At 37.1% G+C, this 72,089-nt stretch overlaps 2 protein-coding genes across 3 annotated transcripts in view; both read right to left on the bottom strand.

The window, feature by feature from the left end:
- Positions 1-16,690: 16,690 nt before the first annotated feature.
- AQR (aquarius intron-binding spliceosomal factor) lies at positions 16,691-61,765 on the bottom strand. Its single transcript, XM_050975197.1, has 35 exons — positions 61,603-61,765; positions 60,600-60,656; positions 60,259-60,299; positions 59,203-59,238; positions 58,040-58,160; positions 56,589-56,729; positions 54,936-55,004; positions 54,358-54,458; positions 53,637-53,713; positions 52,366-52,430; positions 50,392-50,508; positions 48,816-48,929; positions 48,018-48,121; positions 47,406-47,508; positions 46,251-46,371; positions 44,571-44,712; positions 43,649-43,827; positions 41,681-41,848; positions 41,107-41,276; positions 38,014-38,255; positions 36,382-36,525; positions 35,819-35,888; positions 34,817-34,927; positions 33,643-33,752; positions 32,201-32,336; positions 30,343-30,552; positions 29,399-29,536; positions 28,475-28,546; positions 26,872-27,059; positions 25,098-25,269; positions 22,667-22,837; positions 21,860-21,945; positions 21,346-21,520; positions 20,249-20,362; positions 16,691-17,213 (listed from the first exon to the last, which is right to left on the bottom strand). Exons 1-35 carry the CDS (start codon positions 61,696-61,698, stop codon positions 16,968-16,970), a joined length of 4,407 nt encoding a protein of 1,468 aa, XP_050831154.1. The 5' UTR covers positions 61,699-61,765; the 3' UTR covers positions 16,691-16,967.
- A 9,129-nt stretch (positions 61,766-70,894) lies between these two features.
- ZNF770 (zinc finger protein 770) overlaps positions 70,895-72,089 on the bottom strand; it is an 8,710-nt gene continuing 7,515 nt past the window's right edge. For both annotated transcript variants that reach the window (XM_030240668.2, XM_030240669.2), the window contains exon 2: positions 70,895-72,089. This exon is cut by the window's right edge and continues 2,771 nt beyond it. The gene's annotated coding sequence lies outside the window, so the exon portion shown is untranslated.

Raw genomic sequence — 72,089 nt, 5'->3', positions numbered from 1 at the left:
CAACCATTGCACTCAGAATGCAGGTTCTAAGTACTCCAGTCCAAGAAAAATGGGAATTAACTCCAGGAAATTCAGAAACATGATATGTTTGAGAGAAAATCTTTAGAAGAAAGCTTAAGGACTTCATAAAAACTGCACCAAAATTATTAATAACCTTTCACTGAATTTACTGGCTTTGGAATAAGCCCAAGAAGAATTGCCTAAGGTATATTGCTTTCCTGTCAATTTAAGAAGGACACAACAACTGTTTATAGTTAAACAGAAGGCATAAATGCCCAAGGATAAAGAAATATTTGTTTTGTCGAGATATAACTAGCATATTTACTCTGGCCATTAATTATGAATCATTCTGTACCCTACAAAACTGTTAATTTAGGTTGTCACCTTGAAAGGATGCTGGAAGAGTTCAAACCACAGCTGAAACTGGACTATTCCTGTTGAACGAAGCAGCTGACATATTATTTTGCTGAGTCAGTTTCCATAACACCAGGAAGAAGATGCATTTCCATACAAGCATAAAATAAATCCAAGATTAAATAAATAATAGGATGAATATTGAAAATGTCATGTCTAAATATACTCTGAAAATTCCAGTTGGAATGCTTCCTGGGAGCATATACACTAAGAAGTTTACATATAAACTAAATGAGTTCTCAAAGCCTGAACATTTAGAAAAAAAGATAGAACATGCACTGTGATTTCAGTCTTGGGCAAGCTAACAGCCTGCCTGTGTCCTAAAGTCAATAGTTTTCTGGGTCTTCAGATATATGACTCTGATGTTCATGCTTCGTAGTGAATTTTACATTCCCAAAATTCCTGTGTGGCTTCTATGCATAAAGCAATGAGGTACAGGTTAAATGATTTGTTGATAAACAAATTGTTTATCAATTGTTGACCAATGAAAAAAAGAAAAAAAATCTTCTTTGAAGTACCATTCCAGTGTTTTAAGCATCAGTCCTACAGTCCTCAGATTTTCTAATTATCCCCCATTCCTTCGAGTGTTTTGGGGCATGCAGTTTTACAGATGACTTTAACAAGATGACACAGTTGTCAGCATGAAGAATCTCCTCTGCTCAGCCATATTTTCCAAGCTGATCTTCTTGAAAGCCCTGGAAAGTACTGCTGGTTTCAGCAGTTATACCCACCTGAAGCCAAAGAGCAGTAAGATTCTGCATTCAATTTTTAATAAAAAGGAAACTAATACTGGAGGCCTTACCTTTAGGAAAATTATCTCTGCATTATTCAAATGAAAAAAAAATCTTGAGCACAGAAAAAAAAGGGGTTTGAAAATAGCAGCTTACCATATATTCTTGGATTACCTCCTGGTTTTGGAACTGTTGGGAGAATGTAGTTGGATATTAAAATGTCACTGCCAGCAAAACAACCTGTGTGAGATCATGAGAGATTAATTACTTAGGATGGAAAAAAACATGTGAGATAGGTGAACTCTTAAAGCTGAAGAAATTATCCTAGAAATTTGAGTTAGGGAAAAGAATGCTACAAAAGGTGAATGCTGTGGGGTCCAATTGGGATGCAAGGACCGAAGGGCGTGCACAAGAAAATCCACTGGGGTGCAGGAAGAACATATTCATTGTACCATTCATAGATAAGATAAAAAATATTTTTAAAATTGTGTTTGTTTCATCTTTATCTCATTTACTCTCTAAGACTGTTTTTTTAATAAGTTTTATACTGTACAGAATGTTATTACAGCACTCATACATGTTATACATTAATAAATATACATAGATTGGGTGTGCTCACTTAAATTTTTTTACTGACAGAGGCATGCAATCAAAAAAGTTTGGAGACCACCAGCCTAGAACACTTAATGCTGGAGGACCATTCCAACTAGGAAACAATAAACAATAGGATGTAGTCCAAAATCTGATCAAGGATGGCTGAACAAGAAAACTTAATAACATAAGGTTTAACAGACTGTGATCCAAAAAACACAACAAAAAACCAAAACACCACAGCCCAAAATAAAATGCAACAACCCCTTAAGACATACTCAGCACAAGGAATTCTACAGTTGCTATGTCAGGCATAGAAGCAGCTTTTAAAATATAAAAGGGACTTTAACAAAGTAAAGTGTGTAATGGAGAAGGTAGAAAATATAATGAAGGAAAATAAAATCTATTAAAAAATCTCAAATTAAAAAAAATTAGAAATCTTGCAAGAAAAAGAAAGGAGGATGCAAATTACAATGAACTAAACAAAAACTCAGCAAAAATAGGAAAAATAGAGGAAAGACTTAAAGAGACTAAAGATGGATAGCACATTAAGAGTGAAAGGGAAGGGAAAAGATTGAAGGCTATTCTAACCAACATTCACATCTGTCTTGATTGGTGGGTTCCAAAACATTGCAATCCAGAAGTTTTTGAGCAATCACCTACTAATTTTTAATTTGAGGGAGATGGGGAGGGAAGAGCAAATTAAAGAGGTGCTCAAAGAGATCACTCAACATTCTGATTCCCAGTGTACATCTCACAGATCCTCCTGGGACTCTGGGCCACAGACACAGCCTGGACATGTTTGTACCCTGTGGGTGTGTGACTGGCTATGTGACAAAAGTGACACAAAGTGCCAACCAGCTACTGCTTCCCAAGAAGCACCTGCTAGGCTTGAGTAGCTTAAAGACGTTTGCACATTGGAGGTTCCATTTTACCAGCCAGTGAAATCACTGTTGGAAGTCACACAGCAACATTTATGATTGAGAAGGAAATCTAATTACAGGATTGATTTTTAAAAAGTGGACTTCTATGCAGAACAAAAATGCAGATATTTCAAAATCAGCTTTCAATAAAAAATCTGATTATTGAGAAGTTTTTCTCAATTCTTTCAATTATTATGGAGCTATAAAAGAGTGAGAAAAGAAAAAATGTCTGAGTCATTCTGCCTGTGCTAAATTAGTCAAACAAAAAATATGCTTTCATTCCAGCACTTAAAAACCAACCTATAGGGAGTTCCTCACATGAACTACATACTAAGTTTAGGGTTTGAGTTTGGGTATGGGTGTATTTATTTCTCTTATTTTTAATATCAAAAAAAATTACTAAATCTAAATCTAAATCTCATATTTCCACCTGATGTATTAACATGAATGTTGGATGAATGTTTAATGCCTAAGTTTTGTCTGTCTGCTCTGCCCTAGCAGAATTCGCAGCTCCCATGTTAATACACAGGGGAAGTTAAATGTTTCAGAGAACAGAATCAGCAAAAAAAAAAAAACAAAAAAAACCCAGTGAATCATCTCAGGCAGCATTGTGTATTCTCTGATCCTATCCTCTAAAATATTAAATTTCTCCTTTGTATCATCACCCAATTCAGCATAAGATGATGCTTGAAGGTTGAGGCTAAGTGAGGACAAGGGTATTTCTGAAATACCATTCATCTTCAAAGCTTAGATGCTCTTTTCTGCCAGTTTGGACTCACAGCCTGAAACCACTTTCTAAAGGCTAAAAAATACATCAGTTATGGCCAACTTTATTTTCCAAAGGCTTTTTAATTGCAGTAGCTTATTCATTAAAGCTTATTCTCAAATAGTGTATGGAATCCTTTTGTGTTCCTACTGAGGTAGAAATACATGCAATACACTGCCTCTCAGGGCCAAGTTCAAGGTAGTTCTAGACAGAAGCTATTACCAGAGTAATTATGGATAGCTGTACCCACTATACCCTGATGATTAGGTGTATCATCAAAAAGGGTCATATTTGAGATATTAAGAGAGATATCTGGGGGTTGTTTCTCTATCTATTCTTCCCTTGCAGTAGCTCAAAAGTAACTGCATTACATAAGTACTGTAAACAGCCTTGGAGATGGTTCTCTGAGCTGTAGGCTGGAGAAGATGCACTCTGGTTTCCTCAGGCATTTTCCTGTACCCTTCTTCTCCACAGAGTTTTCTGAGGGTCCTGCAGAACAAGAGGGTACATTAATCTCCACATATGGAAAGCTCTGGAATCAGTTTGAATGAAATTAAAGTCTGAAGCATCACATCCAGAGCACATCCCTGTAGTATCCAGAGTGATACCAGAACTCCTGCTGAAGAAAATATATGCAGTCATTTAACTTCTACTTAATCAGTAAGAGAAACTTTCCTGATTCCTTTAGATTCTTGGCTTTGCAGGCATGGTATACTTTCACTGAATTGTCTTTGCACAGAGTCTTCAGGGAGATTTAAAAAAGGAAGCTGAAATTCAGAAGTGGCATCATATAACAAGCACCATAATGCTTTTACCCCACTGAGGTTTGTGTCTATACTTTCACCAATATTACTGTCACAAAAATATGTGTGTTTTGAAGAAAAGGATCATTCCTGACTGCATTGTTTTCCTCTAAGTCTTTCAACAACATCTCATCAGCCCCATAACCTCATTCTTTCTTAGTTACATTTAAGTCTATCTCCACAGTACAACCTTGGCTGCCCTATCCTCCTGTTTTTAGTCTTTTCTAATTAATTAGGTTTTGACACTGAGTTCAAAACCTGACAAATGCATATATATATATCTACCTTTCCCAAGTAAGCTACCTTCTAAAAGTACAAGGTATCATTACTCATTTGCACTTCAACAGCTTCCATTGTATGTTTTAGGAGACAAACCTCTGGATTGTTAAGGTTTCTATAACATGCTCAAGAGAAAGGTTGTTCAGACCTGAGAAACAAGGATTAACAGAGTAAACTATGAAATCCAGCAGCCTACAGCTGAGAGCTGGTCTGATGCAGAGCTGTCTCCACTGCCTGGCACAGGAGCTGCCCATTGCATGCATTGTGAGCATGCTGCCTCCCCAGACACAGCCCTTCAGCAGCGCCTCGCTTCATTCATCAGCTCCTGTTGAAGCCAAGGGAGGGTAAGGGAATCCAGGGAGGGCACACAAGGATACACCTGTGGGCCAGCCAAGAAACACCAGCAGAATAAGGCATGAGGCAAAATAATCTCCATGATATGCAGATGGCAGTGGTTTCTGCCATCTGAAACCACTGAGATGGAAAAGAAGGGTTGGTTTTGTCTGCAAGGGCATATAGAGATATATAGATAGATCTCTTTTGTTTGAATTTTGTTTTTTTTTTGAGGGAGGGAGTGAAAGATATTTTCAGCCAAGAAAGAACTGTTTCCTCTATTTAACAAAAGTCTAATTTTAAAAATACCAAGTCACACATGCCTTTTGGGGTTTCTTCCTGAGGAAGAAAGGAAAACAGCAGATTCACTTTAATGAGTAGCATTCTAGAGCAGAATGACTTAGATGCAAACTTTTAACACAGCTCTACAGAGATAAGTTTCAATGTCCCTTCAACGCATGATAAAATATGGCTATAGATGAAGAATAAAATTAATGTATGGAAGACAGTACATTTGGAATATAATGCATTATTAAAATCCCAAGAATTAACCTATGGCTAGTCCATAAAGCTGCAGAACATTGCAGGCTGACAGCATTGCTTATTTTCTGGCTTAACAAGGAATAGGTTGCACATAACCAGTAGCAGGTTAATTAAGTTTGCATATCTGCTGGTTCTTTTCATTATCACCTACTCCCTGTGATGAGCTTTGAGACTATGTGCTTTATTTAACAGATCCATCAAGCCTATTATCCACTAAGAATATTAACAGCTATCTCCCCAATGACTGAGATGCCTTGTGAGCTGTCAGAGTATTTTATTTCTGCCTTGCTCATTCTTTCAGCAGACTGGAAAATTGCAGATATTTTTATGATAACACCACACAATTGAAAACAAAACCTGCCATTTTTTGATGGTCTTGTGAGAGGTCCAACAACTAAATAAACCTAGAAAAAGGATGCAATGAAAAAATAAATCATCATATCTAAAATACTGAGACATTTCTCAATGTTTCACTTTTAATAATTCATGATTGTGATTTCATGGTAAAAATACAAGCTGCTCAGGAAATTCTTTTAAAATTAGTACACTCTGTACACTGTACACTCTTGCTTATTAGATGACTGCTGTTAACTAGTTATATATACACAAGGTGATAAAGTGGTTAAGGAGAGAAAAAGAGAAGCAAAAGTTGGGGTAGTAAAAAGCAGGATTACTCAGCCTGTGAGAGATAACTGGATATGGTACAGTATTATTGAGTTAAACAGATTGCTCTAATTCAGATGTTAATGAAATACATGAACAACACACAGGAGGCACCTCTTTAAATTATGACATGAAAAATAAGAGTATCTCTAGGTGTATAGGCAACATACACAGCTCCATTTCTTCAGACAAGTTCTGCTTACAAAGCATTTGAAGTATGATCAGAAAGAATGCTTTCTTGAACAGTACAGCTTTACCTAGAGAGTGTTGCTCATGGACTAATCTCATAGCAATCACACTAATCATACTAATACAATCACACAATCTAACATACTAATCTAACATACCAATGCAGTTTTCATCATTCCTGTTAATGAAAATGGACCAAAGAAGGGCTCCAAGATCAGAAGGTGTGGATTAACCAGCTGAATTTTTACTGCCTTATGATATCATACTGTAAAGTACACAAATTTATCAATGATGAGTAAAACCAAAAAAATATATGGGAAACAGCCTTCCTTACCTTGACAGCACAGGTTAATGGCTTTCTAAATGATCACATTTTCTCCAGTGGGCATTCACCATAGTAGGAAACCAGTGTGAATGCAATGTTCAACACACGCCTGCCTCCTCCTGTGTCACCTGAAAGCCACCAACCCCACTACAGCCAAAACACGGCCGTGCCACAGCCACAGGTGTGGTCTCAGCAAGTGGCTCATGCCTCAGGAGGGCTGCAGGGGATGGAGGGGCTGCTGTAGGCAGCAAATGTCTCTCAGGAACTGAGGTGCTCCTGAGCCTGACATTCCCCAACACTCACACCTGTAAACCGGCAGCCGTGGCAGGAATATCTTTGTGCTGGCTCATGGAATCCCAGCTGGTGGCTGGGCTGTCTGGAGCTGCTGGGCAAGGACAGAGGCGTGCAGAAGTCACCAGCATCAGCCAGAGACTGCACATCCCAAGAGGCATTGATGGCTGCCCTGGTAAGACCCTTGTGTGTCACTTATTCTGAAGAGCTGAAGATGCATCTTCCAGCCTCAGCCGTGCTTTGGCAGATCCATTTCAGTGAATACAGCAAGTTTCTCCTGATCTCAGCTACAAAAACAGGAGGCAGGGAAACTAAAGATAGACACTAGTGCATGTGCATGCTGTGTTTTGATTAGTGAAAACTTCTGTAGGAGACAAATTGCACACCTGAAGATATGAAAAATTAGTCCCTCCATTCCCTCCATGACAAGAATAGAAAAATAAGGAGGGCTAGAAAATTTTGCAATGATCTTACAGAAAACTTCACTGTGTTCACTCTGAAACAGCATATTCTTCATGTCATTCACATGGCATGAAGCTGAATCAGGTGAGGTTTAGGTAGGACGTCAGAAAAGTGTTCTTCCCCCAGAGGATGGTTGGGCACTGGAACAGGCTCCCCAGGGAAGGGGTCACAGCACCAAGCCTGACAGAGCTCAAAAAGTTTGGACAATTCTCTCAGGCACAGGGTGTGACCTTGGGGATGGTGCTGTGCAGGGCCAGGAGCTGGACTCGGGGATCCTTGTGGGACCCTTTCAACACAAATGTTCTGCAATTCTGTGATTTTGGTACAGGTATACCAAAGAAACAGGAAACAACCAGACAGGGAAGAAAACATGTCCCAAAAGCCCTATGCAAAAATTTCTGCTTTTGTTCATTATACAAGCACTTCCTCAAATCCTCCAATTTACTTGTCTTTGCCATCATTTTGCTAGATGACAAGAACATTCTGTGGCTTCCAGGGAATGTTCAGTCTGTATTTCTCTTAGCACATTTGGTAAGTTTTTAAAAGACATTTAATAAATGCTTTTGTATAGACAGCTTTTTTATAATTCAACAATGTTTATGCTTCAGAAAATTCTGTTAAAATCCTTTGACTATATTAAATCACATCAGAGTGAAATGCTGTAAGATATTCTAAGTAATTTTCTTCTTGTGGAGATATCTCAAAGAAAGTCTCTGCCACAAAATGAGTTGAGCATTTCATTTAACAAAACATCTTATAGTCAATGTAAATATATGTTGATTTGAACTCCATCAACTTTTTTTTTTTTTTCACAGTGTATATGAAAAAGTCAGGGTATTTTCATGAATTTATTCCATCACTGAAGTAGAAAAACAAATATTTTGGTTGAAAATTTAAGTACATGGATGTCATGATATTCACTGTTGTAATGCTGCTGGCAAGCCTGACAGTTTGTCAGCTGAAATTGTGTACCCATAGTCAATTTAAGCAAAAGAACAAATTAAAATAAAGAAAATGCACTGGATACAGGAAAATAATAGCACTGGATCTTCAGTCTCATATTTGCTGAACAGGCCCTTAACAATAATCTGGAGATGGTCTGAATTTTTTCTTCCAATCGAAAATGAACAAAACCTTCACTCTGAACATCTACCCACAGAAAAAATATTGCAAATTGGTGCTTCATTTCTGATTGCCTTTCCTAAACAATTAAATAGCTAATTAAATCTGTCTTCAAAGTTCTCAGTAAGGAATATATTTACAATGTCCTAAGCCTGGCTTCAAGCTAGAACAAGAGAAGAGTACAGTCTTTCTTGTTCTATTGGGTGAGGGGGTTCCCTATTTTAAACAGATTTTACAAGGAAAACCCCTATCCAAACCAAAACTTTTGTGAATACAACAGCATGTAAACATCAAAATCAAAAACCATAACCTGAAAATCTGCACATATCTCCTACCTAATGCCACAGGATTGTGTGGCTTAGGAGAGACTTTGATGTACATGGCTGACATTGAGTCAGGGAGTGGCAGTTTCACACTTTAGTGTTGCAGTTGCCCTTACAAACCTTATATGGATTTCTGCTTATGAGCAAATTCATTCTTTTTGACATTAATTTCTCAGAGGCTCACCTTGCAAGGTGAAGATTGTGTCTTTCCCTTCAACTGCATGTTGAACAGGGCCATATCTAGAGTGCAAAAAGCTGCAAAACTCCTTCAGCAAAGTTTCCCAGCTGAGAAGTTCCTATCAACAGCAGAGGGTAGGGGAAGATTCCCCTGAGGCTTTTCTGGTTGACTTGAGGAAGAGAGCTTGGCTCTGCAGGCATCAGTGTGAGAACAGTAACAAACACAGCTGCCTCTTGCTTCTCAAAGGAGAAAAGGAAGCCTAAGGTGCAGTCAGGTGCCAACTGGGAAAATATTTTATCAAAGCAGATGTATTTATAGCTTATTTACAAGATGTTGCCAGAAGAAACACGGAGCTGTTGTTACATTCATAAATTAAAGCTAAACCATTGAGGTACGCATTTAGCTCACTGCTCCACATTACTGGGCATCTCCTCACACTGTGCTCATGGCATATTATGCACCTCTGATCTAATGGTCTCACCAGCTTGTACCTATTGCCTTCCAGATCCCAAAAAAACGTTTGGGTAGCAATTGTTAGGTCAAATTTATATGTGGGTAAATTTATCATCTTTTTCTAAGGTCTAGGAGAATCAAGATAAATAGTTTTGATCCAAAGCCTCATCAGCTTGGGTGAAACATGCTTTCCTCTAGTATTCTCCTTTGCTGGCAGAATTCAGAAATGTAAGAGAGGGATTGCCTTCTTCACACCTTCTCCTTGGCAGAGAAGCATTAGCAATAACAATAACTCGCATTGGCCTTTTATTCCACTGCATTCATTTTAGAACACTGTAAGGCATAATTTCTAAATGTAATAAAATAAATACAAATAGAATAACTTTAAATTTGTTCCTTAAAATGAAATAGTATCCAAAAGCTGGTTTAAACTAATAATTTACAAAATAGGCTTTACCTTATATTTATATAAAATCTCAGGCTTCATACTGACAAAACTGAACACATTTGTGACAATAGTAAGAAATTCTCTTTAGAATCAGCTTGATATGAATTTACCACTACACAAGGTCTGCATGTGTACTTCCACTGATATTAGTGTTTTCAAAAGATAAAAATTTAAGGTATTATACCTGCTGTGTTTGCTCACAATGTGCAGTGATTGTTTCAGCTCAGAGTTACAGGAAGGCACTGAGCACCGAGGTGAGTCAGGAGCAGCAGCTGTCCTCAGTGCCTGCTGTCATTACACAGCTCAGACTGACAGAATGCCAGTGGGGGAGCACTGCAGGAGCAGGGAGCAACCCAGGACAACTGTCCCATCACTGAAGTATCTGTGTATGCAGGAACAAGATTAGTTCATAGTACATTAGAGATCAAATGAGATAAAGAACTGAGCCTGTGAAAATTTCTTAGCGTTTCTTAGCTCTGAGTAAAACTAGCAGGTGCCTCAAACATGGTCAGAGGGGAGAAGGAAAGAAACAGTGTGATACTGCATCTTTTACCAGGACAGGAAGGCAGGGCATTTAGGACAATTCCAATAACTTGAACTTTATGGAGATTATAGTGAATCACCCACTTCTGCACAGAGGTTTGCCATTTTTCAAAACTGGGGCCCAAGTGGTAGTGCAGGAATGGTTCAACAGCCAAACATATCTGACCAGAGCTGGTCACAATTTGACATTTTCATTTTGTGTGAAACTCCGAATTTTAAATTCCTTTCAGTGCTAATTGGATCAACAAACAAAATAAACCCACAAAAATTTTAAACAATCAAACATGTTGGGGTGGGGGTTTATTGTGTGGGTGGATTTTTTTGTTTGATTGGTTGATTTTTTTGGTTTGCTTTTGGTGTTTTTCAATATGGCACCTTTTACTTTCTATTTCATCCCTTGACTTCCTAAAAATGTATAATTCATGGAAGGGAAAAGTACATTACTAAAGGCAAGTGCTTGAACAGTTTCTATTTGTTGTTTGTTTTTAAATAAGTGCCCAACAAATTGCAACATTAATGCAACATTTTGGGAAAAGCATTGCTTTGGGAAAATTGTCATTATGTCTAGAAGCTCATTATTTTCAAATACAATATCCCACAGGATATTCCAAATAATGTAATTTATTTTCTCTTTGAAAATCCATAGCTCATCTCTTAAAGTTTATATAAAACACATGTGTTGCAATAGTTCAGATACAAAGTTATAATACAGAACTGAACAGGAAGCCATGGGATCTGGCCTTGCTCTCCATGAGATTTCTCACTACTACACACCAACACACCAAGATAAGAGACTCCAGATCAATACACAGTAGGCTATCAGTAAAAAAACAGTCTGCCAAATAAGAACTCAAAATTTTCTTGAAGGTGAATATGTAGCATTCTCCTCTAGAATCTAGAGGAGAATACTACATATAGAAATTTTCATAGAAAATTTCATTTTCTATCACACCACAGAACTCCTAATAGAGGCTTAGTAAATATTTTATTCAAAGAATAGTAATTTTCAGTATATCTTTCTCATATGCAAACCCATTATCTCTTCTTATCTTAAATTTAGTGATTATTAGGTTTAATTCAGAGCCATACAGATGCAATATTTGGATTTGCATGAGTTCTCTTCAGATTTAGACCATACATTACATTGCATAATTACAACACAGCAGTTTTTTTATTTAACCCTGATCACCTTTCCAGGGGTTGTCAGTGACAGACAGCAAGAAAACCTTTCCACAGCTGGACTTTTTTTCCCAGTTAGTCCTGTTCCAGTGCTCTTGAAGGTGCCCTCAGCAGAGGAAGATTATCGGTGAGTCGATTTCTCCCCTCTCTGACTCAGCTTGCAAAACATGGTCTCATTTTAGAAAACAGGTATTGCCCAATAGGACGTGACTGCTGCTGCCAAAATTCACTCTCAAAAAATAGGGCAAGCCTAAACTGCTGTGGCTTGTGGTCAGAAACAGAATCTTTGTGCCTCTGTACTGAGCTTCTCCCCACCCACTTCTGCTGCCCCTGAACTATTTCCTTTCTTCCTTTACAGCAGTTAAGACACATTCTGTCCCTAAGGACTGTCCCATCTAAAAATAAGTGCTCTTGACACACAAGAGATGTCAGACTAGCACAGCAGGATGCTGAAGCGTCTCTGGATGCGTAGCAGGGCTTCTCTTACAGTGGGGTGCAGCAATTTAGGAATTCACACTTGATAAATGCAATACTGGCGGCTTCTTTTTATCTCTTGCAAATGGTGCCAGGACTGATGTATTCCTGATCCTTATTTGGCAAACCAGTTGGCTTCTCTTATGCTGTTCCTTGGGATCACAAAATTCTAATGTTTGATTAAGCAAACATGCAATGTGATTGTATATAGCTTTTTCACTGACATCTATAGGTGAACTAAGTCATTGTCAGCTGCTGGCTCAACCTTTGGTTTGGGTCTACATTTTCTTAGAACATGTACAGAAACATACTCTGCTCTGACAGTGTTTCTAAAGTAGAAAGAAACACTGGGAAGTTTCTTACCTATAGCTGAAACAACTCTTCAGCTTCTTTTTGAATCTCATTTTCCAGATATGGAAATACAGCAGCAGACTCCTCTATATTACACATAATTAATGCTATCACTTGATTCAATTATCCTTTCCCTTGCTCCTTTTTCAAGGTGAGTGAAAATCATAATGGCAGCTAAATAAAACATACTATCTTTCTTAATAGCAAGATATTACAATATCCCTTATATTGTTTAGATTAAGCTAAAGCCCTGCCAGAGCAAAGCTTGGAGAGATGATCTGTCCTTGTTAGCTACCCTAAGTGTGGGGAAAAAAATCACTTTCTCATTAGTGTAGTAGTGTTTAGTCAGAAATACTATTTAGAAACTGAGAGGGAGTAACCACAATTATTGTTTCTCTCTCTTCTTTTCTCTTCAATGTAGGCATTTTGTAGATGCTCATGTTTGCAAGGTTTGGAAGTTTGTGTACTGCAATTATTCAGATACCTTCCAAAAACTTTAGAAAATACATTATTTACAGAGGATACTTAGCTGAAAGTCTTTTGAGAACATTCTTCTGCAATTTGCAATGGAAACAGCATTCTTTGAAAACATTATAGCACATGAATATTACACTGCTATTGGGCTTTTCCAACAGGTACCTTTGGAACCAATACTTTGAGAAAAAGGATTGCAAAAGAACTACACTTGAGAAACTGCATAGCAAAGGAAACACTTAGGGCCATAAAAACACCTTCCAAAACTCCCACAAAAACATTCATTTTCAATTGATTTTCTCTCCTGAGAGCATTACCATACTTGGCAAAGGAAACTATGTTGTCATATATTTTAACAGCACTCACAGCTTCTTGACTGCTGTGGGTTGTGATTCATTTGTTGACCAGGACATTCACTTTTGTCTGCTTGCTACAAGATTTCAAGTGTTACCTACTTCTTCTTTCAATAGAATTGTTTGTCACATGTTTATCCAGCATGTGATCATCACCACCTCTAAGCTTTCTTTTAAAATAATTCAGTGATTTCAGAAAGCTGGTCTCCCTTGTCCTGTCAGCAAAGCCATTCTGTTAAAAAAACCAAAACCTTAATTTCTACTCCTTGTGAGAATACTTTTCTTCAGGATTCATAGCCTTTTACATGCCAGGAAATGGCAAGATCCTTTCCAAGAGGGAAGGGAAACTGCTAGTGCTTGCTTCCCCTCCAAAGGAAGTTAGGTTCTGCCTTACTGAACACAGAGAGCAGTACTTGGTTTTTACTAATAAAGCAAATACAATGTAGGGCAGCAAAAAGTAAAGGCCCTCTCTTTAGAAGTTTATCATATATAATTATATTTAATATTACAGATTGTATCTATTGGATGTCTTACATTAACTTGTGCCTTCTTTTCCCCCTTAGCAAAACTGCTCCTGAAAGTTCCAGTCCTGACTTACCCACCACCTTTGCCAAAGCCTTTCAAAGTTCATCCTAAAGACTAAAGCAAAAGTCTGAGAGTTACCAAGTCATTTTCCTTGATAATACCAAAACCTGCACTTACTGCATTAGCTCACAGACAGAAACCAGCCTGTATTTGTATAGCATTAGTTCACCTATGTATGGATGACAGAGCCCAGAGTAAATTGCTCTTTGAACAGGACATTGCCTTACAGTATCATTTTTGCATTAGCACTACACTCAGCTGTTTCCAAACCAGCCTCTAAGCAAGTCTGGAAAGTAGTAACTAGGCTGTCTTACAGGTTCAGGTAAGAGGAAAATGAGGCAATTCATGTAAGGGTTGGCTAAATAAATATGAAGAAAAGCCACTAACAGCTTTTTAGGTTCACTCAAATGGACTTAATGGATTTCTTACTCTTTAGCTTTGGAACAATAACATAAAGCAATTTCATTTATTTTCCTCCAGTCCATACCCTTAGGGGATCTTGCCCTGAGAAAGATTTTAATTTTGTTCACTAGATTTTCATGCACTGCCATAATAATCTTTGCAATAATGCTTTAAAAGAATTTTTAAAAGCTATTTTAACAATTATTTTGTTCATGTAAAAATTCTATTTTTTTAAACTAATTAAATTTGTGTGCATTTTTTTTTTAAATTTCAATACATTTAGTTTAACAACTGGGTATTGTTCACTTGAATAGAGATCTTAAATCCTAAGCAAATATTGCCATTGGGAAACAAACCACATAGATCAAAATTACAGTTTTAGACTCCTTCACCACCTAATCTTTCTTGAAAGAAAAGGTGCATCAATCATAAAAGATTATTTTGGTGGGATAGACAGAGTTCATCCTTTACCAAAATTAAAAACAGAACTAAAAAGCTTTGGAAGTAAAAGGCCCCAAATCCAATCTCACACTCCCCAAAGCAAAGCCTCAAGAACTTTCCAACCACTGCTAGAACAACAACACGATTTTCCCAAACTCCTGAGGATGTATTCTCCTAATGCACCCATATCTCTGGAAAAAGTAAATTTTTACATGTGGAAGATGGCATTAAGGATAATGAAGGACTTGCTCTGCTCAAGTTACCTCAACAAAAACTTCACTTTTTTTACAGGTGCCTCAGAAAGCTGCACAGTAAAGCTGTTCAAGCTTTTACAATTGTTTGCACTTCCACTGCCTCTTCCTGCACTTTGGCCAGAGAGAGCCTCCACTGCCACTCCTCTCAGGCCTTCAGGGCACCACTGAGGTCTCTCTAGGACAGCTCCATCCTTGGCTGCTGCTCTACAAGAACTGAGCCAAAGTGACCAGAGCACAGTGTGGCACAGCCAGGTGTGGACACTGCCCACTGCAAAGTGCACAACTCAGAAAGGTCTTTGCAGCCCCCTTCAGCTTCGGGTTTTCATCAAGAGTCATTCTGACCTAATTTTTTATAGAACCTCTGTCAGTTAAATTATTCATTTTAGAACAAAACCTCAAACAACCAGAGAATCCTTTTCAAATTCCTAAAATACTAAAGCAAGTAAATCATTGTCAAACTCAGTCTTTATAGAAAATTAGCTGGAAAACAAAGATGAAAACCCTCTCAGAGCTAGTTGTTTGTGGTCTGAAGGCTGAATATTATTCAATTCTGCATGAACATGATTGTTACTGCATGAAACTTAATACCCATATGTTCAACACAATTCATTCTTCCAAGGCAGGCAATTAAGTAATAAACAGTACACTCCCTTAAATCAAAACACACAAGGATGGAACACGAATTCTGCATTATTATTAGCTTCTCGTTTGAGAAAACTTCATTTCAGCAAAGGAAGAACATTAAAGAACACCATGTACTGTAGGTAAGTACTTTGATTTGCTACTCCTGAGCTTTCCTCTGAGAGAAGGGAGAGAATGTTTTCAGGATTCTCAGATGAGATCCCAGCATACACAGACTGGTATGCAATAGATGAATTTCATGGAGCTTGACATGCATTTAACTTGATAGTGTTTTTTCCTGTACTATACTTTAAAAATATTAAGGAAAAAAAAAAAAACAGCTTCAATGCTGTTAAAAAAGCTTGGAAGTTAATTATTTTCTAATCATTCTAGCAAGTCCATCTGGCAGCTTCACAACACTTGAAATCCAAGAGTTTTCCCTTTGCCAGCAAAAGGTGCTCTTATGGCTATTGCTGTGTTTGAAAACCTACTTGGAAATTCCTGTCTCATTAAATCACTGACTAATTTGACATGATGGCAAGTATTTGTAATGAATCAGAGACAAATCATTTCTCTGATTGCTTTATGAAATGTGAACACTCAGAAGTTACCATTAAAAAAACCCCACTCAACTGTTATGTCATTAATATAGATATTTTATGTTTTATGTATCCTGCATCCAGGGAATTACTTTCTCTTTTCTTCCTCATGTGGTTTTAGCCTGGGCAATTACTGTGTCTTCTTCAAGCAAGGGAAATTTATTTCAGAACACTAATTTAGAAGCCAGTGCTGTTGAAAATCTGCAGCCTTCCTTCTTCTGTAAAGAATAAGAACAACATCAGAAGAATGATAAGAAATTGCTACACGTATGTGGATCCTGAGAATCCAATAAGGTCAAAATCAGTAAAGCTTTTGATCACTTTCAAGTCCCATGACAATTCACATTTCCCAGACATACAATCAGATATCTTAATGAACTTGAGCCTATGCCTAAAATATCATCTCAGTGTATACAAGCTGTATGAACTTGAGCCTATGCCTAAAATACCATCTCAGTGTATACAAGGAATTCTCAATGGAAAAATACTAAGGAAACCACAAAGCATGTCTGACCAATACTGAATACACTTAGTGAGGTTTACTGGGTGATTGAATAAGGAGTCAAATATTCAAAACTGGTATAAAAAGCATCTTTACTGAACAACTTATAAAAAGGAAAATGCATGTAATTTGAAGCCATTAAACAAATTACATTACCAATAGTGACAAGAAATCAGTAGAATGTTTGCCAAATATCTTGCTTGTCCACAAAGTATTCAGTGAAAAATATACCAATCAGGTATTACAGAGGCAAGCATTTAATGAAAATCAAGATAAAAATAGCAATTATCTTTCCAACTGCTCTTTTCCCTGCCAATTCCCCAAAATGCATTAAGGACAAGGATTCCATCAATCACTTTTCAGTCTCATTCTCAGGTTCACTGTCTCCACTATCACTGTCTCTTCCAGGGTGCTCTGGCATTTTTCGATGTTCATCCATTTCATCCACATTCAATTCTCCTTCCTTCATCATTTCTTCCACTACTTCACTTTCTTCTGCTGCATCTTCCTGCATGCCCTGAACTTCACCTTCTACTTCAGTCTCTCCAGTTTGTGTCGGTTCTGGTTCTTCAATCATGGCAGGTGGGGGCAGTAAATGCTGGATGATTGAAAAAGGAAGGATTTTAAGTTTTTACACTTTAGCTTGAACTGTTCATCTTATATTTAGAATTTTGCATTAGATAACAAGTTAACAACACTTAAAATTTAGAAGCCGTCATGATTTGTGAGCACTTCATGTCTATATATTAAAAAAAATAGAATGATGACCACAATATAGTCATCTTAGATACATTTTTTTTCGGGAAAAGAGGGTGCTAAAAATCTCAGGACTTCCAATTTAAGGACAGAAAACACATTTCATTACCTCAAACACTCAGACAAGCAATAGGGTTATGGTAAATCCCTACCTGGAGCAATACGCGTATTTCTACCCAAATCTCATCTGTTACCATTTCAAACTCCAAGATATGTTTAACTTGGTTTTTGGTGCCTTCAACAGGCCTGTCTTTAAGAACTCATACCCATAATTTCTCCTGCAGCATCTTATAAAATACTATGGGAATGTTATCTGTACTTACACAATTCAAGTTTCACTAACAGTTAAACAGTGCGTAAATATTTTCACACAATACTTCTGAAAAAGTAATTTCATGTATTCATAGTGTTCTGCTTACCAAAGAAATAGTTTGTAAAACATTACAGGCTGGAATGGTAGCCAAGTAACACAACTGGACAAAAAATACCAGGAATACATTGAGCTGATGAGTATGGATGGATGCTATTCGACTGGAGGCTGAACAGAAACATTCATACTTCTTGCAGCCTGACATTATTCCATGACATGATGGATATCTCTTTAGAGTACTTTGGATCATTTTAATGAAATACAATCTTGAAAAACTTGACCATTTGTTTTGCTCTAAAGGCAACTTTGTATCACATGACAAATGAGGTGTTTAATTACAGTGAAGTTTTACCTTCAATTAGATGACACTAATATTACAAATTTACATAGGCAAATCTACAAATCAATTATGATTACCAGCATAGATATAAAAAGCATTTTCTATAAACCTTGAAGTTATCAGACTCTATATAGTTATCTCCATATCCATCTGTGCACAGGAAAGTGTAGTTCCAAACCAAAGGTCTTACAAAAATACATTCTTGATGTATGAGACAAACTCAGACTTCTGTGACTTACTTAGATGCACGTTGTGCTTTGTGATGACTACTCTAAGGACTAGTGTAAAAGAAAAAGAAAATAATAATGCTGTACTGAATAGAATAAAAGAAATTTACTGCCAGCTTTGCTTTTTTCAGTTGTTCACTTCTCAGCTTCTCCTGCAAGGAGGATGTGATTCATGGTCACAGTAGGAAAACAGCAGTTTTGTAACTAATTTTAGCTAGCAATAGACAAGATTAGGATACCAAAAAAAGTAACAGGTATTAGCAGGAGAACTGTGTCCACGTTTGATTAAGGTGACAAGCAAATGCTTTTTGGTAAAATTTAGGTGCCAGCATCTGCTTTTCAGGACCTGTATACACTTCCCTGTTTTGACAGGGCTATTCATTTACTCCTGAATGTGGCCAATCTACTGCACAATCTAGTAAGCCTTCATCACATAACATTTTGCATGGTTGAAAGATCATTGACTATATTAGACAAACAGTCTTCAAAGCAAGTCTTGTCAGGTGCTTATAGGACTGGGTTTCTAAAAAAAACAGTGTGAGCTTACCTCACTACTACTACTAAAAAAATTACAGTAAGAAGAAATTCTATTAGTGTCCTCTAGCACACAGGTAATTACAGCATTTCTTCAAAACAGTGAGAAAGTACCCTTTCTCTGTTCAGACAGTCTGGAAAAGGATTTTTCTGGGTAACAAAACATTTCAAATTTGGCTGAAGCTTTCTCTTGGAAATAGAAGTAAAATCCAGAAGTCACTGGGTAAGAACTTCAGAGAAAAATAAATTTTCAGAAAGTCTGACATTCGGTTGAAGTTTTGGGTTCTGATCTCTACTGATTACACTGTTCCATATTAGATGAAACATGGAAGTGAAAGGAAAAAAGGAAGAGGATGTGACAGAGACATCCCTGCATTAAAGAACAGGACCTAGATCTCTTGGACTATCTGTTCAAGGACAGTCATGTTCATGTTTTCTTCCCACAGTCAGCTAATACAGAGTAAGCAATGTCCTTTTACATCACTTCTGTCCCCTTTTGAAAATCTTTCAGGAGAGCAAAAACCAATGAGGGAACTTGAGAGTACCATGAGAGAATAAATTATAGGTAACACAATCTATAATATATGAAGAATAACATATAGGTAATATAAAGATGACAGACCCTGGGCACTGTGTGAAAGCTGATGCAGGTAAAGGGTAGCTTTTAAGACCATTCCCTTTTGGTTTAACTACCTCTAGGCTTTACAGCTCCAAGCATGATGAGCAAAGGCAGCTCTCTGCCCAGCACACTATCTAAGCTACCTTAATGCTCCACTCACATATATCAGAGTACAAAGACGTTCTGATGGGTTCTGCATTCTGCTTCAGGGATTAAACAGGGACAATATTAGGTACAGAAGTGTCTACAACTGCTTCCAACCCCATGCAATTTTACTTCATGCTGAAGTAGGGCTGAAAGAAATTGCTCCAAAACAAAAAACACCACAGCTGCAAACCAACCTGGATAATAGGGAGATTCAACAGGGTCAATATGGTTTCAAGACATGATCTGGTCTTTCCCTTACAAAACATTATAACATCATGCAGTGGTGTTATAATCCAACTAACTGAAATCCCACACTTACCTGAAATGTAACACACAAGTTTCCTTCAAATTAGTACTGGACAAGCTAGTTCTTTAGCATTAATGAATAGTATTTTTGGCCCAGACAGAGCATCAATGTACTTGTCATCAATTACTGATAGGTTTGGGGCCTTAAACTGGGGCTTAAACCACTAGAAGATACAGCTTTTGCTACCAAAACATTTTACAAGACCTCAATACTTTCCCTTTCAGTCACAAACACTTCTTAAATTTTAAACATAACAGAAATGGACTCAAATCTCAACAGAAACAAAAGAATTATTTTATTTTAAAAGCATTCCAAAACTTTGAAGTTCCTTACCTGTTGATGGTGGCGTGTACTCTGTATCATGTGCATATACATATTGTACACAAAGTTAGCCATTTGAGGCATGTTCTTAATAACATGTATTTGGTGAGCTGGTCGTTCTCCATTCTAAGGAAGGGGAAAAAAGTTGACATTCAGCAAACAAAGCAAAACAACCACCATTCAAAGGTTATTTAACTATATTAGAAGTCAAAAGCCCTGAGTAACTAAATAATGCATTTCAAAAAAAAGACCAGGGAAAGAGTTGTAACTGGGTTTTGGGTGCATGCAGGCATCCCTTCTCAAAGCTTCAGAAAGCAGAGCAGATATGCTGCTTTGTTTCTTCATTTAGCATCCTGCTGTGTGCCCTGTGCTTAGATCCTCAATACAAACCTTTTCCTGAAGATCTAGTGCACTATTACAAATCAGGTTTTTGTACTTATGAACCTAGCTCAGCAGCAAAACTCTCATGATATTGAAACCAATTTTAAAAGAAAAAAAATTAACTTGTAATCCTGAATTACTTGGTTCCATGTAATTTTACCTCTTTAACTGAGAAATGAGTAGCTTTATGTAGCTTTGCTTGAAAAATAACATAATTTTGTTTCATAGCAAGACAAAAAACATGTAAGAACTAAAAAACTATTTTGATCACAAAAAGAAGAATACTGAATCATTCACACAGGCAGAACTTGGGAAAAAGCAGGCACAACAGCTACTGATACTTAAGTTATACTGATAACTGATTTTTGTGGAAACATCAAAACACCAGCTGGTGTATATAATGACAAAAGAGAACTCTAAGGAGTTATTCATGGATCATAGAATCAGTAAGGTTGGAAAATACCTCTAGTATGAAAAAATTCAATCATCAAGTGGCACTGTTGAGTTCACCACTAAACCATACCTTCAAGTGACACATCCACACCTTTTTTAAAACACTTCCAGGGATAGTGAGTCCATCATTTCCCTGGGCAGCCTGGTCCAATGCCAAGAAACAGATGCACCAGTCTAGCAGAGAAAACAGTTTCTCCTCTTACAGCACACTCAAAAAAAGTGAGCAATCATGAACACCCATTACAGATACCAAAATCCAGTGCAGCTGTTCCTACCTGTCTTGCTGTTGGAAAACATTCTGTGGGAACAATATGGAGGTGAAGTGGTCGAGCTGTGAGTTGGCTGAAAGCTGGAGTTAGCTCAAAACAGTTCTGAAACAGTGATACCCTTGCAAAGATATAAAGTCCAAGTCTGGCTCTTGACATGGCAACGACTAATCGTCGGACATCCCTTCAGAAAATAAAATCAAATGTTATTTTTCAGTGATGACACACCTGCAATAAAAATAACTAGAGGTACACAGGAGTCTTCATTAAAAGAAATAAAATCACCTGCCCAAATACTATCTTGTCTTTAGTTTTTTTCCCCACACATTGTTTCAATAACTAGCAAATCCTAGTACCATTATATAGAAACATAACTATACTGGTTCACTGAACCAATACCACTATGAGAAACCACCCTCTACTATTTTCCTACCTCTCAGAAGTAAAATTGAGAGTAAACATTGAGAAAAAAATCCCAATAGCATTTCTGTATCTGGCACTAAAAGAAGATGCTCTTACATACCTAAGGTGGCCTACAGCTTTGGTACGCACTAGGGAAAGCAGGATATAATCATTCTGTTGGCCTTGAAACCTGTCCACAGTTGTTACCTAGACAAATAAAAAATAAGAAAAAACTCTATAGGTTAATCTCTGCCATTTCAGTTAAAACATGACACCAAATTTTTAACATTGACTTTGGACTGAGATTGCAGTAAACAAGAAGAGAAAATTCTTTAAATGATTTAGTTGGCATCTAACAAAAAGCCTGTTTTTATTCTGGAATATGTTGAGAGGAGCTTTTGTCTGACTGCATATTGTTTCCTTTACTTCTTTTTGTTTAAATTCGGACAGAGAAGCAAGGTGCTAATACCAAAAGATTATGGAAAGCCATCAGCTTTGCAATACAGTTTTAACCTGCAGAATTAGCACCAGACATTTATGACTATATTCTTCATTTGTTTCTTCATATTTGTGATCATAAATTCTATCAATAATTTCCACTCTGGATGGGTCTTTCTAATGATGTGATTTTGGGAAATGATGTTATTATTGAAGAAATACAAATGATAAAAAAAGAGTGTTCTGTCCACATAGCCTGTAGTCTTTCCACCTTCACAGATTTCACTCTGTCAAATTATCAACAGGCAAAAACAAGGGCACTAAACTATGAAATTCCACAGAATGTAGGTTCATAAATATGTGGTTAAACAGGAAATATTTCCACAGATACCTGTATAAGTATAGCTCAAATTAGTCTTATTTGCAATATGACAATTTAAAAACATAAAACCCAGAACTACTGCAATGACTGATATACTTTCAAAGTCACCTTGTTTGGCCTTCCAATCAGAGGATTGTTTCCACATCGCTGATTAATGACATCACGGATCAGGTGTTTCTGTCCATTATATGTTGTCAGGATACTTATCCTGTCTGCAGGATAACCAAGCAGGCACATATACATGAAAACTGCCACAACATACTCTGCCTCACCGAGATTCTAAAGATTAAAGTAAGAGGAAAAAAATGAAGACAATAAAAAGGGTTACTCATCTTGTAAGGTTACAAAGAATAACACCTGTGACATTGTCACGTATTTAGACATATTCTAGTGCTGAGAGAAATGTCCCTAGATCTGATGATTCTTTGCTCACTTCACACAAGCCACTTTGAAAGAATGAAAGAACCCCAAGTAGGTTTAATACCTTCATTCTCATTCTTTTTCAGACAAGTGTTAAAAATATCTCCATCAGTATTATTGTTAGGCACTCACTGAAACTTTACAATATTTACTCAAAAGTTCCAGTCAGCCAAAAAAGCTGCAATGACTCACTCCCCAGTAAACTGAAATTAAGAACAAGTTTCACTAGTATAAATACAGTCATTCCAAGTATTAATTAGGAGACAGACATCTGGATTATGAAATCCAGTTATTTCCACTGCAGGCCATCCTATTCAATTACAAATTACCAGCTGTTATTTTGTATATTGTAACTTTCTCTCTCTGTCATTGCTTTATGAGTCTGTCCCAAGTACCGCTCTTGTGGCTATGGGAAGCTTTGTTCTATTTCCAGACTGAAGTTATTCATAGCCTATTTAAATCCATTTTCTGTCAACAAAAATTATCTTTCAGGTTAAAAAGTTGTTCACAGATGCTGACATTTACTCCTGCTCTATTTATACAAGGAATTTTATCCCCACTTGGCGTATGCTTGAATAGGCTGGACATAGCAGCCTCATTTATTTTTTCTTACTAAGTGGGCTCTGCATTACTTGGAAAATGCAGTTGCCAGGCATATCAAACACCTGTGGGTGTAAAGCTATTTGACAAATTTTAATCCCCTTTAACTCTGGAAAGAAAAGCCCAAAATCACAAAGACAATGATACATGACAACGATTTGTTATCTCATAAAAAACCTTGAATTCCACCAACATACTCTGCTAAATATCATTCAATTATCAGGATCATAAAAAAAAAAAGTAATGGTAGGAAGTATTAGAAGAGTGTACATATCAGAGTACTAATATAATGAGAAGTGTGTTCTGTGTCCTCATGTCAGTGCTCTTAATCTTCTTTAGCCAAAGAGTGGTCTAAAGCAGTGCTCACACTCTCAATTATGAGGCACTCCTTTCAGCTGTTTGTGTTCCACTGGACAACTTTTTACTACTTTCACGTTAGAGTTTCAAAAATAAAATCAAAATGATCTCTCCAAACAATTTTGTCCTCAATCTAGCAATGGGATAAAGTGGATTACGATTAACCACTGCTTTCTTCTCTAGCAGTACACTAATTTGTAGTGAAAAAGTATTGAGAAGAACCCAGGCAAAACCTACAAATATATTTCATACCTTTTTAAAAACATAGATTCACATAAGTCTCAGTAATCTTCAGAGGGAAAAATGAACAGGAATATTATAATCATTAAGTATATTGCTTGCTTTCCATAACATTAAACAAAATATAAGGTGTTAACTCCATGTTTGAATTAAACTCCTTAACTTGCATATCACTCCAGCTCTGATTTTTCCAAAGCCCAGGTTTGCTATTTTAGGCACCAGTTTCTTTCACCAGATTTTAAAACAAGAAAAATAAAAGGACTGAAAATATAAGAATCTCACTACAAGTGCAAAATGTTTTCCTAATTTAAGTGAAATTATGATAGAGACTGTTGATGATGGCTTAATTTCAAAATTTAGTTGAGAGGTTGAAAACTTAGTTGAGAAATTCCAAGATTAAGGCTTTTTGGCAATTTACTTCTTCCTCGATGTCTCTATGCCTCTTATGTATATTACTAGCATTACTGTTTTATTCTTTAATGAAGGGGCATTTTAGCATTCCTATCTATAGAACAAATAACACATTGTGACTCTTCAAACTCAGGTACGAGCAACCAAGCAAAGTTCAATTCATTGTGTTCAGGGGAAGTGCTACTGTTTTTCCACTATCATGTTACAGGTGAATTACAATGGACTTTAATTTGCCTTAGGTTAAAATTACATTTTGTAATGAATTACACGAAGTCTAATCCCTCCCATAACAATGAGAAATCAAAGTAATTCACTGAGCAAAAGCCCCAACACAATGTTTTCATTTTCAACATTCAAAGCTCATTAAAAGGAGGAAAAAATCCTACACATGACTCAATTATCTGAGGACACGAACTGAACATCAGTTTACTGTTTTTGATAGTCTGCCTTCATTGCAGATCTAACAAGCCCTATTGAGGTTAACAAATAACACAAGCAGTACTTCCCTTACCTGATAGAAATAAGGATTGGGTTCAGACTCTCCTACACCGTTGAAGTCTTCTACATTTATAAGCTGGAAGTCATACAGAAAGCCAGCATTGGCTGTTCTGAACTCCGGCAGAAGCTGCACGTGAGGCAGGTTCCCCAGGTTCTTGTAGCGCCAGTTGTAGAGGTTACACAAGCTGTTCAAAACCACACAGGCACAAAGCACAGAGTGAGCTACAGCAGGCTATTCAACTCATCCAAGAGAGTTCACATGCATATGAGATCAGGCCTTCTGTAGGTTTTCAGTGAAAAGAATAATTTTGCTAAGCAGCCTGTATTCATCTATAAACGAACACACTTGAACAATCTATCCAGCAATATTATTTTTAGGTCGTGATTCTGTTTTGTCTCTCTCACTGAAAACTTCAGAGGCCATGTCAATGTGGCACACTCGGGTTTAAGTTTGGTCCTCACAATCAAGCTACATATTTTGTGAAAATTCTAGTAAAAACTTTCATGGGTAACAAAACTCAAGGAATATTAATCCTTCTTTACAAAACAGAAGGAATAAGGAAAAATTATTTTCTGCATTAACCGTGGTAAAGCCTCTTACAGTAAAAAGAAATTGATTTCCTTATTTATTTTGTGTATTTCCTAGTATTAACACAATACATTAATGGAACAAACAAAATCTACCTAATTCTGAATGATTCCTGATATTTCTAGCGACAGTAATACTGACAAAATGCCTCATTCACAAATGCCCAACAATATCCAGACCAGATCAAGAAGCAGATAGCTCATGGGGAAGCTACCTGTGATCACAAGAGGCAAAGCACAGGAAGTAATGTCTTGATCAAGAAATTACTTGCAAAGCTAAGGACTCTTGCTCTCTTATGACTAAGAAACTCACTAATATTTTGTAAAATAGACTTTATTCACCAGCACATTCAGATAAAATCTTCATTTTAAAAATCACATTGAACTGTCATTCATAAGACTAGAAAGTAATATTCTAGATTCCAAACATTTTCTACATGAAAAACTTGAAGTTATCCTTTATATCGTTGACTACACTTTATGCGTAAAATAAAGATTTAGAACTAAACCTAGAGTAGCAAGATTTAATATGGAGTAATTTTCTCTTATTTGGTGTTATTTTTTCTTCTTAACATGACACAAATATGCAATGTACTCAATCAATAAATCTGGTATTTAAATTACCAGAGAGAAATGACAAATACATAGATAAAAAAGAAAAGCTATTACACTACAGAGTCACAGCATCTTTTTTATTATAAAAAAGGCTTTTTGTTCTTATGAGGACATCCTGAATGTGTCCAATCTCTGTATGCATCTCTCCAGAAATATTACAGAAAAACAGCCTTTTACAGTCTTTAAGGGAATTGTCATATATTCAATGTTAAATAAATCAAGATTTTTATTTAACTTTGAATATACTAAACATTAGTTTAGAAAAAAAAATTTCTGCAAAGTTTCAATTGTAAAAAACCCTGAACACTTAAGATGATTAAGTACCTTTAAATATAATTTTCTTTAAAGTATTCATGCAACAGCAGAGTACTACTACATAAAAATAACAATGAAGAAATTAATCTGACTGCATTTCAGAGAAGTAAAATCTGCCTTCCTAGTCTAAGCTGAAATTAAAGGAACTAATTTCCAGTTTTGCAAAATACTGTCCTAACAATAAAAACCAGTTTCCTTAGCTGCGTGTGCTCTTCTCATTTTTAAATTGTTACTTTCTTACAAGCTAGACAAAGGATTTCCTGTCTTACCTTGCTCTAGCTCTTCCTTGTGCATCCAAGTCAACAGTTGGCACTCCAACACGAACAAACCGTGTAAAAAGAGACTGCTCCATGTTGGAGTACTTTTGAAAAGCCATGTTCTTAATGACTGGGGGCAACTGATGGTGGTCACCAATCATAATCCACCGCTTCAAACGACTGAATCCATCCTGGGGGTTCTAGAATCGAACAGTTACTCTATTGCAACTATTGCAATATAATCAAGGCACTCAAAACACATTAAAATGAGTCACATTGTCTGCCTCTAAGCCCTTCAACATTTGTTTTTAAGCTACATTGAAGTTCAGTCTTTTTAAAGACTACTAGCTTCCATCCAATCAGAGAGTAGAATTGAAATAAAGTCTCTTTTCTTATAAAACAAGTACCTTTATCTGCTAAAATTAGTAGAGAAATAGCAGAATAAAGATCATATACTGCTTTAAAGGCCAACCCCCCTGATTACTACACAGTAATAGCAGTTAACCCAGAACTGTCCTCTGAACTTTATTTTTGGATTCTGAGGTAGTGAATATGAAGCATCTGAAAGAGTTTTTAGTGTTCAGATGTCTGAGGCAACACTGAACCTGCCTTTCAAGTGTCTCTGTAGTTCATGTTTACTTCTGTAATTCTCAAATAGCCTCTTCCATGACCAGAATGTGCCCCAAACTAATTCCCATCTTGGCTCTTGGACTGAATGCTCTTCACAATTAGCATCCTGGAGACTTCCAGCTGTCAGATCCTCATTACACACTCCTGTGATAATTCCCTTTCCCCATGGGAACACTATTTGAGACAGAGCATAAAGTTCCTTTTCCTGCCACTTGAAGTGGAAGAGCTCTGAAGCTGTTTCTGATCAGATAGCAAGGAAAGAAAACTGAACTCTGGACTGTCCAATTCCTCAAGCCTGAAAACGCCTTAGAAAGAAAGTAAGAGGATGGAAATAATTTTTATTGGCAAGAATAAAAAAAAACCACAAAACCCCAAAACTTACTGTCTCTTTTTTTACCCACTCCCAGAAGTTTCTGCTTTGGAGATGGCAAAGTATTCTATGTAGTTGTTCTCTACATATCAGCCATTTTTATCTTGGACAAAGAGGCCCCCCAGAATTCTGTTTTTAAAAATTTCTCACTGAACTGCAAGTAAAGAAATCAAGTACTGCTACTCTGGAAGGATAGATCCTTAGGTTTTGTTAAAATTAAAACCCACTCAATTTTCAAGGACTATCTGCATGCCTCACATAAATAAACTCATGGTATATCCCCCAGAATATGCCTCTACGGTGAAATGGTCGAGTCTAATTACACAAACTCTTCAGTTTCTGCATTTTTCACATTTTCCCTCACCTGCCAGATGCAGCTGGTTATTCAACACTCATTTAAATATTTGAAAAAAAATGTAAGATGCTCACTTCATTGCATAAAATAATTTCATAATTAAAAATCAAATCAGTCAAATCAATGTGAAAGGTCTTACTAGCAAATATCAGTACTGGATTACTTTCTGCACATGATAGTTTTCATTTCAATATTCAATAGTGTTCAAGAGCACAGAGCCTTATTTATCTTTTTAAGATCTTTCATGTTTCAAGTCTAACCTGCAACAGGAGAGGTATAAAGGTTTCTATCTCCAGAATCTGAGCAGACTCTTCCATTAAGATGTTGTCATACTGAGAAAAAAAAAAAAAAAGCAAAGAGATGTCCATAAACACAGTAACACAAATAAATGTATTTATTGAGCCTACCAAAAGAAAGCATCTATTACTCCTTCAGATTTTGCCAGGTAGGACAGTTGCAGCAAGATTTCACCTTATAGGCAAAATATCAGTATTAGCAAATAGGTGAAGTCCCACTACACCAATGGCAGATCTCTCTGTACCTAGAAGGAACCCATGACTGAATCACATTACATGCTTCCTATATGCCATAACCCCAAGGGAAAAGCTTTCTGCAGTGGAGCAAACCCATTTGGTATCTCTGCAGTGAAGCTGAAGAGGAGCCATTTTGTGATCCAGTACAGCACATGATCAGTGAAAAATAATACTGAAAGAATTACTGGTGGCTGGCTTTTGTCAGAAAAAAAGACTGCACTAAATTAATAGTTATAGTTACCACTGAAGAATGAAAACAGCATTACATCATAGTTCTTTTCCCTCAAATTGTTAATTTTTTAGGCAAACAAAGCTGTAACAGCCATGTTTTTCTACCCAGTTCTGCCTCTATTTCATTAATCCTATCACTTCTGTTTATGATGAAATATGGCAAAACTGACTTTTTAAAAAAAGTAGTATTTACCGGTTTTTGTATATACAGTAACTTAAAAGTGATTTCATCTTTTACTTACAGAAGTTGTATTTTTCTTCAGTAAAACTAAAAAATTGGAACATACAGGTAAAAAAATGCAACTCTAAATAATCTAACTGCCTAGATTTGGGGCAGATAAAAAGACTTGTATGGGGTGGGGAATAGGGGAGAACCAACACCAAAATCAAGTAGTACAGTAACACTAATATAAGCATTACTTTGAAACCTAATTCAACCAGGTCACGTCGTTTCAGAGCAGCATGAGTACAAGTCATGGCAATGATTTTTGCTTCTTTCACCAACAGGTATTTGGATCTATCCAGGCCACTGCGGAGAAGCTCAAATGCTCTGAATTCCTATGGAGGACAAAAGAAAAGTCCTGAAAGTCAGAATATGAAAAAAAATCATTTATAAAATGAATCCACTCAAACTCTGCAGCCACCTTCTTGATATAATTAAACATGAACGTTCTGAGGGAATGTACTATTAACAATCCCATCTGGATAATTAGTTGTGGTTTCCAGGTTTAGTGTATTTTGAAAAACAATCTTGTAAAAACCTATGAAGGAATTCTTCCAAACTGTATGTACATAAAAATTTACAGATAAATATTCAAATAATTCTGAGGAACCCTCTCAAATCCCCCCAAATTTTCTTGTACTATATCTTCTTGTTTCCTACTTTACTGCATTGTAACATGACATCAAATTCAGCAGCAGAAAGACCATTACAGTTAATATAATCAAATGATACATAAATCACCTTTACCCTAACTTTTAATAGCCTCTTAAGCAATTCTGGCAAAACTAGAAGATAATCTGTTACTTTTAGGTTTTCTGATGAAAGGCAATTCACTGTAATACAAAGACCCTGTGAGGATCAGAGGAGCAGTGACAGGTGTACCAATCCTTATAACCTCACCAGTGAAAACAGATGCAGAAGGCTGCTTCCCATGACCCAACTAAAAGAGACCAGACCCTTGCCCCTAGTGTGTAACACACCTATATTACTCAAAGGTGGAAATTCTCACCTTGCAAGGTAATGAAGCTGCCTAGACATGTATATTTCTTCTGGGATGTAGGGAAAATGAGAACTTGGGAATAGTGTAGTTTTTCTACAGGATTAGCCAGATTCACTTGCCTTTAACAGTTACATGTCTTACCTCAAGCTGAGTGAATATTTTCTTAATATGTCTGAAACACCCTTCAGCAATTTCCATATCTTCTTCGTATGATTTCCCTTTGAAAACTGGTTGAGGAGCATTTGCAAAATACTGGTGAAAAGGAAAGCAACTGGAGACATCTGCAACATCTGGCGATTTTCCACCTTTAACTTTCACTTTGCTGATATACTCCTCCCAACGAGACATCACCTAGGACAAAGCAAGGTGGGTTTGTATCATAAGGTTTTTGGCAATATACAGGCTTGCAGCATAGCATTAAAAAAATTATCACAGAAGTAAGGTATGTCTTAGGTAGTATTTGACCTTGTGTCAGAATGACATTTTTGAAGTTGTGGTGGGTTGAGCTTGGCTGGTGGCCAGACTCCCACCCAGTTTCTGTCACTACCCCTCTTAAACAGGGCAGTGGGAGAAATTAGGATAGAAAAGCTTACGGGTTGAGATAAAGGCAGGGAGATTGTTTAGCAAGTAGCATCACAGACAAAACAGGAAAAATTAATTTCATTTATTGCAAATTAAAAACAGATTGAGATGGTGAGCAACAAATACAAAACCATCTTTCTTCTCCACTCCCTCTTTGTTCCCAGGCCTAATTTCTTTGTCAATTTTTTTACCTCCTCCCTACCCTGAGCAGTACAGAAATAATGGCACTGCCATTCAAGTTCACAGCACTACATCTCTGCCACCCCTTCTTACCCACACTTCTTCCCTGCTCCAGCATGGGATTTCCACAGGCTGCCTCTTCCTCCCTGCTCAACACAGGGAACTCCATGGGCTGCAGTGTCGGTATCTGTCTGCCACAGCCCCTCCACTGGCTGCAGGTGGAAAACCTGCTTTGCCATGGCTGTCTCCACAAGCTATGGGGAACCTATGCTCTGATGCCTGGAGCACCTCCTGCCCCCTCATTTCCTTCTGTCCTGGGTGTATGGGGTTGTTTCTCACACGCCCCTCTCTGCCCTCAGCTGCTGCTGGTTTTTAACCTCTTCTCAAAGAGGTTTTCACAGTGGCACCACCAGTTTCACTGTGATTCAGCTTAGGTCAGCAGTGGGTCTGCTGGAGCTGGCTGGGTCCTGCACAGGGCAGCCTCTGGCCTCTCCTCAGAGGTCATTCCTACAGCCACCCGCTACCAAAACCTTGCCACATAAACCCAATACAGAAGTAAACTTCTTTATTATCTCCACTTACACTACTTTGATTTAAATACCAAGTGGGATTCATTTAGGAAGACACTGAACCAGAAGATGACCTCTAGCAGTGTTCCTTGCACTCTTCAATATCCAATGTCCATTTAATGTTAAGGTCCACACTAAAGCTAGCCCAGAGTAACTTCTGTAAAACCATACACAAGTAAGTGCATTCAGCCCTAAGTACCACCCTGTAAACTCCTTATGCAACATTAATTGCAAATGTAGACCACATGGAGGAGAAATGAGGGACATGCAACATACCATTCTGTACACTGTACATTTGATTTCACATTGGCATTTAATGCCATAAAAGCCTCCTATCAGGACCATCAAGTAGCTGCTCTAATGCTTGTCCAAAATATAAAGCAGCCCACAGATTTTCCTATCTGAAGGAGAAGCTTCAGGTTAGAATCTTTGCCAGCATTCATGAAGGGCAGCAATGACTTGGTGAGTCAGCAGGCAGGATTTAAAACAATAACAACACAAGCAAGTCATGCTGCAATTTTAACTTTAGCTGTTACTGTATTGTGAATCACCAAGGAAAATGCTTTTTGCTTTTGCTCTCAACTCTGAAAAATTCATTGCAAGTTTTACAAAGTGTTTTGTAACATATTTAGGTCATACAGTCTCTGCAAAAGTATTTCAGTCCTTACTTGGTATAAGAAAAAGTGGCCAGCTGTTTCACAAGTGTAAGATACATCTCCTGGGACTCCAAGACTCTCTTGTAATCGCCCAACTTCTCGCAGAAGTTCAAGTCTTCGAGCCAGCACATAATTGACTCTTCCATACCTACAAAACAGATTACATACAATTTTTAATAAACTCAAAATAATATCTAAGTATCACAATGAGAGATCACAAAAAACCCCAGCACCCTGCCAAAACACCGTCACAACTATAACCCTGTTCCAAAACCTAAAAATTTGTGACATGCTGACTATTTTTATCAGTTGAGCCCTAACAATTCACAAGGCCAAGCTAATGAGAAATAAAGTTCTCACAGTACTGCAGCCCACCTTCAAATATATTTCTCATCCTTTACCCCTCTCTCTTGAACTGCCAGAACGCATAGTGCTTGCACAAATATCCCACAGGTCTGGAGTTATCTTGAGGAAGTGTGAAAATAGACAACGTAGTGTCGTAAAGAAAATTCTTTTTAATGATGAATGCTACAGTTCAAGGAACATACTAAACTATGCATAGTACTAAATAAGTATTTGCTATGGCATCATTTCAGTAAGTTTTTGGCTATCAAATTTCTGGAATAATTTGACTACGTCAAAGCATTCAATTAAAAAGAAAAAAAAAATCGCAAGGCATTTATTTTGCTAAATACTGAACTATGTATATGTGGGTAGCTTCTAGTGACTATATATAATTTTTACTACAGCTTTTGAAGTCAAAGTATTGCTATGATAATCCAGTACTGGACAGTTCAGATATTTCCAGTGCACAACCATTATACCCCGCTTACATTCATGAATGTGTGTAATCCTACTGACGTCAATTGGACTAACGCATGACAAACACACAAATATTTAGCAGAACAGGTTCTTAAGTCTTGGTACTGACAGAGTTGACAGCTTTCCTTCCATATGTATATTTCAAAATGTGTTCTCAATGAAATAAGCAACTTTGACATTAAGCAGTTCAAGAAGAATTCAAAACAGGAACTCTAATTTCATGTTTATTAATGAAAAAATCACCATGATAGTAGAATGATATCATATTTCAACAAAAAAACTGTAGCTCTAAGAATCCACCTTATTATTCTAATTTCTCTCACAGATTAATTGTAGGAAAGGTATAAGGGTAAAAAAAAAATTATCTATTTTTCAAGCAGCTGATTTTGTGAACAAGCAACTGACTGCCTTTAGATGCTCAAGGGAGCACAGCTCTACAGAATAAGAACCAAATTTACTAAACCTAGTACTGAAAAATAGTGCAATCTGTGTTACTGGGATTGAATATATGAGAAGCCCACCACCAGTTGTCCACCATGGCTCCTTCACATGGGAGGCAGAGTGGATTCAAGAGAGACATCTTGCTGCCATGTTTATACAAGTGAGTTTATCATTAGCATCTCCTTCCTCACCTGCTGAAATCTTTTTCTGTCTCTAATTCCTCTTCTCCATGACCCAGACGCAGAAGGTGACGCTCATCAATGTCTAAAGCCATGATTTTTTCGAACAGCTGGTTCAAAGCCTAAAGATTGACAAGAACAGGAGAAAAGGTAGTTTTTAGAAGTTCAGAGGCTCTTGCAGGGGAAAACTGAGGAATTACTTATGAGTAAAACAGGAGATTATGCCTATTTTATTGTGAATGGAAGACAAAACAAACAAAAGGTAATTTTGTTTTAACAAAGTTAATACTGAAACTCAATCTTGAAACAGGGAAATTAGCCTATCCTCTTATTTGCATACTTTATATAACAATTACATTTGGTTTTACAATTGTAAAATTTTATTCTATCACATACTTAACTTAGTTGATAAAGCTATTAATTTACAAAACTGTCTCACAAATACCAATTTTTGTATGATGACATTAAACAATTTAACTTCTACTGTACATGAGAGAAGTATGATCTGGTACTGGCTGTCAGGTACTGTAACTCTATCCCATTTTGGGTAACTAAACTTCTAGGTGTGCTACATCTTCCACCTTAAACTCTTCATTCTTTAGTGGCTTACTATCAACTAACTGGATTATTTCAAAGGAGCAAGCTTGTAAGCACTGGATCATCAAGTTTTGAAAGTAAGAATAAACACAAACAAGCTCCACTTGCAGCTGCAAATGATGTAAACCTCTTAGACTGCAGCATCAAAGCATGGGTAATGTACCCTGCTGAGATACAGTTGATTTCCCAGGGTACAATTTCAAATTAATGTCTTCATTAAAGTCTTTTCTGGTAAGAACAGTCTTCTATCTGCCTCAAAGTATTTCCTTCTTTTTCTCCTCAATGGACATGTTCTCAACCCTTGCAATGCATGTGCAACTATAAGAACCAGAGACTTTTTCTAAATACTTTCTTATTTTTGACCTCCAACCAATTAACCACATTGAAAACTTCAGATAAATAGTATAGAACTATCCACCTGAAATTCAAAAATTTAATTTCTCATTATCAAACTGGCAAAACTGCACATAAGTCCACTCAAGTTTCCATTGTTAGGAGACAAATGCAACTCCCAAACTACTGAACTCAATACCTACTGCTCTTCTGTATTGCAATTACAGGAAAATTCCACATATGATTGACACTTTACCTGATTAGAGTGGGTAACTATTAGAGTTCGTTGCTCTGGGAAATTATGATAAAGATTGGATATTATCTGGACTGCTACATCAGTTTTTCCAGTACCAGGTGGACCCACTACCTAAAATCAAACACACACACACAAAATAAAACAAAAAAAAAATCAATATACAATTTATCAGAATGTTTCACAATACAAAAAAACAGAGTTGGCTGGGGAAGAAAAAGCCCAGAACAATCTCACAAACAATGTGACATTACACATTGCTTCCTGGCTATGGTGAACTTTCAGACAAAACACAACATATTATAGGAGAGTCCTTTAGACTATTTTGGCAGATTCCTGACTAAAAGGAATATGGTAATCCAGCAGAGGAAGTACTAATATGAAAACAGATATCCTCAGAGAAAAAGGCAGTTTAGCCTCAGAACAGGCTAAAAAGGGGGGATAGTGAAGAGAGAATCAAGATACATATTTGAAAAAAAATAAGGTGAAAGAGATAAAAAAACAGGAAACATTTAAAAAAAAAGAGAGTTCATTCTTTCTATTTACTCAGAAATCTACAACTGATGATATAGACATATAATAACAGGTAATGTTTTCATAGGCTCAGTTCCACAAACACTCCAAAACTGACACCCCAGACATTTTAAAGGTATCCAAGTATTATAAAGAAAGATCTCAAAATAAATTTTTCATGATTAAGAAGCACCGAATAGCAGTTTTCATAAGAATCTACACATAAAATTACAAACTGTTATGAAATCATTCCTGCTTTATTTCAACACTCTCCAAAAGATACAGAGATGTGTTGTCATATGATTGTGTGAGGACTGGAGCATGTTGAGCCTCTGAATGTTCATTTTTCATATCCTTAAACTATAATAAAACTTACCTCAGCAAACCTACAGAAAGCAGCCTTACCTTACTAGCAGTACTAATATTTCAATGAATGTACCTAAGGCCAGAATTAAATAAATACATGTATAGAATCCTTAAAAGCATTCTTACCATAGTTAGTCCAGGCTGCATTCCTGCACGGATGGCTTCAATCTGAGTATGGGTAAATTGAATAGTATTGCTGCAACAAAGCAAAATGAGATCAGATAATTGCAGATTTTGCCAACAATTTTGATAAAAGCAATTGATTTAACAAGTTTTATTTCAATTACCTGTTTATAGGTTTCCTGAACTATGCATTTGCAAACTTTTGCACAAATTAAATCAGCATTACAACTATCTGTTTATAGATACAAGTCTCACAATTTCTGAGCAAGACAATAAACCATGTTGTCCACGTGACAACAAACTCTATCTAAAAGCCAGTTTGTCTTTAGTCATTATTTGCAGAGAATGTTGTAAAATTATTTAGGTATTACTTTCCTAATATTCAAATTCCTGAGACAAAAATCACTAGAAGACAGTATTTCTCACTGTTCTTCAAGGGATTTTTTTCACAGATGGAGGACAATAGAATATTTTGATTCAAATATAAAAAAAAACAGTCTCATTTCTGAAAATGAACTGCCATGAATGTGTTATCATTTGAAAATAAGTTCCCATCCATTTTTTACCGTTTGGGTTGATTATATGGATATGGTCCCCTGTTTGGGATAACATGAGGCTCTACAATCAGTGTTTTAGCTTCTTCAGGGTTTTCTTCACTTCCATCCTCTTTTCTTTTCGTTCCTTTACCTTCCTTCATTGGGAAAGTTATCCTGCAATACATAATTTAAGGTTACAGTTCAACATGTTCACTGTGACATGGACTGTCTCAGAAGATGATAAAGATTTTTTTCTCACCATTAAGACAAACTTTCATGCAACAGGGAAACAAGGGCTGCAAATGACAAAGTTTGAAGGAGAATAAAGAAAAGAAATGACAAATGAACTGATGAAGCTGATTAAACAAAAAGTGTGTCAAAAGCACTCTTCTCATAACTGGAAAAACCAGGAGCAGTGCTGAGGGCCAGCTGGAAGAACACTGAAGACAAGAAGTTCATAAGTGAAAATGGAAGGGACAGGAGAAAAGTTATCATAGAACATAAGCTGCATCAGTGCTCCAAACTATTCCAACAGATGACGGTTTTTATCCTCCAATTTCATTTTTTATAGCCTTCTATATATATTAGCAAGCTTCTCTAATACAGAAACAAATCACAGGTGAAGAAATCCCAATGCCCATCCAAAATGCAGATACCAATAACAGTAATAATCTCTTACAGGACAAATGTAGCAGTAGGAAGAGCAACAGCTCTTCATAAAGAGTAGTATCTCTCTTAGTAAAGGAACAGAAACTGAACAACAGGTCATTGAGGAAAACTGTGTGTGAGATCTTTTCCTGACACCTTCAGACTATTTTTATATCATTATATAGTGTTAGGGCCTTCTCCACACAAATTTCCATGCAGTGTTTCCAAAAAAAGCTTGGGAGATTACCTCCCTATTTTTCAAGATTCAATTTAGCCATGATAAAGGCTGACTGGTGCAGGGGGAAGGCATCTTTTCCCTCCACAGATTCATTCCTTCATAAGGAAAAGATGTAGTTTCTTTAGCTGAAGGAACTGTTCTCCAATACTATGCACTGTGAAACTCAGTTTTCAAAATTCAAGGAAGTACACCAGGAGGGACAGAACTCTCAAGTCTAAAAATGCTGGACAACAGCACCACTGAAACAAGATGAGTAAATCTCATTTAGCTGCCAATGGCATCCTACTTCAGAAATCATTTCTAAAAATAAGCATTATGGGATTTCAGACTTTATGTTGATTGAACAGTGTTTCCAAAAGCTCAAATTTTAACTGGTGTTGAAATTGCTGTTCTTAGCCTGTTGTAATGAGACATGTAAGGAAACTATGTAATTCAAATTCTCTAGCCTGATCTTGAGGAGGCTAGATACCGTAATACAGAAGAGAGTACTGTGTGTCTTGATTCTATCTCATACTTTTGGTTTCTGCCTATATTCCATAGGCTGACCTACAAGCAATGCTCTGATGCAGTTTTGTACAGAACAGAACAGAAGCTGGTCCTGGATCTTGCTGTCATACAGTTAACTCTATCATGTAACTATCTAACTCTTACTTATCTAAACATATCTCCATCTTTTTTTAAAAGAAAGAGCATCTCCTTTCAACCCCTGAACCTAACTCCACCTGAAAACACATTTCAGCAAGAATATCAAGAAGTACTTGAAATATTGAGATCACCTGAAGGGGGGTACATGCAGATCTGGATTGTCAACAGTGACTTTAACATTGTACCCAGGAAAGCTAGCTTTTAAATGATCAATGGACAGGAAAGTGTCATTAAAATCCAGAGTTGCAATCTGATTGGGCATTTTTGAATAGTGTGCACTACTTGGGTCTCCATATCCAAGAATGATGTCATGCAGCCAGTCAGGAACCACACAATCTGTGTTCATCAGGTTCCTAATAGTCTCCAGAAGAGCCTGTAAATAAGAAAAGCCAGAAAAAAATAGGATTGAAGAGACTGACTTTTTACCAAGTAAAAATCATACTGAAGATCAATCAAATCTGTTTTAAGATTATAGAATAGAACTCTTTAATTGACAATGTTTGGTTAGATTGAGTCAATATATGGACAGTGCACATATGCAACAAAACACTAGTATCAAAGCATGGAATTCTTAAACTAAGAGCTAGTAAAGATGACCATAATCATCAGTAAAATTTTCATCCCAAAACACTCACAGCAAGGGAAAAATGCATAGAAGAGCCTCAGAAGTTTAAGGTTTCCTCTTACATGCCTATAAATTTCACCCTTGCAGTCAGCTTAAGCCTCCCTTCAAGCATTTCCTCTTCACCCACAAATTAATTTATCTAATCATCTGTGGTTATGTAAGTTTTCTGTCCTTTCCTCTCTTGTAAAAATGCTCCAGACCAATGCTCCAGACCCTAGACTTGCACAGAAGGTGTGCTTTTTAACTAAGAGGTAGCTGAATTTTAGCCTTCCTGTTAAAGGTCTACTTTAGTAGCAAGTCTTGAAGAACCATCTCACTTGAAACTTGACATTTGTTCACCATGTATCTGCACTGATTTCCAGATCCTGTGACTTCCTATGCCACCAAACATGGACACAAATGAATGGCAAACACAGTGCATCAGCTCGACAGCAGAATGTAATACAGAACACCTCTAAATGCCAATCTTGTAAAAGAACAGTCAGTCAAATCAAAGTACAGAATTTTATTCAGAAAGTCTACATTTATATATCCATCTCCAAAGGGCAGGATTTTCTTTTCCTGCTTGTGTTATAACATTCAAAGAGTCAAATAATGTGATCACCATCCCTGCTTAGTCAACCTCTTTTAAAGTCCTGATTCTTCCCCACCACTCAGATGTGGGGTGAGACCACATCTGGAGGGCTGTATCCAGTGCTGAGCTTCTCAGGACAAGAGACACAGACATACTGGAATGGGTCTAGCAAACAGCCACTAAGAAGAATAAGAAATTATTAGAGAATCTGTTCTATGAAAAGCTGAGAGATCTGGGATTGTTCAGCCTCATGAATACAAAACTCAAGGTGCACTGGAGAATTTGAGTGATTTTTATTAAAAAAAATGCAATGAGAGGAAGTACAGTCAAAAGAATGAGAGTCCACTCAGTAGTGCCCTGTGAAAGGACAAGGGGCAATGGTCTGGCTATGTAGTTTCCATCACTGGACATATCCAATTCCAACTACATAGTGACAAGATCTTGAGCAAATTGCTCTAGCTGACTCTACTTTAAACAGGTCTTGGACTAAATAATCTCCAAAGGTCTCTCTAACCTTAACCATACCCTGAATATGTTTCTTCCAGTCACAATCATACTGTGGATTCTGTGACAGACCTGTAAAGCTACAAAGTTGAAGGTATCTTAGCACTTCTGAAGCCTGAATTACTTCAAAGATATGGATGGACAAGTCCACATTAAGTAAAAATTTATATATTTTTGTTGCAAATATAGAACAAGTACTTCAAACATACATTGGGCACAGCATAATATGTCTGTGCTAAGAAAAGAACAAAGAAACCAAACAATGTCACATTTTCAGGTAGTATTTCTAAACCCAGTGATCAGTTTCTAAGAGGAAGCAAGAAATATGTTCGTAACAGCAAATGTGGTGCTTCTACATCACAGAAACTTTGCTTCAGCTTTTCAAAAAGTAATTTCTATGCATGTAAAAATAGTAACATTCATTCTTGTAAGAACTAACACTGCTGACCAATTGTTGTGACACAGTGGTGTCACCTCCAGCAAACACACTGTATTTGCACTTTCTCTGCTGTCTCATCTGCTTAATTTACAAGGACTGAACAAGAGTTCTCTTGTCTTCTCTCCTACAAGATCAACTTTGAACTTCAAGCTGCCTTCCATCTGCTGCATACACTGTCTACACTAATCACAGCATCATCTTGTTTTCTTTTCTCCAGCTGAAGATAGAAAGGTTTGCAAATGACATGGAATTCATGCACAAATAATGGCACCACAATGGTCTATGCAGGCTGCAAGCCACTGCTTTACACCAGAGCTATCTTTCTAGATACAGAAAGAAAACAAGTCCAAGACTTCCTGCCTACCTGTTAATCCATTTACACAGAACTTGCTACAGAATCCCTCAAAGTGAAAACCACTTCAATTATGCAGTGCATGATTTTAAGGCACCAAAAGAAATGTAGTTTTTCATTCATGCTGCACACTTTAAAAATGGAAAATTCAAGGAACATTGATAATTCAGAGCTCTAAAAAGAAAAGAAACTGAGTAAGAAGTAATTTTAGGGGTATAAAATTATACACCATCACAGTGAAGGTGGCCTACAGCACCTTGTGCTACAGTATCTGCTTAGCACTGTTGAGGCTGAATCATATAGTAGTTTTAGCTGAAAGGAACCTTTAAAGCTCATCTAGTCCACCTCCCTGTAATGAGCAGGGCCATCTTCAAGCAGACCAGGTTTCTCAGAGCCCTGTCCAACCAGCCCTTGAAAATTTCCAGGGATGGGGCATCCACCACCTTTCTGGGCAGCCTGTTCCATCATTTCACCACCCTTATAATGAAATATTTTTCTTATATCTGGTCTGCATCTACCATCTTTTAGTTTATAAACAATCCCCCTTGTTCTACCACTATGAGAAAGTTTGTCCTCATCTTTCTTAGAAGCCCCCTTACTGAAAGGGTGAAGTCAGATGTCCCAGAAACCCTCTCTTCTCCAGACTAAACAACTCCATCTCTCTCAGGCTTTCCCTGCAGGAGAGGTGCTCCATCCCTCTGACCTTAGAGCTAAGAAGCAAGTATCTTACCTTGAAGTTGTTTTCTTTTGGTTTTCTTCTCATTATTATATTAAAGGTCTCATAGACATCTTCTGCTCCATTTTGGATTGTATTGGTCATGTCCTGCTGATACTGGTTTGGGTCCAGAAATACTCTGTATGTTCTGCAATCACCTTTCAGTCTTGGTTTCGGTTCAGGCCCTGCTCATAATGAAACAGCAAGATTAGAATTTGACTCAGTGCTAAAAGCAAATTATCATTCAAGTAAGATATCCATAATTGCTCCTCAAATGAAATTCAGACAAATTCATATGATGAAACTAATTTCTGCATAGCAATGGACACATTTTCACTGCATTATTCAAATAGTTCTTGAACCTAATCTCTTTTACTCCTTAACTCAATACTGGATTTATTTAATTAACGTAGCTACATCAGATTTTACCAGAGGAAACTAGTTAACCTTTCACTGTCTGGAACTGGTTTGTTTTTTAACATGTATGTAATTACTTCAAGAGAAAAAATATCAATCAGACTGTTAAAAGTAAAAAAACAGAGACAGACAAAAAAGATAAATCTCTTGAACAAGTTTTGGTGTATCATACCTTCTTCAATAACACGCCCCTTCTCGTCCAACATGCCCTGAATTTCACAGCCTCTGACATACACCAGGCCAGTCTGCTCCACGAAGGGCTGTCTCCTGTCAAACTTGGTGCCGTAAGGCTGCATGGGACGCACTGTGATCAGGAAGCAGACGTCGTGCTTGCGCAGCCCTGAGCCACAAAAGGAACAGGATCTGACTGAATGGCACTGTCCTCATCAACTCCTTCACAAGTATATAAAAGAACGCACTCAAACTTCTTTTAGATAAAATCCCACCTGAATGTATTTTGTTTTGCTTCAAAATATGCCTTGAACTTAGAGAATACAAAACCACAGGCCACTGTGATATATAAAAAGAAGCAGCTGAATGCTTTTATCATAAGAACAAACATTATTTCAAGATTATTCTTCTCCCAATAATCTTACTCTTACAGTTATTTTTACCTAGTTATTTTCAATCATCCCCAAAGAAATCTCTTATTCTCATTGCTTCCCTCTGGACAAACCTCCAATTCCTTTTTTTTTTTTTTTTTTTTGTTTTTTTTTTATAGCAAGTTAAGTTTACTGCCTAGAACTGGGCACAAAACCCTTCGCCAAGTTACTTTAGTTATCTATTGAATAAAGTAAAAGGTCACTTAACCAAATTACTTATTTACTGTTACATTCCAGTTGATAAATTCCAGTATAATTAGAGATTTTTTCTTTTTTCCTCAGTACTAACACAATGTTGGGGAATCACATCCACTTGTGAGCAATGATGACCTCTGATCTTTTCATTTTGCATTCCCCAACATGTATTTGTACAGTGACTTGTTCTTGCTTAATAATCACCCCTGCTGAATTACATTCTACTTGTAAAATGCTGCTTCTCCAATTCATTAACATAATTCTGAACACTAAACTTTCCCTCCAGTACACCTCCAGAGTCTCAGAGATCTAAGATACCTTCAAAGTTCAAAAAACATGCTGTATTTTTCATGAGACAAATAATTCCTCATTAAGCACCAGATACTGTTCAACAGAAGGCAGTTTCATAAGAACCTGTTAAGTCAGGCAATGATTTATGAATTCTTCATCTCAGTTTTGATTTAGTTAAAATATGATTTTTTACAAATCATAGAGGCTGTTTTAGTATTTAAAAAGCCAGGTGCATCACTATATAGATACCTTCAGTACAGTGAATTCTCTGCCATCCTCCTAGATTTTCTACTTTAAGAGAAATCTACAGCCCCAAACTGGCATCTGCTCATTTATCACACAGTCCAGCTTTAGCACTTGTGCTACGTGACCTGTAATCACACTAGGCAGCACCAGCACATTTATCAGGTTTCTCTAACAAAAGAGAAAGGAGTGACATTTACTGATAATACAAGTACAACTGCATGCTTCTATGTCACTTGCCAACACAGTCAACTAAAGTTCAAATCCCCAAGCAAAGGAAGTGTCGCCTGTGGATACTTGCAAGAAAGAGTACTCGGTACAGTCAGCACTTCCTAATATTCAAACATACTGTAAACTGCTGAAATGCACTGGCTTGAAATAAATAAAAATCTGTCCTCTCCACTTGTGTATGAGACAGATATCACCTTCCCCATACTTTTCAATATGACATTTTTAGCATACACATCATTTAAAATGCTAAGCTAACTTTCCACAGTCCTGTTAAGGACAGCATTTTACAGTTGGTCACTGACTGACATCAGTCTGAAGTAATAAACATTCTATTCCTAATGAATGTCTAAGTAATTTTTTCAAACTTCACTTTATGAAAATATAAACTCAAATATGAAAATATAAATTCATACTGCCTTTAAACTTAGAATTTGGGTAAATGTCTTCTAAACAGTGTATTAGGATTGAGAAATCTGTATCATGGATTAAAACCTCCTTTTCTCACAAAAAAGACTACATCAAAATGTATTTTGATAAGCACCTATTTTGAGCACTTTATTTCAAAGCATGTTAAGTACCTTCCCACTCATCTTTGATGTTATCTCGGACATTCAAATTAATTGTAACATCTGCTCGCACTCGCATGGGCCAGTTTTCACCAATGTTGGGCTTGGCCACCTCCACCACTGTGAAAGAGACAATGGGCTGTGCCATCCTAGCCCATCCACCAAAGACCACACCTCCATATTCTGATAACCTAAGAAATAAATACCAAAATTTTGTTAGATGTTAGCTGATAACATCATTCAATTATTATTCATAGATTCAATTATTTTTTTAACTATGAAAAAATTTACCCCACAGTAAATTTTAAGAAAAAGTAGAATTCTTAACTTTATGTGCTACTGAATTAGATTCATGCAATCCTGCATTTTAGAATCAAAGCATAACATGACATATTTCAAAAAACAAAGGCAAATAATGCTAGCATTATTAAAAAAAAAAAATCACCGAGACACAAGATAAAGAAAAGGTAACAAAAAGCAAGTACTGAGTATAAAAGATATCACACCAAATAAACCCTTTAAAGCAAAAGAGGATTAAAATGTGGCAGATGGCAAATTCAAGAATACTCAGTAACATCTCCCACAATGTTTATGGGACGTTTATGACGTTTGTGTATTTTGTAATGTCAGCCAAGGCTTAGCACTGATGGAAAATTGCTTCATCCATCTTAACACAACTAAGGCTGTTTGTTAGCATCCAGCATACTGCCTTTAACATACCCACAGGGACACATAACCACAAACCCTTAAAATATCAACCCTTGGCATGACAACACCTTATGGAAGGAGTAAGTACAAAGCACAGTATCTATATAATAGTTTTAAACACATTTGTTACTGTGTATTTAGTACACACACAGTATCCATTTTTGATTCCCAAACACACTTTGCTTAGAAGGGAACTGACTGGTTTGTACCAGTTCATAAATATTACCATGGTTTCATCCTACTGACGCTATCTTCAATGTCCTGTCTGATCTCATAGGTGGACTCCAAGCGGAAAAGATTGAAGTTCCTCAGCAGGTAGTCATGGAGAGTCAGGAACTGTAGATTCAACTTGGGGAGTGCAAGACAGCCTAAGGATTGAAGGGATGAAGGAAAGAGGTATTTGAGGGACAAACAAACAAAAAAAAAAAGATTAATTAATACACTGTTTCTATGAATTCTTACATACATACACACTTTACAACTGACTGCCATAGCTGTTATCCTTGGAGATTCTAAAAACAACCCCTTTTATCAATTCACACCTCTAAAAAGCATGTATTTTTCAGGTTCTCTCTAAAAGAACCTGCACAAAACTGAAGGAATTTTCACCCTTCTAGCACTAATACAGTGAACTACTTCAATATTAAATCCATCAACGTATTCAGACAAAATGAAGTTTAGGAAAATCTAATGCACAACAAAGTAATGGTCTTTGGAAATGCAACAATTAAGTTAGCATTAAAAAATTATGAAAAGGCTAATAAAATAATAAAAACCATGCAACATCCAACAATTCCCCTATTCCCATGCTTTATGTTTATTAGATCCCATAAAAACCATTAATGTAGAAAAAAGCTTTAAGTCAAGAAATCAATTTTAACACATATTTCTAAAGTTTCTGTTAATGGTTTGTTTTTTAAATGAGAAAGAAAAACATAGGAAGATTAGATCTTACTACAAAAAGAGTATTACAACTCCTAGACAAGTCCTAAGGCTTCTTCCATTGTTTTAGGATAATCTTAGATGTAAATTTTCCATATTTATAATTCCTGTAAGTTATTCATCTAACATTACTGGATTACTATTCCAGTTTGATACCTATGTTTAAGACCTGTGAAACCATCTTGTTTTTGAAACTTGCAATATCATTGTTGAAAACTTTCTCTGGTATAGGTACTACATACTGACTTTCACATGCACTGAAATACAACAGCAGTGAAGAAAGGCAGCAAAACCCAGTAACGTATATTGTGGAAAGCCTGATGGTGATAAAATACTTTAACACATTTCCCAACACCAAGTAAGAAACCCTATCCTGTAAAGCTAGTTATATGCACAAAGAATACATGGAGGTGAAAAAGAGAAAGTGTAAACTAAACTAAGAGAAGCAAAATAGAAAAAAAAATACTTGTAACAGCATGACAGCAAAAGAAATATTTCACAACAGCACCATCAATATACCATAATTCCAAAAGTGGTCACCACAGGAGGAAATGTTTCCACTAGCAACTAGTATTACTTGACAAAATTACATTTCATCACTGACAAAATTTCTTTAATGCACTATTTAAAAGTCACAATGCTGATCTGCCTTCTCCTCCTGCCCCTCCTTTCCTTCCCCCACTGTAACCCCTATTGCCATTAATATATTTGGCTGATCAAACATAACCACACAGCACAAGAAGTCAACCACCCAGAACAGGATGAATGACAGTAGAGCTGCTCTGACCTGCATTTAAGAACCTGAATGGCTCAGAACATTAGAACAACATATGATACCCCCTGATCTTACTCTAAGATACTGGAAGATGCCAAAGTACCATGTGTAAGTTTCTTGGACAGAATAAACATAATACAGCAGAACTCCTTTTTTTAATTGCAGCATTTACTGAACTGCTAATCATACCTTCTCCAGAGTAATATTCAGTTGGCACAATATTTTCATCCCAAATAATCTTCTCTGTGGGATAGAGAGGCATCTGGTTGAGCTGCTGAATTTGAGATATTCGTCGCTCATGACGGGAAACCTAAAGAAAGGAAGCATTTCAAACTTCTGAGTCAAAAAGGAATAATAAAGATACTTTTGAAACAGAAACAGACAATAATTCATAAGGTGATCACTCGAGTTTTCTCCACCAATATTTTTCCAATTAAATACTTTCATATAACTAAATGTACACAGTGACATCAGAAGATGAACAAACACATAGTCCAACTACTGGTCATAGTACAAGAGTCAAACAATCCTTTGCGTATTCAGGAGATCAAAAAAGTCACAACAGAACTGAAAATACTCAGTCAAGGCTCAGCAGAGAATCAACTTCAAATAAAACTTACTTTACCTTCCATTAAAAACATGGTCATACTAACGGTCCAACTAATACTACTCATTCAGTAACAGTTAGTCTTTGTTTGCTCTTTGGGACACAAAAAAATCTATCCAATACTATCATATGTTATCTGATCAAGTATCTTTCCATGGCAGCCATAGGCATATCACTACCCTCAATACCTTAGAAAACCACAATTTTTAAAGAAATCAACAACCACAAAACAAACTCACGAATGAGATTTTAAAAAACAACTATGGTATTCTAATACTGATATCAAACTAGAAGCCTACAGTAGGATTGCTAGATCTTGATTGTCCAAAAAACCATGATGTGGATCAAACAATATTTCAAATTGGTTTGAAATAGGTACTGTATATCTAGATCTAAAAAGAGGTACTGTATATCTAGATCTACTTTACCAGATCTTTTTGTTTTTAAATGGGACAAAAACTTTTTCAGAAGAACTCAAAACTGTTTCCAAGGTTCTCCTTATTGCCTTAAAAAACACACATTAGTTTCTTATGGAAACTATATTTATGAATAGGCATTTTCGAATACTTAATTCATATTGTTTTAAACCCCATCTTAACATACCAATTACTGCAACAACACTGCTGTGGTTCACAAAACATTCTAAATGACTACTCTGCTGCAGTGTAGCTGCTGGAAGTAGCTAAGCCTTGAGTTTTCAATAGAAAAAGTGCATGGAGCATTAATGATGCTTTTACCAGCAATTCCAGCAGAAACTCCTTCTCGTAGCTCGTGTCCTCCCCCTCGGCCAGCGGCGGCAGCAGGCACAGGTACGACGCCACCTGGTGGAGAACGTTGGAGCTGCACAGAAAAGGAAAACAAGGAGCCTCTTGTCACACTGAAACCAGAGAGAGAACTTCCAGCAGCTGCTTTTTCCTTAAAGAAAACTCCGGCAGTCTGATTCCACCAGAGCTACACAATTACAAATCAGGCTTTTAAGTGAAATTTTTGTATAAGGCGTAAGCTGAACCTCTCACCTACAATAAACATGGCAAGGGGTAGATATTTTTGTATTGTTTCAAGACCTGATACAGAAGCAAGCAACAAAGCATACACTGCCTCTGTCAAAATACATACTGCTATCCTTTTATTCACAGCATTTACCATATAGTACAGTTAATACAGTGGCATGCTTTCATGATTTCTGTTGTAGTTCTTCTGCAGAACAGAGTAAAAAAAAATAAACTAAACAAGTTAGAGGTTAAGTACTGGCTATGCACATGAGAAATCAGAAGGAAAAAAAGGCTGGAAATTTGTAAAATTTAATCATACTGAGAACCAAGAATTTCAATTTCAATTTGCTAACTTACCTAAGAGGTCCAAATAACTTCACCAGTGCATCACGAGTATCTACTGCAGCTACATTTGAGAGTGCAAAGTCATATAACTCTGGGAAATGTGCAAATGCTGCTCTCTGCAAAAGATCCATGCATGAAAAGTGGATGTAAGTGTATTAATCAAATGATTTAATAACAGTTAAAAAACTTAGAAAAAAGCACGGTTTCTTCTGGTTCACAACATGAGTCACTCTATGGATCCTACCAGGACAGAAATACAAGCCAGATTAAATCTCCATTTTTCTTAACACCATCACTTATTCCTCTGCTTCTGACACAGTATCTTCCTTATTTCACCCTTCAAACAGCATTTGTTGTCATTAAAATAAAACATAAGGGAGCAGATACATAGCTTTGCAGGCAACTAAAAAAAGCCAGGAACAAGTTTAACTTAACCATGCTTCCTCGAATTGTTCTGCAAGGGACCACTGTAGGCACATGTGCACACTGATCTTGAGGAAATGCTGCCACCTACTGCATCCCCACAGGGTCCTACAGCATTCTGCTTTCCCCTTCTTAACAGACTTAACAGGAACAGTTCATTTTGGTAACACAAGGTCAAAAATGCTGATGTTTTGCTAGAGTATATTATTTAGTCATAGTCACATCCACCACGCTGAAGCATTACACGTCTTCAATTGGTACAGGCAGCCAAGCTAAAGCTATTCCTGTAAATCAAGAGGGAAATAACCTCATGCCTATTCCAGATGCAAATTAGACTAGAACAGCAAAACCAAATCCTCTTTCCTAAGCACTTCACCCTCTACTTACCTGTAGAGAAGTAATTCTGTCATAGTGAATTGTAGTCATCTCATTCTCTGTCAAAGCATTTCCAGTCTGATCATTGATTTCAAAGCCAGTGTAGAATTTGAGCATATCTAAAAGCTGAGACATCATCAATATAAATTAATGGATTATTGTTATAAGAGACACCCTACAAACACTACCATAGTTCAAGAGGACAAATGCAAAAACAAGAACTCTTCAAAGTTCTAGAAGGACTGGACTAAGGAGTGGTATCTTAATTTTATACTTGGCTGATGCACAAAATAGTTTCTGGTAGGTATCTCATCTGCAAGCCATCAAAATTTCTGTATAGTCCACATGCAATATGGTTTCTTGATATACAAGGACTTGAAATTGAAACTGATGACAGTAAGGTGATCTAGCCAGAGGCTGTCATTGAACCCAACTTACAGCTTTCTGCTACCAAAAGGGAGAGGCCCTGTGACCTTTTGCCCTCTCTAATGGCAGGTCTGAAGTTCATCTGACCTTTCAATGGGATTATTTAACTTGAAGGAAGAAAATTATTCAGATGTGCTGCTGCCTTTCTGTTCCATCAGTAATGACCCTCAGAGAAAATGAGCAAGTAGCAGAGATGGGGGACAGCAAGCAGCAGGAAAAGCAGCTGTGATGCAGGAAAGGGACAGATCTTCACATCCTGCCATATAAAAACCAATGTACTAGTTATGAGTGAGTAAACTGAAGGACAAGTGTGAAAAACAGTGCACTGAAAACAGTGTGAAGTCAAAATGAACAAGAGAACAATGCAGTGGTGACAACTTCTGCTATGTGTGTGGTAAAGCATGCCAGAAGCTGCACTGCTTTCTAGATTTTTAAGAACTTCTCAAAATCAGAAGCAGAAATATTACTCTGCTCTTGTGAGAGCCCACCTGGAGTACTGTGTCCAGCTCTGGGGTCTCCAACACTAAAAAACCTTGTTGGAAAATGTCCAGAGTTTACTTTAGGGCTGAAGCATCTCTTCTCTAACAACAGGCTGAGAGTTCAGACTGCACAGCCTGGAGAAGAGAAAGCTCCAGGGAGACCCTGTAGCTTCCTTTACAGTATCTAAAGGGAGTTACAAAAGGATGGAGAATGACTTTTCACAGGACATGTAGTCATAGGACAAGAGGGAATGGCCTCATACTGAAGGGCAGTTTTAGATTAGACAGTAGGATAAAACTTTTCACAGTGAGGATGGTGAGGCACTGGAACTGGGTGCCCACAGATGCCCTATCCCTGGAGGTGTTTATGACCAGGCTGGATGGGACTCTTGAGTAACCTGATCCAGTGGAAAGTGTCCCTGTCCATGGCAGGGGCATTGGAATGGGATGATTTTTAAGGTCTGTTCCAACCCAAGCCATCCTGTGATTCCATGAAATGTATGAAATGCTATGTGAGTAGTCACACACATAGGTACAGGTAAGAAAATAATACTGTGTGAAAGATTTATTTAAACATGTAGTTTGCATCCAAACAAAAGCCTATCTTTAATAAAAAGAAACCAACTGCAGCATTCAGAAAAAAAGGGAATGAAAAAGTTCTTTCCAAGAACTTTGTATCTCACCTGGCAGAAGAGATGACCTTCTTTTTCCCTTTTAGCAAGACTAGACAGGTAACAGTGAACAACAAGATGGGAATCATCCAACACTGTATTAAACCAGCGCCGTGTGGGAAGCAAAGCCTGTGGTAAATAACATCATGTTAACACAAGCAACTCCTCAGAAAGTAAGAAATCCTGGCTTCTCAGGGTTTTCCATTTCAAGAAGGCATATTAAGATAGATTGCTGCAGGTATTTGGATATTTAATACCCTCACAGAGGTATTAAAGCAGCAGTTATGCATGCCAAGAGACAGGGCTTATGCAGGTAATCTGCTATGAACAGTCCTTTATGTAATGGGGAGCATGGCACAAACTTGCCATGAGTGAGAATTCCTCCTGCCAGTCAAAAATTAAATAAAATAAAGCAATTATTATACTACTAAGTGTCTACAGAACGTTTGTGTGCTACAAATGATATGTCAAACTGCTTCAGCATTGTTTTAAATGTCTGTTTTCTACACTAATTTAATGAATTTTAAGCTTGAGGTCCTTAAAATTGCCAACTGCTTCTTCTAAATATGACAGGGTATCTTCTTTTCTTTGAAAAATACTCCAGTATTTTTCAAACCTTGAATAACAAAAATAGAGATCTTTCCTTCTCAATGTAAATAGATTAAGCTGGTATGAGTAGCAACTGTTGAACAGCATGCAATAGAAGACCACAACAATTTAAGAGAAAAATTAGCTGTTCTTGACAGAATTTGGAAAGCCAAAAAGCATCAGAATGATGTTTAGAACTAAGACGAATCTGTAGTAGAAGATGTTGATTGCCCCGCACAATAATTACAAAAACAAAGTCATAAAACCATAAGAAGTCTCCATTGAATGACTACTTTCGACTTCTCAAATCACCAGTTTTGATGGCAGTGTATGCACTGTAATATGAAACAGTAACAATCTGAAAAAGGCTTTAATGCAAGTAAAAAGAGCCCATTAACACAATACATGCTATAAAGGCAAAAAGACTTGAATTTACAGCTAATTTCTCATTTGCTTGTTCCAGTCACTTTATTAACCTGTCTGAATTTAATCTTCCTGTAATACCTAGAGAGAACCAATCTTAAATGTGCTGCTTCTAAGCATTTTAAGTCAGACAGACTTTAGTTCACCTTCCAACATGTTTTCTCTTACCAGAGTATATTACATACATAAGAGAGCAAGCTCTAATTTAAATTATTCAATCTATTGCAACTACAAGCACGGACTACTTCAGTGATTTAACAGTGAGCCTGCAGAAATTCACCACAAAGGCATTTTAAAGTTCCCTATGATACTGCTTCAGAAAACTCTTATTTCACAATGCCTTCTGAATCTGAAGTTACTCTAAATAAGTAATTACTCATGCAAGAAATTGCAAATGAATGCCTTTTAATACTGGTGCTGTGGTGCTTAAAACTGTCTCACTTCCTTGGTATCTGCTGAAAAACTTCACAAAACCTTGCTCCACACCTTATTACTCTAACAAACTGCAGATTCCCTGACCTGGTACTTCTAAATAACGAACTCTAGTCAAATAGGAATAATTTGCATTTCAGACTACTGCTGCTTTCTGGGATTTAACCCAACAGCACAAAAGAGTCTTTAAGTGACCTGTTATGCACTGGGAAGAATAATTCGGAATTATTCCTATCAGATTAAAGCATTACACATTTTCAGAAATGGCCAGTATTACTACCTCTATTCCAATTAAATCCTCTTCATTAAGCACTTTAGGATCCTAGCTTTGTCTGCTGGCTTATCAACATTGTTGGTCAGCTCCCAATATGGATGCAATGCTACAACCTCTTATTTACAGATGGAAAATCACTTTTAAACAACCACATGCACAGCTGTGACATAATCCCCTCCTATTTGGAATAAGGCTGTAATAATTCCTTTATGCACTTCAACCCTAGAAAAGTACACCTGGAAACTGGCTGAATCCATTTAAAAACTTACCTCAAGGTCTAGCATGAGTTCAATAAACCTCTCACAATAATGAACTTTGTCCATAGAAATAGGACCTAGATAAAAAAATTTAAAAATTTAAATTGTTCCACATCACAATATACTTACACTTAAAGAATTCCTTAAAAACAAAATACATGGTACAAATATAAAAATATTAATTTTAAACTTGTTAAAAGCTGATTAAAACATTATTCTCTTTTTGAAAAAATCCTTTCTTATATTAAAAATTCTTCTCATTAACAACAAAAGAGTAACAGAACCAGAATTTCAGGAGTGATTTTAACTGCTTTAAAAAACCTTGAATGCAAAAATGCTCACTTCCATGAGGTATCACTTGCCCACTGTGTTTGTTAAGAACTTTTAATGCCAGGTACTCAAAAATACATTTTTTAAAGCTGCAAACAAGATGTGAGCAAAAGACCTTGACCATATTCAAAGGTACTCAGAGGTGACTACTAAGGGGCCTTTAGAACCAAGTCAAATCACACCACATCTCCCTTAATGACTTTGCAACTCTTATAGCCTTCAAAGAAAGGTTGAAGGTAATCTTCCCAAAACAAGTTTAGCATAATTAGGAAAACAGAAGGGACAAGCATCCTTTCTGTGGAAGCCACATTACAAAATTTACAGCTCAGGTAAGCGCTGAAGTTTGCTAAGAGTTTAAAAGAAAAAGTAGAACTCTGGGAACTGATTTCACCCAAATTGTGCTGTGCTTAGAACATAATAACCCTTTTTTTGTTAAAAGGCTAACACCTTCCTCCACAAACACTTTTTCTTTCTAAATCAGGCAAGGAGATAATTTTGCTTGTCACAATGACTCAAGAGCAGTCAAATCTTACAGAATTTCACTTCACTTAGGCTTTTGTTCTTACTGTAAATCAACAGTATGAACAGACAGAGCCTTATGATATCCATTTATACCACCTATTTAATAAGGCACCTAAGTAGGTATGAAATGCTTTAAGGCTCTAAGCACACATTAAAGAATATCAGTTCCCAGAAATTTTGTTTTTAGTAAGTACATACTGAATAGAAAGAGGTTTAAAGTAGCTATTTACTGTTTAATTTTTTAAGTATATACAGATTTGAATATTCATTTTGATATGAAATCCATGCAGACAAGCACAGTGGTCACTACAAGCCTCACCTGAATAAGGTCCCCAACCTCAGGCTGATATCCTAAGAACTAGTTGCTTCAGCAACACAAGAAGATTTTCACACAAATTACCAGATAACAAAGTAACATAAGAAACAGTTACCTGAGACAGGTATTGACTTTAGAACAGAAATGAACTTCTGAATGAGCTGTGAAAGAAATCTTCTCTCTCGATATGCTCTAAAATTGGACATATGACAAAAATAATTAATACTCCTTAAATGCAGACCAGAAGTAGATTGTAGCTTTCACTAATATAAAGTTAGCTGCTTCAAAATTATTATACTGATAGTAGGTTGCTTTGAAACACACCTAAACTGTTTAGATGGTAAGTTTCTCTCTGCACTCAGGAAGACAGATTGGCAGCCTACATTTTTAGGCAGAGAAAGTGATTAACAACCTATGCTTCTTACTGTGTCAAAGAGAAGTCAGTCCCCTCCTACACCTTAGAACATTGCAACACAAAGGCATTGGAACATTTAATTTTGGTGAGATAGATACAGATTTATTGAAATACTTGCATAAGCTAAGAGCAAAACACTTGCTAAAGGTCACGAGAAAAAGTGAGTAGCTACATGAATATTCTTTCATGCTTTCATCCTTGAGTTTTAAGATTTGATATCACAAATTCACTGACCAAATAAAATATAAAGTTCTATAACAGTATTGCATAAAGACTACTGAAAAACAGAACAGCACCAGGAGACCAGTTTATGATCAAGCCTCATTGGCAAAGGTTTTCAAAATACACCTTTTTCATTGAAACAATTTATTTTAGCTGAAACACAATGAATGCATTAAGGAAAAAAGGATTCTGTACATACTGCATTCTTGATTCTTCATCCATTTTTGCATCATTTTTCTTAATTAGATTCCAGAATTTTTTTAGTTTTGGTGTCTTTTTCAACTCTTGTTCCAATCGATTCTGAAATGTTAAAATTATATTCAGTTACCAAGGAACCTTATTTTCATGAGATAAAAACACAGTCCAGTCTTTTTATTGAAAAAAAGAAAAAATATATAACAAACTGAAGTAAAGAGCTGTCTCTGGCTATTCTCACTAAGTATCACTGTGAAACAAAAATGTAATAATGCAAGAGAGTCTAGCCATGACTAGATGTCAACTCCACTGCCTCCCTGTGACCTCATGGCCTTGTCTACAAATTACAGCTTGAAGAAGCTGTAAACAACAAAGCTCAGTTTTCTGAAAAATTACATAAAAAACATTATTACAGGGAAACTTGTAACAAAAAGAAAGAATTTAGCAAAGCATACAAAAATGTAATTCCATAGAAACACTGTAAATATTAGAGTTCCTCAACACTATTCCATGAGAATTTACTGTAGAGGATTTGGACACTGCCTAGAAAGCTGCTCTGCCAATTAACAGTGTTATGCTTACAGGTTGTAGAGCCATCCACATGGGTAAGGAAATCAGCTGCTGCACTTGTCCTCTGATCAAATCCACTTCCTGTTAGAAAGTTACAGATGATAAAAATTTTTAGAACATTCTTATGTTTTCTGACATGCCTGTCTTACAAAATACATCTATGTACTAATCTAACAAAAATATTTATATTTTTTTATCAGATTTCACAACTTCCTACAGGAAACTATAACCCTACCCAGTGACACCTCTGTATTTTTGGTACTTTTCATGAAGTCTGTCAGTTTTTAACACTTCACCAGGGGACCCATCCATTCAAGTATTTTTAAGACAAAAGCTGCTGAGAACTGATGATCCTTCTTCCATCATTTCTTATTCTTGAACTCACCCACTGTGCTTTCTCTAGTTGTTTTTAAGCTGTTCTTTGTCTCCTGAAGCCCTTAATTTATCAAGTTTCTCTCACTTCTTCTAGACTCTTCCCATGGTCTGAAACAAGTAATTTTCTCCATCTCAGTTCAAATGTGCTCTCCCCAACTATAACTATGATGTGGATCCACAAAGTTTTCCTTCTTTCCTGAGCTACTGAAAAATTTCAATTGACATCTTAAGTATGTCTTCATGGACAAATACTCCATTCTCAGCATTCTGAAACTTCAAACTTCAGTGCTCTTCACTAAAAACACTACTGTGATTATTTCATTCTGCCTTTCACAAAGAAGGGCAGCTTCTAATAACAGTGTGCTTTTACAGGCACATTTTCAACAGCTTCCCTATCATGTAATATTAGAAATGTGCTCTACAAGAAGGATTCTGTAGTCACCATCACACTATTTAAAATGAAGATGCATTGTACCACGGCCACTACAGAAAAATACTATCTCAATAAACTAAACACATAAAGTTCAAGATGGTTACTGGCTCCCAAAATCATTCCTAATCCCAAAATCAACTAATCCACTTTCTATGTTGTTTTGTCTGAGAGACAAGTTATATTTGTGCAGACCCAGATTTTGGATAATACACCCCACACGAAATGTAAGTAAGGATGAAGCCCAGTAGCAAGAGAGGTTAAAGAGCACTGCTTCATATAACAGGTAAAGTGTTCTACCTGCTTGCTACTTAGGATCTTTAACTCTGTTTTAACCATAGATTGAGAACACAAGTTGGTCTAATGCTTTCTTAAAACTAACTCAGGAAAACTGCAGATAAAAATTGTATCTAAACCTGGTTTCAAAAGTGAAAAAAGCCTCACTGTATTTCTCAATAATTAATGGAAATAATTTTTGCGCTATTTCTTAGGCAAACTAAAAATTGCACAGTAGTAAATTACTGGGTTTAAATGTAAAGCACCTTTTTAAATATAAATACATACATTTTACAGTACCATTTTTAATACAAAAATTTAAATTAAATCCTGTCTTTTAATTGTCTAACTGCCAATCCTTCAGCTGCAAGTCTCATCTATGACCTTATGTCAGAGAAAAGCAAATGTGTAGAGAGACATAAGTCAGAGTCAAAACAGAGGGTAAAAGCCCTCTGGTACTGTGCTCTCCTTAAATCAGAATTTTGCTACATCTGCCTTGTAAGAAGAAACTGCTCAAACTAAACTGCTACAAACACAAAACAGCATAAACACACTGGAAATATGTACAGTTGCTTTTAACATACCAAACTATTGAAGCAGTGATCAAGGAAAAGCAGCAGGACTGTCTGTTCATGCAGAGAGTACTCACTCTCATTTTCGACCAGCGATGCTTCCAGTATGCGTTTGAAAAAGAAAGGAAAATGTTCTGGCCTTTTTTTGAATGTCTAGGAATAGAATAGGAAGGTAATTTTGAGTCAGGTTGATAGAAATAATTTCAATCTTCATTCACATAACATAGCTGAAGTTCTCTAAATCCCTTTAAATCTATGAAAGAAGGGATTGTTTTTTTTCATTTTCATTTATTCCAGCCAGGCAGCACAAGCAAAACAGACTAATGATATCCTTCTGACAAGGGATCCTCCCCCTCTACCTTCTGCATAGTCTAAGAGTGATGCACAGGACAAACTAAACAAGAAGCACTGGTGAAGTCTTGTGGGAATGCTCACCTCATGATGGCACAGAAATACTCTAACATTTCCCAGCTAGAAGATAAATGGTAGGTTTTGGCCAAAGCTATGGCAGCTCTAAGTGATGTGCAAAGAGTGAGCAAGTAAAAACCACCAGGGATTAATTATGGTCCTGGAACTTCCATTGAGCTACCTGAGCAGGAAAAAGACAAACTGAACAATCACCAAGATAAAGTAGTTCCTTTACAAGGGCAGTCATGTACCAAATAAGTTTAACTAAGCTGCTTGGAACACACGTGCACCTGTCATTTTACTTTTAATACATATGCCAGAAGAAAAGCACATAGATAACATACAACCAAGTTATTAATCCTTTGTGCTTTGCCAACACTCAAGTATTGGCACACACTTGAAGTAAGTGTGCTTCTGAAACAATGCCAGCAAAGAATGCATAACTAGGCTTCTGTTGTTGAGATGGCCTGTAAAACCTGGATTGTTTGTAGAAACATTAAATAATTTCTAAACCTATTATTATCAAAAAAAAAAAAAACACCAAAACAAAAAGCCCCCAAAAACTCCAAACAAGCAATATACACTAAACAAGAGTAAGACATTATTTAAGTATAAAGCAAAAAAGGTAGAAACCAGTATGCACATGTTTTAAGCAAGACATTATTGGATAATACATTAAGACTTTCAGTGGTGCCTTCTTGAATATACAGATATAGAAATCCTTCTTTTTCCTTCAATATCAGAACAAGAACTTCTCTGTAAATACCCAACCTCTGTCAAGTAGCAAAAAAGCAAATGCTGGTGATAATGTTTGGCATCTCACAGCAGAACCAAGGACTTTCCCACCAGAAGGAATCAAGTAATTTTTAACATGTTGATTCCCATCTCCAAAAGAGAACACAAAGTTTGAAACACCATATGAGGTGTTCCAGCTGAGGCACCATTTCCTTTTAACACTACAAGTTCTTCTACCTTCTGTCACTGTAAGTGAGCATGCTGTAAAAGCTGCAACTCGTGGATCAAAGTCAATTCTAGCTGCAATTGAAATCAGTTACCTCCCACGCAGGGACATTCTCTCTGAACTTCTCATTCACCATACAGCAGATTGACATTAAATATGCCTTACTGGACACCTCTGGAGAATAATTCATCCACAGGTAATTTTCAAGGTACTGACTGTGAAGAGATAAAGAGTATTTCATTAGTTGCAGCCACCCACATAATCTGTCACTCATTTAAAAAGCAGTTATCCACAAGGGGTTTTCTTCCCTCCTTCCCCCGAAAGCCATCTTCATAGTTTGTGAGTAGTTCCTCAAGTTACCTCTCATCTAGGTCACTGAAGCAATACTTGATAGACAGTAACTGATGACACTAACAATGTTCCCAGAAGGACAGGAACCTCTAACTCTGGGCTATTGCTGACATACAAACTCTAGAAGTCAATTGCATGCCATTTCTGTAATTTACATTTTCTCTTCTGCACTTTTTCTAATTAGGATGCAAAAAACTGAGGGAAGTTTGTCCTCTTGTAGTTACTGGTACTAACTTAGGGACTTGAGCCTTTTTGAAACAAAGAATGTACCTCAAACAAAAAACATCTCCTATTTTTTCTTAAGATTTGAGAGTTAAAAGAACCAGAACATAAAATATTGTGGTTAATATACATTAACCATTAACATTATAAAATAACATACTGATAATATTTATTTTACATTTTTTTAGACATACTCTGTAAGCTCTTCCAGGAAAGTCTGAAGCAGCTGTAAACTACTGTTTAAATAGACTTCCATCCTTTTTCAAGAGAAGAAAATGTTAATGATGCTGTTGTAGCACAATCTCTTTTTAACCTCTTAGTAAGAGACATAATCCAAAAAGCTCCGATTTCAGTGAGTTCTGAGTTAAGACTTAATGATACATTCCAAATTATAGACCCAAGTTTTTCACTTATTTCATTCATACTCTCTTTCTCAGTGCTCTACTTACACTAGAAATTAAGTGTCACAAAACAAGACACTCTGAGATGTCACTCACATTTATGGAATTACTTCCTCTTTAAACTAAGCTCTCCTCACTTAATTTTCCACAGTACACAATTCAAGGCCTTACAAAGTATGAACAAATCCACTACCTTCAAACTGTCTTACTGCCCTGCATTTGCTTCTCACCTTTACAGGTTCCTATGAAAATGTAACTCCTAATTTGCCTCCCATTAGCTTACCTGAATTCAAGAAGCATTATCTTTCTAATCGCAAACCTAAAAAGGAAAAATTAACCAATTAACACAGGAAAGAAAGCCTCCCACACACAGCTGCATGGAAAATGACTATATTTTCCCTTATTTCATTATATAAGGAGGCTTGTAGAAATACTCAGGAATTATTTCTGTCCTGACATTTCCATGCAATAGCAACCACTTGAATGCAGAAGCAACTGCTGTAACACTGGAAATGCTAAAGTTCACAGATATTCATTAAGCAATTAAATTTACATTTTAAAGAGATTCATGTAGGTCTTTTAAATATGAAAACACCACTTCTAATAGCCTTGATGATATAAACTGCTAGCGGATGAGAGTGTCTCCTGGAAAACTGCAATTACATATTTAATCTGTTCACAATGGTGTTTTTTTCTTAGAGACTAGCAATGGAAATTTGCTTTGACTCCATATGACAAATTCTTAGATTGTTTTCATAGAGGAATAATAAAGAGAACTCTCTGCAGAGCTCAATCTTCCCCAAAAAGCTCCAGCTACAGTTACACCTCTTTTCTGCACAGAGAGCTGCAGAATGCAGTGTAACTTGGATTCATCTCCCCCATCTAACAGTACAATTCATTGACACCCCTTTCCCTTCATGGTAACAGCAGCCAGAACAGAGGTGGAAGCTAGAGGCAGTGCACTCTGCAGCAGTTTTTTTCTTTACATTCCTTTGTGACAAATGAAGAGATCGGCCTTCTATAACCACCACAACAAAACCAACATAAAAGACAACACACTACCAAGGAAAGGGCCTGAAAAATACTAACTACAACCATCACATTTAAGGTTTATGGGCTTAGAAACTCTCTTGTTACCACATTCAGACTTTCAAATATCATAATGGTTAAATTACGTAAATGCACTTGAGAAATTTTCATCTGATATATATATATATATATATATATATATATATATATATAGGTGAGTTTGAAAGTATTCTATCAAACATTAGAAACAACTCCAACAAGGATAATGTTGGAATGGTTGTAAATAAGACAAAGCAACTGGTGTACTTACTTTGACCTGACAATTTCTTTTGTATATACATCTTCAATGACCTATGGAAAAAAAAAATTAAGAGAATTTTATATACCCACTAACACAATTCAAAATGCACTAAGACATTTTATTCTGAATAGCCTACAAATTAACTGCATGCTACAGCATACTTCCTAACAGTGCCTACATTTATAAACTACAAATACATTACAAATTACAGTGTCTCAAGCAACAGGTGACCTTCCAAGCAGTCTCCTACAGTCTCATATAAAATAAGCAACACTAAATATTGGCACATCACAGATTGGTTGATCCTCATTCCTTTACAGCCCCAATGAAATTCCAGCAGAAGTAATTACCTTTACATCAAAAGACAATGTTTTCTTCACATGTGGAGCCCAGTATTTATTTGCTAACTGCACAAGGGAAAAAAAAAAAAAAAAAAAGAAAGGTTAAATACATACATTTTCATGTCAATGATACAACATCTCTACAACATATTCCATCCCCAAACTTTATTTCACTAGTATCTCGCTTAATTTCAGCTTATGCTAACTACAAGTAACAAAATTACGGTTTTTAACAGCAAAGCTTATCAACCATTTAAGGCTGATAAGCACTGCTGTTTATAGGCTTTTATGCCTAAACCTCTTTCAATAGAAATGTGATTCTTTGGAAAAATTTCAGATGCATAGGCAGCCATCTAACAAACATTTCCTATTCTTAACTTATGACTATCAAATCCATCCAAAATAAGCCATGATCTTTCAGGAACTGCCAATCCCAAATGGCTAATGATTATGCTTCCTTGAGGAACCTGACAAGTAACTCGAGGTTCTATTTAAAAGCCTGGCATTCTAAGGCTCTTTGCTGCAGCCATCACTTCACCAATATTCCTGAGCAATGACGACAAGAACTTCCTATGTAACTTTATTCAAGCTTCTTAATGCTCTGGAAGAGGTAGGAGAGCAGATTTCCAAGAAAAAAAAAAAAAAAGAAAGAAAAAAAGAAGGAAGGAAAAGAAGATTTGTAGAAAATCGCTTAGAACTTTAACCAACAAAGAACTCGGCAGCTTTTCACACATTAAGACATGCCTTACAGCGATGCGCAGGGTATAGCACTGACGGGTTTGGTAGCGCTGCTTTGTAAATCCCGCTGGTCCGGAAGCGCCGGGGGAAATACCCTCCGGTACACCACAGAGCCGTACACCCCTCCTCAGCTGCGACCAAGCGAGACCCCGTCCCCATCACCCACGGCCTGCAAAGGCTATTTAAACACCGGGGCGCCGTCGCCGCCAGAATGTCCCTCCGAGCCCCGGCGGCGGCCGCGGCAGAGGCGGCCCGGAGGCGCCGCCGGCCCTACCTGTGTCACGTACTCCGCGTTGATCTGCGACACCGTGGGCGCCACGATCTTCTTCGGCGGGGCCGAGGACGCCGCCGTCGCCGCGGCCGCCGCCATGGTGCCGCCGCTGGAGCCGCCCGGCACAGGCCCTGGAGCCCCGGCGCTGCCAGCCCGGGCCCGGCCGAGGGAGGGACCTCCGGGCCGGGAGCAGCGGAGGCGGGAACGCTTCCGGGGCCAGGAGCGCTGGAGCGGCCGCGGGGAGGCGGGCGGCGGCCGCGCCATCTGCTGCTCCCTCCGTGCCGCTGCAGCTCCCGCCTGCACCATAGCTCCCGCCTGCACCACAGCTCCCTCCCTGCACCGCCGCTGCTCCCTCCCTGCTGCTGCAGCTCCCTCCCTGCACCGCTGGTCCCTCCCTGCCGCCGGCCGGAGTACAGGAGTCGGTGTTGAAAGGCTGCGGGAAAAGATGAAGGAGGCTGTCAGCGCACGGGGTTGGTGCCACATTTGGCTTTCCCAACACTTAGGGAGATTCCTTCTATTTTATGTATCAGCTTTCTGTCCATCTAACGTGGAAAAAACACACTCTTTTTGATATCAAACAGTTGCCACTGACTCCTCAGCGTGGGTGAGCGCTCTGTCCCATCCACAGGCCCGTAATTAAGGCCTTTTACTTAAGAGTTGGGCAGGGTTATCCTTACGGGGTTGCATGCTCAAGAAAGTCAACAGCTCGGTAATGCTTTAGAATGGTTCGCAATTAACTTACTCTATTTGGTAAACTAATTAAGGAGGAAATTAATCAGACTCCCCAGGGAAGTTACTGTGCTTTGTTTCTGGGCTCATTATCCATCACCTGCCACTTGAGTACTTCAAACTTCCAGGCAGGTCCCATTGAAGTCTGTTTGAATATGACCTCCTTTGTTTTCATATCAAGGTGATCTCTATTTCGTTTCTTCAAGCAGAGGTTAAACTAAATATTCTTTTTGAAGCTGAATACAATGGGAATGGGAAAAAATAATGACAGTACCTTGAATAGCATCAGACAATGGCTATATTCAAATAAATATGCCTATTCCTGCCTATACTTTGGAGGATCCAGGAAGATGAAAACTAGTAAAATTTAAAATTTACAAAAGTACCAATAACAAGTTTTGTAAATGACGAGGATTGAAATTGAAGCTACAAAACAGTGATAATAAAGGACAAAGGAATGTAAGTTTATTACCTATAAATATAGGCTGAAAATAGGAAAGTTTCTGAACTGGCTTTCAGATGGAAACCAAAAGTTTGATTTGTGCTAAGATAGGAAAATTGGGAGAGGCAAATGCATTTTGGACTTTGTAAATTGTGTAAAAAAATCGTGAATTTTCTAGAACAGCCTTGCAAGGCTAACCTACATCTTCTGGTTATGATGGATCATCACACCTGGGTCAAAATCCACACATTTCCATATGTTATCAAAGCTGTGAAACCTCAAGGAGAAATCCACATTTACCTAAATTTTGGCATTTGGGTGTCCCAGTGAGGAGGTCAGTTGTCTTCAACCTCACTACAGTTAGTGTGGCAACAGAGATTCTGACTTCCAAAGGGCAAGTCAGAACTGATCTAAGTGCTCTCATCCTCTGAAGGAGCTTCTGATATCAGAAACTAATATTAAATGCCTAATGTTAGGCAGTAGGATTACATCCCTCAGTGAAAATGTCAAATCAAGTGACAAAGATCCTCTCCCTATAAATAATTATTAATTTTTTCTCTGTACAGGGTATTTTTAATTTAGAGAGTGCTGGGGACAGTAGGACTACAAATGAGGCAAAAGTATAAATTGGTGCTTTGGAAAAATGCATTGCTTTCATCCTCAAGAGCAGGGGAACCTTTAAAGAGTTGTGGTGAGGCCAAGCACCCAGTGTTGTACCTTTGTCCCCATCTGCAAATCTCATCCCAGCTCACAACTGTCTAATAAGACTGGTCTCTTGAATTCCTACGCTCAGTTTCCCCAGAGTGGAGGCACATCTTACACTTTCCACTCCAAACTCCTTTGTAACTGAGGAGAAATAAAATCCTGTACCCTGTCATCCCAGCAGCCTTCTGTGAAGTTCTCCATCTTTCTGTACTCACTGGCTTAACATGTCAAGAAAATCAAACATTCCTTTCAAAAACCTGTTAATTCATTAATGAAGACATGTATTATTTATTTCACATATTTGAGTAGATGCAGTTTTCAAGACTATTATTCATTTCTGGGCTGCATACAGTTCTGGTCAATTTATATTCCCTGCTGCTTTCTTACTTAATTGGCTCCTCTTGTTTTTGATGCTTCCCCTTCTGTATTATTGTAACCAGGAAAAATAACCTTTTCTCCTTTTCTTTGTAAACTATGTAAGCCAAGGTCATCAGTGAGCTGGCCATTGCTTTTATTTCAGTTATACTGTCCTGAGCACAGTTCCACCAGAACAGGAAGTACCTAGTGGTAATCAGCAGGGGTTGAGTTTATGTTCTTTGTTTTCTACCTTGTAGATTATATTTAATTCTTCCTAGAGCCACAGAAAATATTAATTCCTAGCAATGAAAATTCCAGACAATTAATAGATAAAGATTTCAAACATTAATTGATTTTCTTTACTGTTATAGGGTCATCAGTGAGGCATGACAAGTGAATTCAGCAGATTCAGCAGTGCCATAGATTCTGCAGGGCCATACTTCTGATGTAAACACTGTCTCACTTTTTGTTTGCCTATCACATGAAGATTTAGACTTCAGCTTCTTAGACATAAGCTCTGCTCTAAGATGCAGACTCTGTATGGATACCATCTTGAACTTTTGTATACTCTGGTGGGAAAGTTTGGTTCCAAAGCAGGTAAAAAATACCAGCACTGTGCTCAGCATGCAAAATGGCATTATCTTGCCCATTCTAGTCATCAATTTTTTTTTAAATTATGAACAGGCATCTTGTCTGGTGGACAACTGACTTGTTCTCCTCCAAGGAAGCATTCTGCCAGGACAGATGATTCCCCATGGGCCTCAGCCTGGTCACTGCAGCATGACAGCAGTGACTATTCCTAGCTCTTTGATCTGGAATGATGGGGTGGCTGCTATCACAACTTTACTGGCCAGGTGGCCAGGGGAGCAGATGTCTTCAATTCCATCTGACATAAGATGGAATTGAAGATATCAAAGCCTTCTTTCCAGGGTGAAGACTCTGTTCCCTCATAACTGAGGGCATACAACACCACTCTCTCATAAAAGAGCAAAGCAGCTGACTGACAGCAGCACTGTTGTACTGCCCCATCCTGCTCTCCCATCCAGGAGTTGTTTTGCTGCTGGTCCACCTGTACAGTTTCAAGCTAGGCATAAAGTTCCAGTACATGACCAAGGCTGTTGAGTCTTTGGCTTCAACTGCTTCTTGACACTGGGACCTGACAGATGGAGACTCTCCTTCCTTCCCAAATCATTGACTGTGGCTGTACTTCCCCTTTCAACAGCATTTTTTTCTCCTTTCTGCATATACTGAATACCCTTAGTGCTTCTTGGCCCATGTGTTCCATAAATCAGAGGCCAAGGGAAGTTTACATTCCCTTTTTGAAAGTGAGTCCTGAGTGTTCTGACAGCCATGCTCTGTGTGCAGAGAGACAAAAGCAGCTAAGTTTTGATGACTGAATTGTGCTTTCTCTGTGCACAACTTACAAATATTGAGGTGGTTTTTAGTAGAACAGTGCTTCTCAGGAAGGGGGTCAAAATACCTGGGATGCACCTCACTGCTCTATGGGCATGTGTTATCTGGCCTAATATCATTGCATCCTACTACATGTGTACACTTAACTTTGGGAGGTGCCCAACTGCACGCTGCACACCTTAATTTAAAGCAGATGAATCTCAGCCTGAGTGACACTAAGCCATATGTTGGGTAGGCTTTCTGTGAAGTGAGTCTGTAAAGCTCAGGGGAACACATCCCTTTAAAATCAGCTTTTATCTTAGTTTATTGACTTTTGCACATACACCTGAGATTTTTCAAGAGTCATCCCTCCGAAAAGCTCTGAAACTGAAAGCTTGACATATGAGAATTTCAAGTGTCGTCATGCATCATGTAAATATACCAACTTGCATGTACCACTTTTCTTCTAACCAAAGGACAAAAGTGACTTTCAATATGCACTGTTTTGAAATATTTCTTGCTAAGTTATATGAAATAAGGATGAGGGGATGAACGGCCTGTCAATAGAATAATATGTACATTAAGCAATGAAGAGTGTAAATCTCTGTGTTTCTTACCTGTTGAAATTATAGAAGAAATATATTGATTTAAACCTGCTTTCAGGTAAATAAAATTTGGAAAATCTTCTCAAAAAAGATTAGAGAAATCCTTTAAACATGTAAAAAGCTTAGGCACAATGACAAGGGGTTATTGCTTTGGTTATAGCTCATTCTTCATAGCAGTTAATATTCATATAAACTAAATGTTCAGTCTGTTTATTACAGCTCTAATTCAATCATGTCACGTTGGTTTTACTATTTTATTTATGTGCATTCTTCTAGTCCAAGACTTTTGTCACTGTGTTCATCTCATTAAATATGTGTACTTCCACTCAGTAAATATGGGTACTTTCAAAAATGATGCCTCAGTTTAGTAACAGATGCTTCTTAAAATATTTAGAATTTTAAAGTGTAAAGAAGCCATCAGTAGCATTTTGATTTGTGTATAAATATTTATTTAGCACACATTCTGGCCAATGTACTGCCCTTGATTTTTGTGTAAAACTTACAGTAACTTCAATAGATATTCTGAGCTCATGACTAGAGGAAAATATGGTTAATTCAGCAACCCAGCTGCTTTTATATCCCAGAATAGCAAGCAGTGCCTCTAGTGAAGGAGATGGTGAAAGAGGAGACTTTGTGTCATTCTTGGCTTTCTGTTGCTGGGCTCACATTTGGGTAACAGCTCAAGTTAGAGCAGACTCAGGACTATTCTAATTCTCTTCAGAGACTTCTAGCTAGGTTCATGCCAGCTGAGAGAGGACAGTGGTAAGAAGATGAGATCAATGGTCAGAAAAGCTGTAGCAATATTTGCTAAAAATCCTGTGAGAGGCTTTTATGTGATGACATTTCTGTGTGGAAAAAACAATACGAAATAAATCTGTTTGATGGAGAAATTTCATACCTGAAATGAGGTTTTAAGGTGAATAATTTCCTTTCTGCTAGTGCTGCCATGAGAAGTGCTATGGAAATTTGGGTCCATTTGCAGCGTCATTGCATAAGTACGTTCTTGATCACATCTCTTTTCTCACAATGGAGGAAAAAAAATACTCATTGCAGACAAAACTGTAACATGTCTAATATACAGCATAAAACTCAATCAAGACAGCAATTCTAAGATGCTAAGAGCTAGCTCCAGTTTCCTAAAGCTTTCATCCTTGCTTTTCTCTATATTTTCTAGGTTTTTGGTAGACATTTCCATTAGCATTTCAGGATTTTAAAGGAGTATAAAATGGCAATAAAACAAAATACCTACAGAAAACAACAAATTCACCTGTGTAATAAAAAAAAAAGTTTTGACTTTTAATAATTACTTTTATTGAAAAAACCCTTCTACTGTAATATAAAGGACAATATTACCCAACAAATCATTTCAGCTTATTAGCAAATAGACATTTTTCCTCCACTAATTGCGTTAGCATCAAACACATTATTCAACATCTAAGGGGATTCCTCCAGAGATATTCTCACTATCCAAGTATCTGCTATTTTTAAGGCCCAGAGTATAAAATACAAGATATAGTACACTATAGCAAACAACATTGCTAAGGTACTGGTCCAAGGTTGCTCTCAGTGTAATGAGAAAATCCTAACCTGTATTGATCTAAAAAATTATCCTCAAATTGGTTGCTACACTTGGAGTGTCTAGATAGCTTAGCAGATTTCTATTTCATTTAGTAGGACTGTATTGTCGCTAACAGCAATCTCTCTGCTCTGCTGTGTTTTCAGGATCATCTTAGAAACAAAATAAACAAGAAATTGAGGAAATAATCTGATTTTCTGTGGGTCAGCACAGAGAGTGTTTTCCCTTATGTCAATAGGATTTGAGTACAGTGTGTTAGGAGTACAAAGGGGAGACAACATGCATAGCTGGCTTCTTTAGGAACAGTCTTTTACTTTTTTAAATAGCAGTGGCCACAGAATTCTGTTTCTCCTCCTTTACCATGTCAGCAAGACACATTCCAGTGCCACAGGCAAAGCTGGACAGTCACCATATCCATGTGCTCCTACTACCCTACACACCCAGATGACTTTGAGTGGAGAATGACAGGCCACAGCCTTCATGATCACCAGTCAGCTTCTCACATCTGCCTGCACTCACATCCTCAGGCACTCTTTTACACACCATGGCAGCACATGGGCAACTGCCAGCTCTGTGACTCTTGGGCTGGAACTCATAGATGGGGTTTAACAGAGCCATACAGACTGGCACCAGGGACACTAGAAGGATTCCAGTGGAGAGGAAAAATTTCAGCCACATACCCAAACCATTTCAAGTGTGTAAGAGTCAAGCCACACATAAGGATATCCTGGGAGCAGTCAGGAACTGGAACAGCAGACAGCAGAAGCAGAACAGCATTCAGAGACCCATGATAACTCAGCATAATGACACTTTCATGTTAGAACAACAGTTTCTTAACAACAACACTCTCTTGTGAGTCATTTTGTTGTCATTGGACTGATTTCTCCTTCACTTGCATGGACTTTGAAGATTCACTTTTTTAACAGATGCTAAAAAAAGCTGTTTAAAAGCTGCTTGACAGAACTAGTCATTATATGAAGAAATACAACTTATTTGCTTAACCTGGAGAAAGAACATTATAGGAGAGCATAGAAAAGTCACTTCTGTAATTTCAATTTTCCTTATGATAACTGCCTCTCAGACACATCTCATCCACAGCCATCAGACCATAAAACCAGGCTATTAAGTTGAAACTTACACTTTAAAAATCCACAAAACCTTGTGCTAGGAATATGAACCATTACCACTTCAGTTATTTAGGAGGTCTGGGCATTTTCAACATCATTACAAGGGGCCATTAGATGGACTGAATTCACAGTCTTTATTGATTTAAGAGTCATCCAACTGTACTTAGGTAAGTGTTACTCAAATGAGCTACTATTGAGAGATTATGACTTTTGGAGTTTTACATTTATACTAGGAGGCAGTCAGGAAAACTAAACATTAGATCCAGCATCTTGGTTTGAAGCCTAAGGTGTCAGTAACTTCAATTAAGTTTCTTTTGTGTTTGTCTCCCATTTTTCTCACTAATTATCTGGTTGGCTCTGGGTGTGTGAGAGCAGACCACAGCTGAGTGAGAAACCCAGCACACAGTGAAAAGCAGTTTCAGTGATGAAACAGTTTTGCTGTGGTTTATTATTGCTTTTTTCCTCTTTTGAATTTTTCTGTAGATATATAGGAATACTTATAAATGTATGTTTTGACTTTCTGCAAACCTTGTGTGGGAGTACAGCTGCTACCGACACACACACCTGTGCCACACTGATCTCAAACTGATCCTCAGGCCTCGGCCTTGATGAGCAGCACTGGGGCTGAGCTACTCTTGAGCTTATCAGAAACACTATCTCTTCCTGGGAACTTCTGTTACCTAACAAGCTCCTGGTTTTTAACAAACAGCCTTTGAAACTTATTTTTCTTGCCTGCATAACAACACAATTGGAAGTTTTTTTGTACCAAACTTTCAAAGAAAGTTACTGAGCTGAATTTCATCCAGGATGAAAAGTTACTGTGACTAAAGACAAGTCTCTAGCAATCCTATAAACAGCAGTCCTAAGTGAGACCCTTGGAGCTCTCCTGAACCACAGTGGGCTTCAACCAGCACTTGCACTCGAAGCGGGTGGCTCACAGCTGGTGAACTCTCAAGCTTGCTATACTCTAAGGACTGCACTGACAACTGCTGGGCTGAACACTGCTACCCCCAGGTAGCCCTTTGCCCACTGAGAAGATGCAATGGCATCTGATGTGAGAACTTCACTGAACTTGAGGGAAGTTTTTCACCAGTATATACCCTTTATATTCCTTTAGTTCTCTGCGTGTGTGAGTGTGAATCTGCTGAAGGAAACATACCATGAATGTTGCTCTCTTGGATTCTGAAGTATGTTAAATTTGTGAGTTAGGCCTATGAGTTACTGTAGTGCTATATAAATTCTACAGAATCTTTGGGAGATGGTTTAGATTAAATGCTTTTAAGTGCTGTTACTTTAGGCTTAAACAGTTGGTTAAATTGGGGCTAAGTTTGGGGCTAAGTCTGGGACAAAGGTCTCCCCTCTAAACCTTGTGACTTAATTGGAGGGTCTCCCTCATTTCTTTATCCTTACCCTTTTCCATCCTTTGCCTTTTTCCATCACCAGCCTCCACACAGATTATTTTAGTTTGATTTTGGTCATAGATTGATTTATTTTAGATTTTACTCTGATTTTTGTGGAAGAGGTTTTACAGCAACTTCGGTGAGCCAGATCGAAGTTTGATAAGAGGATCCATGTTTACCCCTGAAAGAATTTTCTACCTAGGTCGTTGACATAGAAACCAAGATAGAAGGATAAATAAGAGAAACCTATTCCAGTAAGCACTTTGGTCTCATGACCAATGAGTAAAGTGTAAATTAATGAGTTTTGTAAGAAAGTATAAAAAGCATGCATGCTAGAATAAAAAGTTTCAAGCCCTCTGAAAATGGAGTGTGTTGCTTTGTATTGTCTCCATCTCAACCACGACAATATTTGTCTGTGTGCTTTAACCATCTAATTAGTAGTGAACGTTGCCAACAAACTTTGTTGTGCTTTCACTTTACATTAAACCTGCTTTTGATGATACCTTTGCCAGTGATTCCTTGAGCCCCCTAAAGCAGTCATTTGTAACACACTGCAATGATAGTGCAGCCTGAACATTTTAAAGGTATCCATAGACACATCTAGACTGCAAATGGATGATGTGATCAGTTAGTACTGCAGTTGCATAACTTGTCTTCAAAAAATCCCTTTTTTTTCCTGCTTGTTTTAAAATATTTGACCCTTCTTCTATTCCACACAGACCAACCTCAGCGCTAAATCCATGCTGTTGGAGAAGTTCTCCTCAGCAGGAAATCATTGTTAACACAGGAGGACCTACTGTTTGCCTCTGTAGAATATGCACAAAAAATTACCTGAAACCTTACCTATTGTTCTCACATATTAAGTTATTCTGATGTGCATATTCATTCTGCATAATGAATGTTGGGTAGTTTCAAAACTCTGGTTTGCACATAAAGCACACTCTGAAAGTACAATATAAATAAAATAGTTTATTACCAGTATTTTAAAAGAGCTCTACAATATACTTTCAAAACATTTTATACAGCATTTTGTCTTTCAATATGAAACAATTCACACAAGGAGAAAAAAATCTCAATATGTAACTAAAATCATCATCAATATACTGAATTTGTCTGTCATACAAAAAGCAGAGTAACTACAGACAGTTTCCAAGTATTTTTCCTGGTTTTATTCTTGCTGAAAATGGAACATGTATGAAAATAAAACTCCTTTTACCCTTCATATTCACCAAGTACCACAAGATTCATGACATTTCAAAAAAAAAAAAACAAAAAACCAACTCATTTTACATAAATAAATATGGTTCTATTTAAATATTAAAAAAACTGTCATGTATCTTACAGGTATGTTAATTTAGAAACAGGAATAAGAACTTCAGGATTCAGCTATTCAAAAGTTGCATAACAAAGAAAGTATCCTAAAAGCTAGTTTTTCAGAGGACAAAAAAGAAGAAACAAACTTCATGCTTGTTCGTGATGTATTAAGCTTCACTGCACTTGCACTTTTTGCCAGCCCCATTGGCACAATGGACAAAACCCATATACTTACCAGAAAGGAAAACTACAGATTCTATTAATACAAAATCAGAACTACTTAATTTCAGCTAAAAGTAATTTTCAGTCTTATATTTAATGTAATGAGAACATGACTTCCTGACAAAACTGCTCTTCTGAGTTATTATCACATCTTAGAGAACATTTTTTTTACTGGTTCACTTTGTATGCTAGAAGGAAAAGAGGCTGAACAGAGAGTAAGCCAATTTTTAACCTTAATGATAATTTCTTCTTTTCTTACAGAAAAATAGTTCAGTAAAGTATAAATTGGCCACAAATGCTAGAGAAGGCAAAGGATTTACAAGGAAGTAGCGTTAATGAAGTGGTGAAATGGATAAATTGATTATAAATCCTAATATTATAGCATTGTCTCCTTGTATTTTATATAAAAAGGGAAATTATTTAATTCCTCATGTATAGCTCTCCAAGCACATTAAGTATAAATAACAGTTTTTTTTTTTTTTATTTCTATCCTATAGGAAATAGAATCTTATATAACACCACATCAACATTCTTCTCATTGAATTTTCTCCCCTTTTTCTACTCTCTTCTCTTTTATCTAAAAATAACCTTTTTTTTTAAAGTAGGGGATAAATACAGCAA

Source organism: Serinus canaria, chromosome 5 (assembly GCF_022539315.1).
Source record: "Serinus canaria isolate serCan28SL12 chromosome 5, serCan2020, whole genome shotgun sequence".
NCBI classification, from domain to species: domain Eukaryota; kingdom Metazoa; phylum Chordata; class Aves; order Passeriformes; family Fringillidae; genus Serinus; species Serinus canaria.
Note: the sequence above shows the minus strand (reverse complement) of the source record. Positions and strands in the feature narration are given on the sequence as shown.

What these genes read in the sequence shown, in the direction of transcription:
- AQR (XM_050975197.1), bottom strand. Translation starts at nt 61,698, where the DNA reads ATGGCGGCGGCCGCGGCGACGGCGGCGTCCTCGGCCCCGCCGAAGAAG. An exon ending in CATTGTCTTTTGATGTAAAG is followed by an intron (nt 60,300 to 60,599) that starts GTAATTACTTCT and finishes TTTTTTCCATAG; the next exon opens with GTCATTGAAGATGTATATAC. An exon ending in CAAAAGAAAACAACTTCAAG is followed by an intron (nt 38,256 to 41,106) that starts GTAAGATACTTG and finishes TCTTATTTACAG; the next exon opens with GCTCTTCTGGAGACTATTAG.